Genomic DNA, 58,707 nt, shown 5'->3' with positions numbered 1-58,707 from the left:
TCTCGGCCCCTTCTCCAGTCTCCTTCAGTTCCACACCAACCGCCTCTTCATGTGTTTTTGCTTGTAGTGGTCTTTTACTTTCCTCATCTTTGTTCCTTAAGACATCAACTCAGTCGGGTGGTGGTGGCACACACCTTTAATCCCAGCACTCAGGAGGCAGGCAGATCTCTGTGAGTCCGAGGGCAACCTTGTCTACAAGGATTTCCAGGATAACCAGGGATAAACACAGAAACCCTGCCTCAAGAATCAAAATCAAAAAAAATGTCAACACAGACAGAGAGGCTGTAACATTGGTACATAGCACATAACTCTGGAATTTGTCCCCAGGTGTGCTGTGTTCCTTACCACTGTTACTCTGTTAGTAGTAGGGAGCACAACAACCAGGAGAGACAGATGCCCAGGAGAATAAAAACACTTGAAAGCTGTTTGGATTCACTGGATACTGTTTATCAGCTACTAAGGAAGCCTAAGAATGAAGACAGTAGTGTAGCCGTCTGGTCCAGGAGGGAGATGTGGGAAATAGCAGATTTTCTCCTCTTGCAATAAGGCCCCAGACTTAGTAGTTCCTGAGACCGTAACACAACTGACTCCATGAAGAAAGTACCATTCAGGCTGTAAAACTCAATGTGCAGACAGCACCACCTGACTAAATTTAAACAAAACTCTATTCCACAATGTCCATGGTTATGGGAAAGGCTTGAATCATAGTTATCTTGCTTTTTGACTTCTGTAGTTCCACTTCTGGCTAATCGTTCTTGTTAACTGAAGTATGTCAATGCAGTACATGACTTTTGAGTTTAAAAGCTCACTCAGAAGAAGGCTTCATGCTACACTGGGATCCCAAGCACCCAGTGTAGCAGCCTGCTAGCTAATAAAGACTTGATTTAGATCTATGATTTAGATCCATGTCCCAGAAGTCTTCTCTGGTGAACATTCCACAACATTTCTGGATGTTCCACTGAAATTCCAGAGACCAAATCTCAAGACACAAGGGTCTCAGAGCTCCCTTAAAGCCAGGAAGAGATGTTCCAGGTCCCCAGAGCTCCCTTTGATCAATCACTACCTAACATTTCAGAGGGGTCTGACACCTTTACCTTAAAAGGAAACAAATTAGAAAGTCACCTGGTTTGTCACCTCCAGGGGTGAGTCTAGTTTAGGCACTTCTGTTTGGACAGATAGGAGCAGGTGGACACAGCTACTGAACCAGTATCTGGGAACCATGTCAGACTTCACTGGATCCCTCTATACATTCAGGTGTATGAATGTGTGATGGCCACCACTGATTGCTTTTACTATGCGCCCACGTGCTGTTCCCGAGTGTGTGTGTATGTGTGTGTGTGTGTGTGTGTGTGTGTGTGTGTGTGTGTCTTTCTATGTGTTTCTGTCAGTTTTGTTTCCCTGTATTTACCAATGGCTTTCTCTGGTGTGAGACCATCCCCCAATCCAGTTTAAGACTGTGTTCTCTCCTGTTACGGTCCTGAATCCTTTTGGTTTTTTTGGTCACCCAGAGAAACAAAACAAAACAAAACAAAACAAAACAAAACCAAACCCTCTACCTGTCCCACTCCAGGAGCAGGAGCAATGCTTTTTTTGTTGCTGGTTCTGTTCACAGTCAGTGTTGGTTTCTGTGTAGAGGTAAGTAGAGGCTGGGCCTCTCATCCACAGCCTGCCCCATCTCAGTGAACTGCACAGAGGGAGGGGGAAAGAGTTCCCCCAGGTGAGCATTTTCTCCACTCCTTGTCTACTCTAAGCAGCCCTGGGGAAAGGGACAAAGACCCTGGGCTGATCCTGGAAGAAGAGAAAGTTCCACTCCTTTCTCTTTCATGATTTATGTTACATTTTCAAACAGTGATCTGTACAATTGGAAAACTCAAAGCACATCATTCCATTCTCTTGTAAAAAAAATATTTATAAAGTAAAAAAAAAAAATCCCTAGGCTGGGCAGGGGAATTAGAGAACTGTTTGTAACAAGAACTTTTGCATAAACTAAAAGTCACCATCATCTTCTCGAAAGATGAGATGCAGTTAGACTTACAGATACCCAGCAAAAATTTGGTATCTCTTCTTCTGTCAGAAGAAACTAACCCCTGACACAGACTGGCCCAACATCAAGCTCATAAAATTGTTTAACTAATCAATTTACTACCTTCATTCAGATTAAAGAATACCCAATGGACACTAGAAACAACAGGGAAAACTGCATTCCATATTGGAGAGACAGGCATCTTGATGCCCTGTCAGTCACCCTGGAATGTGCCTTTCCTGCCTATGAAGAAACCTGGGACCTTTGGTTCTCATGAGTCTGATTCTCCCAGAGAAATTGTTGTACACTGTCTTCAACCTGAAGAATGCATTCTTCGGCCTCCCATTGGCAGAGGTGAATCAATCCATCTTTGCTTTTAAATGAACAGACTCGGTGGGAGGTTACAGAGGGCCACATACCTGGACCAGTTTTCCCTAGGATTTAAAGACACTAAATGCAGACTTCCTGCCCTTCTGACAGAAGGAAAATAGATTGTAAAAGGTCCACTAAGGGCTAGGCAGTAGTGGCACACACCTTTAATCCCAGCACTTGGGAGGCAGAGGCAGGAGGCTCTCTGAGTTGGAGGCCAGCCTGGTTTACATAGTGAGTTCCAGACAGCCAGGAATACACAGAGAAACCCCGTCTTGGAGTGAGGGCACTAAGGAACCGCTGCAAGAATTACAGACTATGGGCTACAAAATGGTAGATAAGAGAGTCCAACTTGTACATCAGAGGCTACCTATCTTGGCTCCCAGATGAGGGAAGGCAAAAGGAGCCTGTCTCAGAGTAGAATTGCTGGGGTCCTTTGGATTCCAACTCTAAAACTAAGAGACAGGTTGAAGAGTTTGTATGTGCACCTGGATATGGCTGCCCCTGGATACCAGTTTGTGGAAACAGCAAGACATCCATACACCAGTACAAAGGAAAGCCCTAATCTGGACAGAAACTGAATGAAAGCTTATAAAAACAGTTCTGACTTCAGTTCTAGCCCTAGACCTTCCAGATGTCTCAGAACCTTTTCATCTGTTTGTCCAAGATGCGAAAGACAAAAGGAGTTTAACCCATACTTTGGATTCATGGAAATGCTATATGACATATCTGAAGCACAATTAATAAAAACTCAGGGAGAAAAATTGTGAATGAAAATCCAAAAAGCAAAGCAGTGAATGAAAATCCAAAAAGCAAAGCAGTCAGCCACTGACTCTTATCTCGAACTCAGTCCAAAATTGCAATCCTGCTTCCAGTAATCTCAGAATGAGATTGTATTTGAGAGCTGTCTTCTCCCGTTTTATAATCCTCTCTAGAGCTGGGATTAAACGCGTGCACCTTGTGATTAAAGGCATGGATCACCCAGTTTCTATGGCAACTAGTGTGTTTATCACCTGGACTAAAATTGCTCAAATAGTAACTTAAAATCTGCTTCAGGCAATACTCTTAAAATGGTGCTGGCATAACTGGATGTCAACCTGTAGAAGAATGAAAATAGATCAATATCTATCACCATGCACAAAACTCAAGTCCAAATGGATTAAAGACCTCAACATTAATCTGACCACATTGAACCTGATAGAAGAGAAAGTGGGAAGTAGTCTACAAGACATGGGAACAGGAGACCACTTCCTAGGTAGAACCTTAGTAGCACAGACAATAAGAGCAACAATGAATAAATGGGACCTTCTGAAACTGAGAAGCTTCTGTAAAGCAAAGGACACTGTCATTAAGACAAAAAGGCAACCTACTGATTGGAAGCAGATCTTCACCAAACCCTCATCAGACAAAGGTCTGATCTCCAAAATATACAAAGAACTCAAGAAACTAGACATTAAAACTCTAATTGACCCAATTAAAAAATGGGGCACTGAACTGAACAGAGAATTCTCAGCAGAAGAAGTTCGAATGGCCAAAAGACACTTAAGGTCATGCTCAATCTCCTTAGCGATCAGAGAAATGCAAATCAAAACAACTTTGAGATACCATCTTACACCTGTCAGAATAGCTAAACTCAAAACTCAAAAACACCAATGATAGATAGCCTATGCTGGAGAGGATGTGGAGTGAGGGGAACACTCATCCACTGTTGGTGGGAATGCAAACTTGTGCAGCCACTGTGGAAATCAGTGTGGCGGTTTCTCAGGAAACTGGGAGTCAACCTACCTCAGAACCCAGCAATTCCACTCTTGAGAATATACCCAAGAAATTCTCTATCATACTACAAAAGCATTTGTTGAACTATGTTCATAGCAGCACTATTTGTAATAGCCAGAACCTGGAAACAACCTAGGTGCCCCACAATAGAAGAATGGTTAAAGAAGGTGTGGAACATATACATATTGGAGTTTTACTCAGCGGTAAAAAACAATGACGTCTTAAATTTTGCATGCAAATGGATGGAAATAGAAAATGCTTTACTGAGTGAGGTAACCCAGACACAAAAAGAGGAATATGGTATGTACTCACTCATAAGTGGATTCTAGCCATAAATAAAGGACATTGAGCCTATAATTAGTGAACCCAGAGAAGCTAAGTAAGGAGGTGAACCCAAAGAAAATCATATAGTTATTTTCCTGGATATTGGAAATAGACAAGATTGCCAGGCAAAACTTGGGTGCATGGGGGGAAAGTGGATATAAGGGGAAATGGGTAGAGAGAAGGGAGAAGGGGAGGATTCAGGAGAGCTTGGGGGAATAGAATGGGTGGGATGGAGGAAGGGTGGATATGGGAGCAGGGAAATAAATATCTTAATTAAGGGAGTCATTTTAGGGTTTGCAAGAGACTTGATTCTAGAGGGGTTCCAAGGTCCAAGGAGACGTCCCCAGATTGTTCCTTGGGCAGCAGAGGAGAGGGTGCCTGAACTGGCCTTGTCCCATAGCCATACTGATGACTATCTTGCAGACCATCATAGAACCTTCATCTGGCGATGGATGGAGATAGAGACAGAGACCCACATTGGAGCACTGGACTTAGCTCCCAAGGTCCAAATGAGGAGCAGAAGGAGGGAGAACATGAGCAAGGAAGTCAGGATCATGAGGGGTGCATCCACCCACTGAGACAGTGGGACTGATCTAATGGGAGCTCACCTAGGCCAGCAGGACCGGAGTGATGGAGCATGTGATCAAAATGGACACTCTGAACATGGCTGGCAATGAAGGCTGACTGAGAAGCCAAGGACAAAGGCACTGGGATTTTATTCTACTTCATGGACTGACTTTGTGGGAGTCTGGTTTGTTTGGATGCTCACCTTTATAGACCTGGATGGAGAGGGGAGGACCTTGGACTTCCCACAGGACAGGGAATGCTGACTGTTCTTAGGACTAGAGAGGGAAGGGGAAGTGGGGAGGGGGAGGGAAAAGGGAGGCGGAGAGGAGGTGGAAATTTTAAATAAATAAATAAATAAATAAATAAATAAATATAAATAAATAAAAATCTCCTTCAGGAACTTGCCCCTTGATTTGGCTTACCTCTAGTCATGGAGTCTGAAAATGGCCTGGATTTCATAGCCAAAATCTCTCAAGCTAAAGGTTTAGACACAGGTTAATAACTTTATTGTCACACATAGATCTAAGAGTTTTGTCCAGGTAAAAAGATTAAACAGTGTATCATTCATGGATTTACTCATTTCTTCGATCTTTTTGTTATATTTTTCATCCATTTCTTTACTCATTTCTTCAAACTTTTTGTTATACTTCTCATCCAGTTCTTTAAGGGAGTTATTCATATCCTGTTTAAGGGACTCTATTGCTTTCATAATGGCATTTTTTCCCGCTTCTTCTGAATTAAGAGGTTCAAGTCCTTCTATTGTAGGGTCATTGGGATCTGGTGTTTTCATGTGGTTTTTTTAGACTGTTGGAGGAGTTCTTGCCTTGGCGTCTGCCCATCTCTTCCTTCAAATGCTCTCTATTGGATCTTCTAGTACCAGGTCAGGTTCCCTTGTTGGGCAGGGACTTCACTGACAGAAGGCCTACCTTTCCTCAGGCAGTCTATTGAAACACAGGCACTCCCTACTACCAGGTTGCACTCACAACCGAGGCCCAGCGAGCAAGGGAATTGCTCTGGGGAGATCTTGTGGCCCCAGAGGGAAGGGGGGAAGAGAGGAAGGTGTGCCTGAATAAAGGCTGGGACGGGAGAGCTCTGCAGGGAGGAGCCGCCACTGTAGGGTGACCAGAAAGTCAAGGGGGGCGGGGAAAGTCTGAATTCCTCCTAGCCGAAGCCCTCGGGCCAGGAGAAAACTCACTCCTCCTCCAATGGGTGTCTGCTAGAAGTTCACTCTCTCTTGCTGGCCAGGAATGTGATTGAGCTGAGACAGGGCTTGCCTGTCGTCAGACAGACTCTCAAAGCACGGGAACTGCCCCTGCCGGACTGAGCCCACAGTGTTCCTTCTAGGCAATGATGGTCATAAAAAGAAAAAGGAGGGTATACCGAAACATGGATCAGTGAAAGACATCTGACCTCAAGGTCCCTACCTCTCCCTGCAATGTCCCATTCACTGCCTAAAAATTTCCAGAACTCTCTACCTTACAGGCCAGACCTGGGAGAAATAAAAGAGGCAGAGAGAGAAGATGACTTGGGGCCAGATCTGGAGGCTTAGGAACAAATTGAGATTTTATTGCACCCACACAGGCTAGGAATCATCTCCTGCATCTCTCTAGAAAACCAAAATTCCACCCTAAAGTTTAGTGTAGATCCACTTAGCAAAGAATGTAATTTTCTCATCTTTTGTCCTATTGAGGCTGATGGTAGAGCTATGGAGGAGGCAAGTATGAGGTCCTTATTATTAATAGTAATGTTCAAGAAAACATATTTTTGAAGGATCTTGGAGGTCCCTATCTATAAGCCTGTCAGGACTATATAGATGGGTTAGAGACTTCATAGCAAGAGAGGCAAAGGTTTGTTCCTGGTTGGAGATAAGAGTCTAAAGTGTTATTGATGGGGCATCAGAGTCTCATGGCAAAAACAGAATAAATCCACTTCTAATAACAACTGGGGGAAAGGGAAGCTCCTGGTCAGTGGAAGACCACAGTGTCTCTGGGTTGTCTTACAACCACAATGAAACAGATCCCAGTCACAGATCAGGGTGTAGCTTAGTGGATGAGTGCTAATCTACCATACACAATGTCACGGCTTCTGTCACCATTAGCACAAACATTAAAAAGACAACTTTACTCTCATGTGTTCACTAAGACTGAGTCTGAGATGCCCTCTTTTTCTCCATCACTGGTGGTAACCTGGATCTTCACCAAAGAGTAATGTCTCCCAAACCCCTTTCTTGACCCAAGACTAGGCCTGATAGGTTTTTCTTAGGACAGCATAGGATGCTGTCTCCACCCTAAGTGTTCATGTCAGGGATTTGGGTCATGAGCCTAAGAGGAACTGAGGGGCAATGCTCTACTCCATGTATTTAGGTAGTTGCAGTTATGAAGGAATCAAATTTACTCTCAGCTAACATTCAGTTGACTGAGTCATTTCTGTTAGCACTCAGTAGGTTCCAGGCTTAACTCTCATAAAATTGTTAAATCATTCATTGTGACACTGGGTAAAGTGAGAATCATGTTTCCTTCAGACACATACACCGTATGAACATGTGAGGGGCTCTGACCTTTTGACCACCATAGGCAAGTTGTATACTGAATCTCAGGTACACCCTCTAGTGTTCCCCTCTGTGGGGTTGAAGCTTCTGTTTGTGATGTTGACCATGAGTAGCAGTCATGTGTGTGCTGGGAACAGAACTTGGGGCTGCTTATAAGAGCAAATCAGTGCCCTTAACCACTGAGCCAGTTCTCCAGCACTTGTGAGTAGATGTTTTCAGAGGCAGATCTGACTGGAAGAAGGTTGAGAGTAAGAACTTGCAGGAACTCTGGATGGAAGGGACAGGTGTGGTCAGCAGATCTGGGCTAGTGATTTGGGGCTCTAACTTTCTCCATATGAGACCATTGTTAATAATACCCAGGCTCTAAGGCCAATCCCTGCAAGGGTTACTCTTCTAACGAGCCCAGTGAAGGATGATGAACAACAGATGTTAAAGCTGTTTGAAATTAGTGACTCCCTGCACACAGACAGCACTGTGTTAGTTGCAGGGTCTTTTGGAAGGGACAAAGCAAAGCCCTGTGTTGTAATGTCTATAATGTAGCCTTAAGTATGAAAAAAGACACAGCTGTGTAGACCATCAATGTTTGTTACTACTTGCCTTCAGGAAAGAATTAACTACACTTAAATCCTGAGGACAGAGAGTCTTTTGGAGCACATATGTCCTCTATTCTTCTCCTTGGGGAGCATGGCATTCTTGTTAAGTCTCATAAGCTCATCAGAAAAAGCAGTTGGCTAAGGGCATCAGCACCTGCACAGGTGTGGTTTCCATGCTGAGACTCAGAAGGACATGCCCAGGTGACCTAGCCTAACTTTGACTCTCATGCCAAACTGACTGGTTCTATGAGCTAAGAGATTCAGACAGCTGATAAATCATTCTTCCATACTAGCTCTAACAGGTCAGGTTCCATGCCTAGCCTATACTGCCCAACTCACCTGTAGGCAGAATTCTAGAACAATGATCTTGAGCCAGGACTTCCTGGTGGTCAGTTCCCATCTACACTAAGATTCCATAGTTCTCTCATCTAGACCCTCTCTGAGTCCCAAGGATTTCTCAATGCTACATATATGGTGAGACTCACACAATCTGGGCTTGATCTGACTCTTGACTAAGTTACCCCACCACCCCACCATATACCCTGATCTCAACAAGGTGAATTCATATAAAACATTCTGATACTGTAGTCTGTCTATTCTGGGTGTGTCCTGCACTAAATTCTTGAACCCCTATATGGGCACAAAATACTGACAGGAGTAACAAGGTCTCAAGGGGGACTCATAGATCTCTCTGGGAAGAGGAAACAATAGATTTTGTGAGTGGATTGGGGGCAGATGGGCATGGGAGCAGGAGGGATCAGGCAGGAATGGAAATAAGACTGGGAAAGACAAAAGGAATTAGAGAGGGAGTATTTGGAGATGATGTAAAAAATTAGTTCAATTACCTGTAAAATCCTAGTGGAAACTTTCTGGAATCTTTGGAAGTGGCCCTGGTGAAGATTCCTAATAATAGGGGATAGGGAGCCTGAACCAGTCATCATCTATATCAGGCAAGGACTCTAGCACTGGGACTAGGATACCAAGCCACAAGACCTTCAACCTACAATCTATCCTGCCTCCAAGATATGCTTGTTGGGTCCCTAGAGGACAGGCCTTCACACCCCCACTTGATCTGTTTTGCACTCTTGCACTTGGTTGAAAACAGGAACAAAAACAGGAACAACCTGTTGTTTTCAGCAATGTTTCTAAGGATGTTTATCCCTAAGCCATTGAGTTAAGGTGATGGGCTTCCTGCTTTTGCTGTCTTGGCCTCCCCTACTGAGGGCTATATATACTGTGTGAGACCGTGGAATAAAGGCTTGTCTGCAGAACCTGAAGTTGTGTTGCGTGTTAATCCCGACATCCCTCGCTCAGAAGAACGACAGTTGCCGTGTTGGCGCAGCATATGCTGAGGTGATAGTGGCCCAGAACTTGTGGGAGTAGCCAACCAATGACTGGTCTGGTCCAACTTGAGGCCCATACCATGAGTGCCAGACACTGCCTAGAGAGCCAGGAACCAGAGGCTGAAGTGATGGGAATCTATCCAACCTGAGCATAAAAAAGCATGGCTCTGGAAGGACTGCCAAGATCCAGATATCAAAGTATTAAAGTCCAGCAATCAAAAGCCCCCTTTGGTTCACCTAATTAACATGCCCAAATAGAATCAAACACCTCATCCTAACATAGAGTTTCAGCTTTTATCATTATAAACCACCACTTGCTTATGGGCCATGTCTGTTTCTTCTCTATCCAGAGGCAGTCCTTTGTCCCACTGTGGGAAAATACCCCTTCCCCATCTCTTATTTTCCTTTCCTATAGGAGCCTGCTCCTACAAAGTCAGCAAGGGTTCCTGGATTGAGGGTCGTTCAGGCTGAGGAAATGTCAGATAAAAAAAACAGAGACAGAAAATACAGGACAGAATCAGGAGGTCTGTCTGGTCATGCCAAAATAGCCAAACAGCCCAGAGTTTATTTCAGAACTTGTTTATACACAAAAGCAGAACAAAGCACAGCACAGACGGCCAGTCAGTATCTAACCACAAGGCCATTTCTGTCCTTGAGTGAGCAGCCTCCTCTCCAACAAGTGCTTGCTGCTCGGAAACAGCCTCACTTTCTATCTCGATGTTCCTGAGGTTTGTTGTCAGCAGTATACTGTCTACTAGATAGAGTGTTGTTTTCTCACAGGCTAAATCGAAGTCTCTCATAGCTCTCAAGGTTATTGGAAAAAGCAGAGTAGGCAAGCTTGACCTCAAATGACTTATAAGTTAGAATGGACTCCAGATGGAAACTAAGTCACACATGGGCTCCCACACTTTCCCCTTCTAACTTGTCCCCTTCCCCTTCTTCCTCATCCTCCGTCTCCAGTTTTTGTCTCTTATTTCCTGCTCTTTGTTCATCTTGGACAAATAAATCACCTTTGTGCTGGGAACATGGTCTTGGAGTGTCTTGAGCCAATACCATTCTCTACACTGGTGCAGAGAAACAGATCAGCCTACAGGACCCCTGCTAATGTGTCTAAAACATACTGCTTTTTGTAAACTCAAAATTCTTGTAAGCTCCAGGAAGTCAACTTGAATACAACTCACAGGGGTCAAATGAACTCCAGAGAAGTACTGTTGATCAATAGCCTAAATTTTCCCACCTACTGCCCATTTCTGAAGGAGGGATCTTCCCCACCTTCCCTGGGTCTTGGGACTCTCCTTCCTCAATTCCAGAATCTAAGAAAAACATCCTCAACTTTTTCTTCTACCAGCATCCTGCAAGGTTCAGATGTTCCCCTCGGAATTTGCATCCCAGACAACTTAAAACTGACTACCCCCAGATGCTAACCTCAAAGACTGCTTCAGCTAGACTTGTACTTTTCAAGAGCCATACAGTCCCACAGAGCCCAGGCAGCCAGTGAAACAACCAGCTATCCCAGGATTTGGCCAGGATTCCAGCTTTCTCAGGTTCCCCAAAGTGCCAATGTCCCCAGACAACAGGAAGCAGTCTAGAGAACAGTGCCCCCATTCCCACCTAACTAGTTGCCCCTTCCTATTTTCCCACATTTTTGTAATAAAAAGGGAATAGTGTTAGTTCCCACTGTAGCGGTAACTTGCCTCTGTCGGCAAATGTTTGGCTGGGGGCTTCGCCCCAGCACCCTGGCATCCATATATACAAGGAGTCTAAAAAATGTTCAGTTAAAAGCATCACCTCAGCCCCTAACATCCTTATCCAAAAAAAGTCTGGAATGTTTGGCTGGGGGCTTCACCCCAATTCCTGGCATAAGCTCCTTCCCCTGGGAACTGCCTCAGTCCAGAATCCACCTCTGAGAAAGCTCACTAAAGGGTGACACCACTGCAGGTAGGCACAAGAAAGTCCACCAAATGGTGACCCAGGGAAGGTCAAGACCATTTCTACAGGCTATTTAAACTGCCCCCCTCCCGAGAATGAATGCATGGTCTCCCAGTTCTCTGTTCCCCTCCCTGTGTTTTCCCGGAGGGCCACCCAGGAGTGTTGCAATCCATTAAACCTGGGTGTCTTCTAATTTGGTCTGATTGGAATTATTGCATCGGCAGAGAGGTTTGTTGGCTAAGAAAATACTTAACACCAAAGTATACTTAACACCAAACATTGTCACCTGTCACCATGCTCACCCCTTGTAAGTGTTCACCAGGCACAATTCTTGCCTTTGCCTTTTGTGTCTCATGTTCCTCTTGCTTTCCTTTTTCTTTTCTTTTTTCTTGTCTTTCTGCTCTTTCACTCTTGTTGTGATCCAACTGCCCTCATTCCCCCTATCCGGCAGGAGAACTTCCTTGTTGTCTGTAATTGACAAGGATGTTTGTGTTCTTTCTGGCCGGTGGGTCTCCACAGAAGGAGTAGAGGTATAAAAGGTTGCTGGGCAAACTAAAGGTTGCTGTTCTTCCACCCTGAAAAGAAGCCTCCGTGTCTCAATCCCGGCACACACACACACACACACACACACACACACACACACACGCCAGTCTTGGCTATCCAGGCTGCGCTGGCTGCAGGACACTCTCCCCCCTCCCAATAAATGTCTTGCACTCTCTTTTCATTTGCTGGTGTTTGCTTAGTGGCATATCTTGGCAGGCGCCCTTCAAGTTTTTTTTAATGCTTTTACCCACAGAAACTTAGCCCAACTCTTGCACACTCAGATCTTCAGGCCTTCTTCATGCAGCAATGACTACTTGGTGAGTTTTCCCCTAAACTCCCTGCATTCCTACAAATCTGATAAGGCTAATTGGTGAGGTTTCCCCTAAACTCCCTGCTTTCCTACAAATCTGATAAGCGCATTCCATTCCCTTAGTGTGGCTGGCAAGCTCTCCTTTCACTTTCAATGACTGGACTGCCCTTCCCCTTCTGAAAAGCCTGTTGACAAGTCCAGGATTCTTCCTCAGACCCACTGGGTCATTCTCTGGGTGACAGAGTCTAGGCGAGGACCCCTCCCTCCCAGAGATCCTGTTCTTGGCCTCTCCATAGATAATGGGATGCTTGGCCCACCAACCTTCCCTGTGGCTAGAAAGGTTTCTTCCACCCAAAAAAACTTTCTAGCAGTGGTGCACTTAGGCACCCAGCAGTAACTTTGGTGCCTGAAAATATCTCTTCTGTCTGTTACAAGTCCTCTGTGTGACTCTGAACTTTCCTGCATTCTGTCAGAAGCTTTTGCATTGTTTCAAGTCCTACTTAACTCTCTGCTCACTGCAGAAATACTGACTGTCAAGCACGCCGTGCCCAACAGCTGCCACACTGCTGCGTATTTGGTCCTGACCCCCTACCAGACAGCCTGTGCTGTTTCAGAGTCACAGCTTCAGTCTTGGCAAGAATTCCGCAGGCCACACCCTTCAGGTAGGAGCTGCTGAGGACACTGCTATAGAGTTCCTATTGCCCACAGCTACCAAAGATCCCAGCTTTCTTTCAGCCCACTTGAGCGCCAGTAAAGCTCCAACAACCCACCTACTTCTTGTAATGGTCTGTCCTGTCCTGGTAAGAGACAAGCCACGCCCACTTCTTCCCCTGTCCAGGAGGCAAGCTGATCTTCAGCTTCCAGTCTGAGTCCCTTCCTTTCCATCTCTCTTTCAAAGAGGCAGCTTCTGTCTCACTCCCTTCTCCCCACTTCTCCCCTTCCCCCCTCTGGTTCTCTCTCTCTTTCTCCTCTTCTCCCTTCTCCCCTTCCCTTCCATAACCTACTAAATAAATATCCAACCTCACTCTGCATGGTGTGCCTATGCATGTCTCTCTGCCCAGGACCAGCTGCCTTCAGGGACCTGTGGCGTGATCTTAGGACCCACTTGGGGAACAGCACCATCACCTCCACGTGGATCCCTGCCCAGTACTCGCTGCCCCTCATGGGCTCCTGCCTGGGAGTCTTTGTGGCCCACCATGGTCTCAGGACCCACTGCCCACTGCAGCCACTCAGGGGTCTGCAACATTTTATTTAAACCATTATAGGTCTACCCACCCATCTGCCACTGGCAGTAAGGCAGTAAGGTTAGAACCTGACTTACTTACTGATTGCTCTTTCAGAGGACAGAAATTCAATTCCCAGCACCTACAGGGCAACTCATCATTTCCTGTAACTACAGTTCTAGACGATCATAACCCCCTCTTCTGACTTCTACAGGTATTAGATTCATGTATGTAGATCCATGTATGTGGGACACATACATACGAGCAGAAAAATACACCCATAAAAGTAAATAAATATGTAAATTTTTCATTAAAGAAATAAATGAAAAGTGAGACTAACAGGAAAGAGATAGGATTCTTGGGTTCTTTGCATTTGATGGAAAGCTGGGACATAAGTCCTAAGCATGTGCGTTAATCCCTTGGTTTCCGTGTGTGTGTGTGTGTGTGTGTGTGTGTGTGTGGTGTCTACAGTACTTTGTGATGAGAAGCAGAGCGACTCAGTGCTCCTGAACATGTCACTCACCCTGTGTGACTCTCTCTTCTCAGGTTTCTGAGTGAATCACCCTGACTGCCTTCAGTTCTCTGCTCACTCTCAAGAACATTTGGAGTGTGGGGGATGCCTTTCCTAACATATTCCTGTAGAGTCTCTGGGTCATCTCTTCCTCATTTTATTTTGATAAGATTTTTGCTGGGCAGCGGTAACACAGGCCTTTAATTCTAGCACTTGGGAGGCAGACATAGAAGAGTGAGTCTCTCTGAGTTCAAATCCACCCTGGTCTACAGAGTGAGTTTCAGGACATCCAAGTCTACAAAGAGAAAGCCTGATTCCGAATAAAAATGAAAAAAAAAGATTTATTTTACTTTTATGTGTGTGTGTGCTTCTGTGCCACGTGTGTGTGCAGTAGCTTCTGCAGCCAGGGGACTGCATGGAATCCCCTGGAGCTGCAGTTACATGACCTTGCAATGACTCTTAACATAGGTGCTAGGATCTGAACTCAGGTCCCCTGAGAGAGTGGTTAGCACCCTTATCCACTGAGCCATTTCACCAGCCCTCCTTTCTCATTTTCTTGCTCTGTTCTTTTTGTGGTTCCAGTCAAACCCTGAAATAGAGCTATGAGGGAACAGGAATCTGCATGCTTTTGTGGGAAGGTTGGTGCCTGAAAATGACTCAGATACCTGTGGATGAATGAATGAATGAGTGAGTGAGGAGTGAATGAATGGGTATACCAGCACACTGTCTTTTGAGGGAGTCTTATGTGGGCAGACAACAAATAGACTAATACCACAGTTTGATGTTTTTAAATTTTTATTATCTATGTATTTTAAGAATGTGTGAGAGAGAACATTTGGGTGTGTTTTCATATGCAAAGTTATGTGTATATATATGTGTGTAAAGTTATATATGTATATATGTTATATGTGTACATACGTGTGTGTGTGTGTGTGTGTGTGTGTGTGTGTGTGTGTGTGTAAGGTTATACAAACTTTACAAATATGGAGGTAGAGGACATGACAGAGTTGGTTCCTTCCTTCCCCATTTGAGATCTGGGGATTGCCTCAGCCTGTCAGCCTTTCAACAAGTGCCTTTGCCCACTGAGCCATCTCAGTGGCCCACCCTAGTCTGACTTTCATTTGGACAGTCAGCCTATCAGAGTTGGGAACATCAGTCTTCAGAATAAAATGGCCACTGATGATAACTTAGACTAAGCTTTCCCCCTCCTCTTCACACATCCTGTTCACTGAGAACAACCTTCTGATAAGTCTTTATCCCCCTCTGCCCCACCTGCACCAACACAAGCAGAAAAGTTCCTACCTTAGAAGACTCCAGACGTACTCTGAGTTTCCCTTCTCCCATCCATCATCAACCCATGGTCTCCTCACCTTTGTGTTAGGACACAGGTCTGCAGCTTTAGCCCAGGTTCCCACAGCCTTACTCAGGCCACATCTCCTGCAACTCACTCTGGGACAGAGAGTGTAGGCGCTGTCTGTGACCAAACTATTCTCAGTTTACAGCACCTGACACCTCCAGTCTCCTTGTAACTTTGTCAGTTACACTATGCTGAACTAAACATTTGCTGTGAAACTTCCCACTGCCCCATATGGTTATAAAAGATAAGAATTTTCCTTGTTTTGGGAATTGGGAGAAGATCAATCAATGGTGTAGCCCAGAAATGGAGAGTAAGACTGGACGGTGGTGGCACGTGCCTTTAATCCCAGTACTTGGGAGGCAAGCAGATCTCTGTGAGTTTGAGGCCAGCCTGGTCTACAGAATGAGTTCCAGGATAGGCTCCAAAGATATACAGAGAAACCCAGAGGGGGGGGTATTCTCAGAAAAGGCTCTTCCAGCCTCCCTCCATGATCACTATTTCTGGTTCTCTCATTCTCTCTATCACTCTCTTATTTTCATTCTTTAAAAAAAGTTTTTATAAATATTTTTAATTTTCTACATGCATATTGTATTTACATCATTTTAGTCACTCCCTCTCCCACTCTATCTCATCCAAAGCTTTCCATTACCTTTCAATATCATCATTTTTTTAAATTATCATTATTACATACATATTTGTATAAAATCAAAAAATTGTAAATGCAATCTGCTGAGCCCATTTGGTGCTGCTCGTCTGTGTATGTGTCTATATTTGACCCCGTGGGGTTAGATAATCTGTTGGGGATTCATCCCTAGAGAATACTGATTCTCACTCTGCAGCACTCATTAATATCTCGGAACTGTTCATATAGGGTGGAGCCCCATGAGATGTCCCCATCCATGCTGCTCTGCCAATTGGTGCTGTCATTTTTCAAGTCTGTTTTGATAGTCATCTGTTTTCCTCTCTTGTCAGCTTGCATAGAAACTTGAAGTACTTTAAGGTATAGTTCTCAGTGAGGGGATTTCTGAGTCTGATCCAGCTAGATTCCTCAAAGCTTTGTGTCTTCAACAATAAGGACCAATTTTCAAATTCTAGGAGGGAAACAAGGGAAAAAGCAATAACCTATATTGTTTGGGGATTCTCTTATACTAACCTGACAAACAATTTGATTTCTCATCCCTGGTACTTGGTTTTTGTTAGGCTATGGCTCTTGGAGATGCATTGTCACCTCAAGTGGTACAAGTTCATTTACAGTTACGCATATCTCTGTGTGTGGCATGTCATTTTTGTTGGGTCCCTAGAGGACAGGCCTTCGCACCCTCACTTGATCTGTTTTGCACTCTTGCACTTGGTTGAAAACAGGAACAAAAACAGGAACAATCTGTTGTTTTCAGCAATGTTTCTAAGGATATTTATCCCTAAGCCATTGAGTTATGGTGATGAGCTTCCTGCTTTTGCTGTCTTGGCCTCCCCTGATGAGGGCTATATATACTGTGTGAGAAAGTGGAATATAGGCTTGTCTGCAGAACCTGAAGTTGTGTTGCGTGTTAATCCCGACATCCCTCGCTCAGAAGAATGACAGTTGCCGTGCTGGCGTGGCAATTTTAGGAAGACATAAAACAGTGTGAGTGCCTGTGACTTCTTCAGATACTCTGGTGCTACTTATTCCTTCTCTCTCCTTTCCCTGTGTATTGTGCTCATGTCCCTTTACCAACTAAGACCCCCCTTTGCCCTGCATCCCCTGTCACAGCACCTGTGCCTTGCTCCTGCTACCCGATGGTCTCTTTTAACTTTCTCGGTTTCCCTGGCTATCCCTGATATGTACACACATCTGAAGATTCCAAGGTGGTAATTGCAAATGGGAAAAAATGTGTTGTGTTTGTCTTTCTTTGTCTTGATTACAACAGTCAGTATAATTTCTAGTTATACCTATTTACTAGGAAATTTTATTATTTTGTTTTTCTTACTTGAACAGTGCTTTCCTCTGTATATGCACCACACTTTAACATAAACAGTATCATCATCCAAATAGATGCAGAAAAAGCATTTGACAAAGTCTTACATACCTTCGTGGTAAAAGTCCTTGAGCGAGTAAGGGACAGGGGAAGCATACTTCAATAAAATAAGGTTACATATGAAAAACCCATAGCCAACATCATCCAAAAGAAAGAAAATCTCGAAGCAATCCCGTTTAAACCAGGAAGTGGACAAGGCCCCCTACTATCTCCACTTCTTTTCAATATAGTGCAGGAAGTACCAACTGGATCGAGAAGACAAGATAAGGAAATTAAAGGGATACAAATAGGAAAACCAGAAGCCACAGTACACTATTTGCAGATGATATTATATCTTGCAGAAAAGATTACGAAATTCCACAAGAAAACTTTTAGAAACAATCAGCAATTTCAGCCAAGAGGCAACTTCAACAAAAACAAACTTAACAACTCAGTATTTTCTCTTTACCCCAGCAAGCACACCAGGGAATATGTCATGACCACACTCCCATCCTAGGCCTCAGAACCTAGGAATAAACCTAAACAAAGAGGTGAAAGACCTCTATGATGAAGACTTTAAATCTCTGAAGACAGAGATTGGCACTAAAAAGTGGAAAGATAAACCATGCTCATGGATCGGTAAAATTAATATTGTGGAAATAATCATTCTAACAAGGCAATTGACAGACTCAATGCAATCCCAATCAAATACCCTCTGAGAATTTTTTTTTTACAAAACTATAAAGAATTCAATACTTAACATGGAACTTCGAAAGACACCAAATTGCCAGAGGTATCTGAGCAAACTAAAGAATGCAGGGGGGATTGCAGTTCCAAATTTCAAAATATTACAGTGCTATAGTAATAAAACAATATGGTACTAGTAAAAAATAAAAAGCAGACATATAGACTAGTGGAGCAAAATTGAAGACACCAAACATGAGCGCACATAATTATATCCATCTGATATTTGACAAAGATGCAAAAACCAGGCATTGGAGAAGAGACAACATCATTAACAAGTGCTTCTGGAAAACAGAATGCCCACGTGTATAAGAATGAGTGTAGACCAATATCTATCACTCTGCACAAAAGCTGACTTCAACTGAGTCAAATACCCCAATGTGAAATGTGAAAACTGAAAATACTAGAAGAAAACATCCCCAATGCCCATATAGTGACTCACAACCATCTATAAATTCATTCCCAGAGGATCTGTTGCCCTCTTATAAATTCTGAGGGCATTACATATATGGTACACAGACATATATACAGGCAAGACATATATATATATATATATATATATATATATATATATATATATATATAGACATGTATACACATACACACAAAATAATAAAAAAAGTCATTTAAAAGTTAATGGAGATCAACTCCAAAAAATCAGTTGCCCTCCTATACACAAAGGATAAAGAAGCAGAGAGGGAAATCAGAGAAACGTCACCTTTCATGATAGCCACAAATAGCATAAAATATCTTGGGGTAACTCTAACCAAGGAAGTGAAAGACCTATTTGACAAGAACTTTAAGTCTTTGAAGAAAGAAATTGAGGAGGATACCAGACAATGGAAAGACCTCTCCTGCTCTTGGATTGGGAGAATCAACATAGTAAAAATGGCAATTCTACCAAAAGCAATCTATAGATTCAATGCAATTCCCATCAAAATCCCATCAAACTTCTTCACAGACCTTGAGAGAACAATAATCAAGTTTATATGGCAAAACAAAGAACCCAGGATAGCCAAAACAATCTTATACAATAAAGGAACTTCTGGAGGCATTACCATCCCTGACTTCAAACTCTATTACAGAGCAACAGTATTGAAAACAGCTTGGTATTGGCATAAGAACAGAGAAGTCGACCTATGGAATCAAATAGAAGACCCGGGTATTAACCCACAAACTTATGAACACCTGATATTTGACAAGGGAGCTAAAGGTATACAATGGAAGAAGGATAGCATCTTTAACAAATGGTGCTGGCATAACTGGATGTCAACCTGTAGAAGAATGAAAGTAGATCCATATCTATCACCATGCACAAAACTCAGGTTCAAATGGATTAAAGACATCAACATTAATCCGACCACTTTGAACCTGATAGAAGAGAAAGTGGGAAGTAGTCTACAAGATATAGGCACAGGAGACCACTTCCTAAGCAGAACCCCAGGAGCGCAGACAATAAGAGAATCAAATGAATAAATGGGACCTACTGAAACTGAGAAGCTTCTGTAAAGCAAAGGACACCGTCAGTAAGATAAAAAGGCTACCTTCCGACTGGGAGAAGATCTTCACAAACCCCTCATCAGACAAAGGTCTGATCTCCAAAATATACAAAGAACTCAAGAAACTAGACACTAAAACTCTAATTAACCCCATTAAAAAATGAGGTACTGAACTGAACAGAGAATTCACAACAGATGAACTTCGAATGGCCAGAAGACACTTAAGGTCATGCTCAACCTCCTTAGTGATCAGGGAAATGCAAATCAAAACCACTTTGAGATATCATCTTACACCTGTCAGAATAGCCAAACTCAAAAACACCAATGATAGCCTATGCTGGAGAGGATGTTGAATGAGGGGAACACTCATCCATTGTTGGTGGGAATGCAAACTTGTGCAGCCACTGTGGAAATCAGTGTGTCGGTTTCTCAGGAAACTGGGAGTCAACCTCCCTCAGGACCCAGCAATTCCACTCTTGGGAATATACCCAAGAGAGGCCCTAACATACTACAAAAGCATTTGTTCAACTATGTTCATAGCAGCACTATTTGTAATAGCCAGAACATGGAAACAACCTAGGTGTCCCTCAATAGAAGAATGGTTAAAAAAGGTGTGGAACACATACACATTAGAGTTTTACTCAGCGATAAAAAACAATGACATCTTGAATTTTGTATGCAAATGGATGGAAATAGAAAACGCTTTACTGAGTGAGGTAAGCCAGACCCAAAAAGAGGAATATGGTATGTATTCACTCATAAGTGGATTCTAACCATAATTAAAGGTCTTTGAGCCTATTATTTGTGATCCTATAGAAGCTAAATAAGAAGATGAACCAGATGAAAATCATGTAGTTATCCTCCTGGAGATTGGAAATAGACAAGAGTCCCAGGTAACCTCGGGTGCATGGCGGGGGGGTGGGAGAGTTGTTGGAAGGGGAGAGGGTTAGAGAGAAGGGAGTAGGGGAGGAATGGGGAAAGCTCGGTGAACTGGGATGGGGGGGAGGGAGGAAGGATGGATATGGGATCAGGAAAGAATATATTTCAACTAATGGAGTCATTTTAGGGTTTACAAGAGACTTGACTATAAATGGGATCCCAGGCCCAAGTAGAGATCCCCAGATTGTTCTCTGGACAGAGAAGAGGGTGCCTGAAGAGGCCTTGGCCCGTAACCATACTGATGAATATTTTGCTTATCACCATAGAACCTTCTTCTGGCGATGAATGGAGGTAGAGACAGAGACACACATTGGAACACTGTACTTAACTCTCTAGGTCCAAACGAGAAGCAGAAGGAAAGAGAACGTGAGCAAAGAAGGCAAGACCAGAGGGAACCTTCATCCGACGATGGATGGCGATACAGACGGAGACCCACATTGGAGCACAGGACTGAGCCCCCCAAGGTCCAAATGAGAAGCAAAAGGAGGAAGAAAATGAAAAAGGAAATCAGGACTGCGAGGAGTGCGATCACCCGCTGATACAAGGGGACTGATCTAAGGAGAGTTCACCAAGGCCAGTTGGACTGGAACTGAACGAGGACGTGATCCAACCAGATTCTCTGAATGTGGCCGGATTCTCTGAATGTGGCTGGCCCGGAGTCTTTCTGAAAAGCCATTGACAATGACACTGGGACTTGTTTCCTCTGCATATACTGGATTTTGGGGATCCAGTCTGTTTGGATCCTCACCTTCCTGGACCTGGAGGGAGGGGGGAGGAACTTGAACTTCCCACAGGGCAGGAAACCCTGACTTCTCTTAGGGATGGAGAGGGAGGAGGAGAGGGAGTGGGGGGAGTGGGAGGGTGTTGGGAGGAGGGGCGGAAATGGAAACTTTTATAATTTAATAAAATTACTTTCTCATCAAAAAAAAAGTTAATGGGGGGACAGAAAGTCAGGAGGTTAAGACAAAAAGAACCAACTTGCCCTTGAGGACACTGCACCAGAGGTCCTTTCCACTACCTGAGACTTCTCAGGGCTGGAAGATATTAACTCACATTTCAGGAAAGCTCTGTAGTTGTACAAAAGAGATCAGGGAAGCAAGGATGGAGAGACCAGAGAGTCAACCTTCATGCTGGGAAGATTAGGGTTTGCTAGTACTCTGGGAAACAAGGTAAGAATCAACTTCTGTATTTTTTCAGAGAACCAAAATATTTCGCATCTAAGTTTGCTGTTGACAGTTCAGGGCTGCCATTAGAAAGGACTGTGATTTTCTTTAGCACAGTCCTACTAAGACCAGTAGTAGAGTTATGTGTTGGGTCTGATTACTAGGAGTGATACTGGGGATACACATTTTGGAGAGGATGACTGAGGTTCCCCATCGATAAAACAAAAATACTGAGCAGGTAAACTAAAGGCTGCAGGAAGAGTCAGGAGTTTGTCCCTTGTGGTGGTTTGAATGAAAAATGTTCCCCATAGTCTCATCCATATAAATTTTTGGTCACCTGTTGGTGGCATTGTTTGGTAAGGCTTAGGAGACAAGTTATCTTCAGGAAGATCACCACTGAAGCAAGTTCTAAGACTAATAATCCTTGAACCATTTCTAGTTCCATCTCTCTGGTTTGTGCTTGCAGTTCAAGAGGTAAACCCCCACTTTCTACTCTTGCTAAGATGCCTGGAGCTTCCTGCTGAGCTTCAGTGCCATGATGGAACACAAAGCTAATTACTTTCTCTATAGATTGCCTTGATCATGGTGTTTTATCATGGCAGTAGAAAAGGAACTAAAACACGATTGGATAAAAATTTGGGGGAAGGACATGACTTTATGGAGTAAACATAGCAAATCCAAATGTGACATCCAGAAAGAATGGGAAATTACTGTTTTTAGAAGGTCATAGTATCTCTAAAAGCCATCTCAACTTCCACTAAATGCTATCCAATGGAGGCTAGAAGTGTAATAAAGTAGGTGTGTACCTGTGTGCCTATCATAATAACCCAGATTCTAACATCAGCACATAATGCACACAGAAAACTCTCAACTACACTTCCACATGTTAACTGAGCCTGAGATGTCACATTTCTCTACCACAGGTTATAACCCTGAGTTTCTCCAAATAACAGAAGTGCCTCCATGTCATTCTTAGCTCCAGAATAAACCTGGTTAGAACTGCATGAGCAAGTGCAGGATGACATGGTCAGTCATGGCTAACCTAGGTGTCCACATTGGTGGGTCTGTGTCATGGAATGAAAAGAAACTGAACATTCTATCTCTGGTTATGGTGTAATAAAACTAACTCACAGGTTGACTAGGCCACATTGTTTTGCCTTCACTGTGCTCCATATTCCACACTAATAGGGTCCTATGTGAATCCTCAGGACACTCAGAGTGAGTCCTATTGCTCTCGGACAGCCTCACCTGTCATCCTCTAAGAGGCTCTGACCACTAATTCACCACAGGGTAGGTTATATCCTGAATCTCTGGTTCACATAATGCTACTGAGTCTTCACCCTCCACTGGGCTGTGGTTGTTGCTGTAGTTGTGTGTAATCGTGCTGTGTATACAACAGAGAAGAGATTGCCCTGTGTGAGACCCCTGACTATTACGAGGGTCTCTTTCCACTAGAGTTGGCCTCTTGTCTTTCACCCAACCACAATCTGAAGAGAATAAATGAGAAGGTGAATCACAGGCGGTGATTCACAGGTGGTTCTGAAGGCTCACCTATGGTAGGGCCTTATGTGCTCAATGGGAGAAGGATATCTGTGAACCCAGCTGCAGAACTTGAAGTAGACAGACTTAGGAGAGCCAAGTAGCCCAAAGTAGTCCAAAGGTCTCTCTAGAGTCACTGACCTCCACTGCTCAGCCTGAGCCAATGGTCTCCAAAGCTTGCTGTCCAAACCTGTCCTATAGATAGGTAGTGATGTGAGTCCCCATGCTGCTTCCCTGAGAAGCACGCACTGTCTCTCCACAGGACTTGATGTGTAAACAGAAATCTCACCCAGTAGACTAGAAGCAGGTTTGGCTTCAGCTTAGTGGTCCAACTGGATGACAACATAAACCATTCTGCTTAGATGTTTCATGATGGCTGATATGAGCCACTAGTTACCTAAGGATAAAAAATGAATCGAGGAACAATCTAAGAATGTGAAAGGTCAGGGCAGGCTTTGAAACAGAACCACCTTCTTGTTCTTGGGGTTTAACACTCCTTCTCATAAATGTGGACCATGTAGACAGACAGCTTTCTTGAGGTTTAGGTGAATACTGATTTTCTGACCTGTAGAAACCAGTTGCAACATCTTGTTGAAAGTAGCCAGATGGGACAGATGTGTTTGAGCAATGTGTAGGCTAATTTGTGTTATGTGATACAGGTTAGAGACACCTGGGGAAATTCAAAGAATTGCTTTCATTAGCTTGGTCTGTTGGTATGTCCATGGAGCACTAACTTGATTATTGATTGAAGTGTGAGTGTTCAGCCAACTGTGGGTGATGTCATGCCTAGGCTGGTGATCCTAGGATGAACAAGTAAGAGGTAACTTAGCAAACCATGGAGAGCAAGCCAGCAAGTGTCATTCCTCCATGATCTCCGCCTCTGTTCCCACAGGTTAGAATAATGATACAAATTAATAATAACAGTAGAGAAAAATCAATGGATCAGAAGTTTATTCTTCAAAGTGATTAATAGTTTTCAGAAACTTTAACTAGATTAACTTTGTTTTTAAAAGATTGACATTATTAATACTAGAAGTGAAACATGAGACCTTACTATTCATTCTTAGAATACTAAGAATTCCATGAGTACTTAATAGTTATGTACTAACTGTAGAATGACCTAGATGAAACAGACAAATTTCTAAAAGCCACAGAATCTACTGATATGGAAGCTGGAAGAGACACAAAACTGATTTCATGAATAACACATACCTGAAAAAAACATATTGAACAAAAATAAGCAGTTTTTAATGATAGAAACAGACAAACTAGGGATGGAAGATACACCAGTACAGGAGGGGTGCATGTGGAAACCCACAGCCAGCCCTTACTCAATGGGGACACTGACAGCTTTCCCTTTAAGATCAGGATCAACATAAGGATGCTACTGTGGCCACTTCTGTTCAGTATTCCCTTAAGAGTCTTAAACAGAACAATTAGGTAAGGCAAAGAATTGTAAGGTGGCCTATCAATCAGCTGTAAAATATGTCTGTTGATGACATAAACACATCTGTAGAAAATACTAAAGATTTCAAAGAAGTTTCTGAAACTGGTGAGCAATCATACCCACGTGAGCTATACTTCTGTAAACTAATATTGACCACAAAATGTTGGATGTCCTATTTTGTCAAATACATAGACATATTAGATGGGGTTAGACAGGGATGGAGAGAGTATGTGGGCTTAGAAGTGCTTTGGAAATGGACAATGGTGATGGTTACATGGCAATATGAATGTGCTTTGTGATTCAAAATTGCCAATGTAAAAAATCTCAAAAAATGTATATTAACAGGAAAATTGTGTGCAAGATTGCACTGTGGATGCCACTCCCAGGATAGAAACACCCCAAATCGCCCTTACACAATAGACTTGACTTCTGTGCATCAAAGCAACTGGGAATCAAAACTATTTAGAAACCATTTATGTCCATAGAGAAACCTTGTCGGTCCCTTCCCCTGTTGCTCTTCCTTGCTTTACACAAATGATCATGTCTGGAGAGTATTGGTGTTGGGTGAAACTATTGGAGCATGGGAGAGGATGTTTATCTCTATGCCAAGATTGCACCATTTGACAGGGGACTCAGACCATCCATTTGGTGGTTGGTGGTTTCCTAAAATTTGTTCCCACAGATTCTGTTGGCTATATATTTCATCCACAGCCTATTAACCCTTTGTAGTTGCATTAACTCTATTGAGGTCTTTATTTTCATTTGGAGACCAAAGTCTCACTTAAATCTTAGCCTGTCCTTGATGCACATTTATCCCAGGATTATTGGCTTGAGTCACCATGCTAGCTGTCCTTAAGTGGTAACTGACAATTTTTATCACAAAACTTTTCTCCTTTTCTATCCCATCAATAAAAAAAATGTCCCTGCTCTGCTGAAGGATGAGAGGAGCAGTCACTCATTACGCACAGCCAGCCAGACTGGGAGACTGGTCTTTGAACTGACTGGGTTGGAGATCTCACACTTATACTTCCCAGCATCCTCCCTCCTGACAGGATCTATTCTGAGTCGGCACTTTGTTGGGGACAGAGTCATCCTCTCTGTGAACTTCAGACTCCGGTTATTGAAGAGCCAACGGATGGAGATTCCATTGTCAGCTGAGACACAAGTGAAGACCACAGAGCTCCCTACTGTGACTGTGGGGTCAGTGACTTGCATGAAGGGCTGTGTCACAGGCTCTGCAAAGAAGCATAGGAGGAGACCAAATGATAGTAGCCCTTCAGCAATCTCAACCATCCCCTCTATAGTTCACACTTAATAAAACCTCCAGGGTAGGCAAGTTAGGGCTATGATTATAGTCATATATTGTGCTTTGGATATGCCACCAAGAACAGGAGATCCTGATTCAGACACCGACTTTTCTGTGCCTAAGTTTCCCTATAAAAGGACACACACTGCATGATTATTGGCATGTCTTTAAGTTAAGTTTAGCTATCATCAATGGCCTGACCTTGGGATCTCAGTGACATGCTCATATCAGCAGCATCTATTACTCTTTGTCTGCAGAAAAGAATTTCCTAGGTTGGACCCTCAAGTACAAAAACTTCCTGTCTCCTCTGTCCCCCCTCTTGGGGACCCTGACCTTCCTGTGAAGTCTACTAAGCCCATCAGAAGAGTTGAGTTATGTCCTGGCACCTGTTCACTGATACTCATGAGTAGGAGATGCCCAGGTGATCTGCCTAACTGTAGCTGTCATGACAATGCAAACCTGGTTCCACAATCTATTTAACTTGGTCAGTAAAGACTTATTCCCTGTCAGCTCTGACAGGAAGACAAATTCTAGTCTTGAGGAGATATTCTTTAGGATCAACTAAAGTTGCGTCTGGAACAGAAATCTGAAGCTAAGGCTTCCTGATGCTCACCTCTCTGTGAGCAGTCCATGGTTCCCTTAGTTAGGTCTTTCCTGAGTGCTACAGGGCCTTGCTCAGTGCCATGATCATGTTGACACACAAAGAATATGGACTGAGACTGACTGACATCCTTGAGCTGAGTTACCCAGCACACATCCTACTCTGCAGGTGGAATTGGGTATGGGATTCTAGTCTATATCAGTCTTTCTCCTCATAACATGTGTACTAACTAAATGCTTAAACCACACTGTGGAAACACAGTGTAAAGAGGAGGCAGAGGCATAGTCCACACTGGACAGTCCTGTGTGTGTACAGTGTTTTCAACCCCATCAGCACCCAGAGGTCACAAAGAATCACTCACTGTATATGTGGATGTGCCCATGTCTTTCTTGAGTTTCAAGCTGTGTATTTAAGGTTCGTAAGGTGTAGAATCCAGTGTCCTTCTGGGTGACATTGTGGAGCAGTAGGGATCCATTGGGGTACACAGTCTCTCTACCACTGTGTGCAGGCCCCAGCAAACTTCTACTAGTGGATACTATGTACCATACAATCTCATGGCTGTTGACGGTGGCTACCCCTTTGTACCAGGAAAAGGCTCGAAGGTTCCCTGGGATATTGTGAACAAGTAGGAGAGCATTTTCCCCTTCAACAACACTGGACGGGACTGATTCAATGGTGAACTTGGTGATGGTTGGAGGGTGCCGGCAGGCTGCAAGGGAGGCTAGAAAGGAAGAGAGACAAACTCATCAATTCTGAGACTTTTGTCTTTGGTGATAGAGTCCTGTGTACTGAGAAGCTCAGGTCCATCACTCAGTGAGGTGGGTGGGAGTGTCTTCCCAACTCGGAAAGTAAGAAAAAGACTCCATGACCCTGGTGCACTTGACTGTGTCATTTCCTTTGTGTAGAACTCTCTCCCAAGGTGCCTCCTTGCTTACTGTCCTCACAGGCCTGTTCACACACAGAATATGTGTGGAATGGGGTGCCTTCTTTCACTTCTTCCTCTAAGACCCCCAGTCTTCTCCTTCTGACTTCTTTGATCTCACCCTTCTCTGGATGTAGTCAACCTCTGAATTCACTATAAGATGGACTTCCTGGTCTGTCTTCCAGTCCACTAGAACTGGGGCCTTGTTAGGAAAAATTACTTTGATCTTTCTGGAAGGCCTGATGCCTGGTCAAGATCAGATTCATGTGGGCAGATAGAAGATCAAATGTCCATGGATTTGCATGTCCAGGTATTTATGAAATTCTCATGTATAGAACTACTGATACCAGTTACAACTCCAGCTTACATGAACTTGTGCATGTGTAGGGAGTTGGTGTGTGAGTGGGTATGAGTGTGGGTGTTTATGCAGGTGCTGTGTGTATGAAAGAATGAGGGTGATATCACCTAGATGGAGGTCTGAGGACAACTTGAAGGAGCTTTTCCTATTCCAATCGGTCTCTGAGCTCCCCTCCCCTGACACCTGTGAGAAGGAGCCACTACCAGGGGCTTCACCCTTTGCAGGGAAGGACACCGTGGGCCTCTAAGGTGGCAGCAGCCTGCTCTGTTCTCCCTCTGTGGAGAAGAGCTTCTGTTCCAACACTTGCCTCCAAGCTCTGCAGCATTCCTCTTTCTGAGCTTAGCTTCCTGACAGACAGGAGACACTCTCAGGGTAATGTGACTGTTGTCACAGATAGTGTCCAAGGACCTGCTCTGTCCCTTACAGTTTTAGACCTGCCTGGTGTCCCAATTGCCTTGTCTATGTGTGGATTTCAGTCCTCTAGATCACATGGTAAGCAACAGGTTAATAATCATTTCTCTGCCATCAGACAACAGCTCATCCTGGGACTTCCCTCTGCTCTGTTTTTGCAGCATGTCCTCTATGACACAGAATCCCAGCAGAGCTCCTATTCTGCCCTGTGTTCTCAATTCTCTGAGAAGGTGGGATGTACTCATTGCAGGATTATGACAGAGATGTTTTCTAGAGCTGCAAGGGGACCATCTGCGTTATACCAGGAACAGGGACCAGAACCGTTCTCACTGAAGTCACCATAAGGGGTGACTTATTGTCATATGACCCTGAAGCACCTGTGTGAGGAGTTTCATATGGTGGTGAAGCAAGAGGTGACCTGAGTCCTAGAGAGAGGATGGTTACTCCATCATCCTAGGGACAGTTTCAGAGGGACCCTATAACTTCTTGTGATGGCTGAGCTGTATCTATGGTCTCTCCATGTCTTTCCTGGGATCCAGCCATCCTCTGTGTAGGTGAAATACCCATGAGAGGTACCAAGATGGAGGGAGTGTCAACCAGGATCCTCTGGTAGAGTAGTATGCTTAGAAACACAAGAAGCAGCCAGTAGTTCTGAGAATGCTGTCAGTGATCTCCACGTCTGTAGGAGAAGGGGTGGAAGCCAGGCTGCAAGTTGTGCTTATGGCTCCTTGATACCTTTTTAGGTGTTGATTCTGTGTCCTTCTATAGCCACCTAAAGATGACTATGAGAACTGCAACTCATGTCTGGGAGCTGTCCAGATCAGTGTCTATGTTACTATTTGTCTGCAGGAGAGAATCCCAGAGCTGAACCCCACAGGACAATCACTTACAAGGATGACTTGTTTCATTTGTTCCTTCACTTGGGGACCATGACCTGCCTGTGAGGTCTCATGTGTCCATCAGGACAGTTAAGTAATGACCTCAGAACCTGAGCAGCTATACTCTTCCTGCTGAGCCTCTAAGATGTCCAGGTGAGAGCCTAACCATGGCTCTCATGGAAGCACACTGACTGGTTCCATATGCCAAGAAAGCCTTGTCCTCTGTCAACTCTAATAGTAGTAAAAATCAAGTGGTGACAAAAAGCTTGTCAGTGTCATCTAGAGTCTAGCCAGGGACAAAGATTTTCAGACAGGGCTTCCCAGTGCTCTCTGTGAAGATCCCTTGACTTCGTCAGCCAGGGACTGCCTGACTCCCATAATGTCTTTCTGGGGACATGTGCATGGTGAGAGCTCAAAGTGTCTTACTGAGGTTGACATCCTGAGGCTGAGTTTACCCAGCACAGGTCCTCCACTTTGCAGGTAAAGACAGATGAGGAGTTTTGATCTATTGCTGTTTAATTACTCTATGTGTGTCCTGCAGTAAGGGCCCAAACCCCAGTGTGGGGACACAGTGAGGGGAGAATAATCACAACCCAGCCCTGACAGATAGTGTAACAAGCAGGATAATCTACACCCAGCAGTTGGAGGCCGTAGAGTGAGTCACTTACTTTTCACATGGACTTGCACGTGTGTCATTTCAATTTTCAAATCTCTATTTATAGTTTCTAGTGTGTACAACCCTGCATCTTCCTCAGTGGCATCCTGAAGCAGCAGGGATCCATTGCTGTATACCATTGCTCTTCTATTGTGGGCAGGTCCCCAGGTGATGGAATTCATGGCTCTGTTGTATTCTGCCATTTTAAAGACCTGGATGCTAAACACTCCCTTGTACCAAGAAAAGGTTCTCACATCTTCTGGCAGATTGTGAACAAGGAATAGAACACTTTCTCCTTCAGCAACATTTCGTGGCACTGGTTCAATTATGAGAAGCTTACAGCATGTAGAATGGGAGGCTGTAAGGAAAAAGAGGAAAAATAAACATTCTTTGGGATCAATTTTGCTTGATAGAAAGATGAGAACCTCCAACCTGAGCTGATGGGTTCATCATTCAGCCTAGATGCGCAAGCATGGGTGCACCATCCCACTTTGTGGAGGTCAGCAACATGAGCTGCATTACCCCAGGACTTCTATATGTAGAACTCTCTAAATGGAATTCTCTCCTCTGGTGTCTTCCTCGAATGCATGGGATGAGCCTCAGGAGACTGAACTGACTCAGACATCTTAGCCTGGGATAATTTCCATCAAATTCTTCCTTGATTCTTTGGGGAGTCAGATGATGGAGTCTGATCTGTGATTATTGTCTCCACCATGTGCATCCTGTGTACATGGGGACACAGTGCAGAGTGGAGGGGGGCATGACAATCTTATGTGACTAAACCCCACCTAGCCCAGAACAATCATAAAGAATCATTTACTGTCCACCAGGAGTTGCACATGCACCAATCCAATTTTCAAATCTGTACTCAGCATCTGTAGAGTGTAAAATCTGGAGTCTTTCAAGGTGACGTTCTGGAGCAGCAAGGATCCATTGTTGTACACAGTCTCTCTACCACTGTATGCAGGGCCCAACACACTTGAATTCGTGGCTATTATATGGCGGGCAACCTCAAGGTTGTTGGACCCAATCACCCCTTTGTACCAGAAAAGGACTCGTAGATTCTTTGGGAGATTGTGAACAACTAGAAGAACATTTGACCCTTCTGCAATGATGGGCGGCACTGATTCAACAGTGGTCTGCACAGAGGGAGGAGGACACTCATAGGTCAAACGGGAGTCTAGAAGGGAAAACAGAGATTGATCAATATGGGGGCATTTATATTTGGTTAAGATGGGTCCATGTGTCCTAACATCATTCAACCTAAGTGTGTGAGTGTCTCCCGGTCCTACTGGGTGGAGGGCAGCACATGATTTCCATGTTCTCAGTGTCTCTGCACATGCCATTTCCTCTGCATGGCACCTAACTTCACCTTCAAGTTTTCTTTATTGGCCTGTCTTCAAATCCACTTGGAATAGGGTTTCATGAAGACCAGGGCTAATCTCACAATTTTAGGAATGTATGCTACCCAGAAAAGTTTCTGATCCCTGTGGAGGATGAATGAATGAATGAATGAATGAATGAACATGAGAATAGCAACCAATGTTTCAAGGTCCAGCATACCCAGAGTTTTATTTATGAAACTCTCAGCTTTGTGGCTATTAGATACCCCAGTTTGATTTAAGTTTTTGCATTTGTTTCAATTTCATGTGTGTGTGAATGCATGCAGGTGTGAACACAAGCACATTCCTACACAGATGTCCATACGCCCAGGTGTGTGCCACAGTACCAAATGTGGGGCCAAGGACAGTTTTGAAGAGTAAGAGGGCTCTCTCCTTTCATCATGTGGGAGTTGAGGATTAAACTCATGTCACTGGGCCTGGCAGAATTTGCCTTCACTCATTGAAACACCTCACTGACCCACCCAGATCAGATTCTTCTCTGTGTCACCCTATTATAGCTGGGAACATCAGTCTTCGGAATATAGTAGCCAGCATGATCACCACTGAATAGAGAACACTCTGGCTTTCATCTCTACCGTTACCATTTCCTGTTCACTGAGAACTTCCTGCTGCTGAGCCTCTGTCTTCCCCTGTGTCATCTTCACTGAGGGATAAAGACAACACCTTGATTCTCTTTAAGACTCTTGTCTTCCTAGGAGACTCCACCCTGGGCCTGAGCTCTCCCCTCCCACACATGACCAGGGAATTATTTCTTCGCTTACGAGACTAGCCTTGTCCATAGTGCCCCTTGAGCAAGGTAGGGATCTTGATTCCTTGGAATAGGAGGTCACCACGGGATCCAGTACTGCTACCACACTCCTCTGTCTAAGAGTCGGTACTGCTCTCTCAGAGTCAGCTCTGCCATTCTAGATTCAACAATGCTGTTCTAGAGTTAACTCTACTGTCCCAGAGTCAATGCTGCTGTCCCAGAGTCAGCTATGCTGTTCTACAGTTAACTCTGTTGTTCCTGAGTCAATTCTGCTGTCCCAGAGTCAGCTCTGCTGCTCCAGATTCAGCTATGCTGTTCTAGAGTTAACTCTATTGTTTTAGAGTCAATCCTGCTGTCCCAGAATCAGCTCTGCTGTTCCAGATACAGCTATGCTGTTCTAGAGTTAACTCTACTGTCCCAGAATCAATTCTGCAGTCCCAGGGTCAGCCCCGCTATTCCTGAGTCAATTCTGCTGTTCTGGAATCAGTTTCCCTGTCCCAGAGTCAACTCTGTGGTCCTGGAATGAGCTCTTCTGTCTCAGAGCCATCTCTGCTGTCCTGCCTTCCTCTGAGCTGAGCCTGTTCCAAAGCAGAAGCCCCTCTCAGAGTCAAATGGACTGTGGGTGGGTGCTTGTCCAAGGCACTACTGTTTCCTCCCCTTGACATTGCCTGGTGTTTCTCTTCTCCTCTCTATGCTCCAGGCTTCCAGATCACACAATGAGCTGTTAAGCATATCTGTGCCCCCACATCCAACAGTTCACCCTAGGGTTAACCTCTGCTGTGACCTGGTCTTGGCTCTGTCAGCACCTATAAAGAGGACTCTGCCCTTCCTCTGCATCCTCTGTCACAGAAACTTCGCTGGGCACCCACTCATACCCATGTTCTCAAATGCTCTGGGAAGGTGGGATTTACTCATCCAGAAGATAACAAAAATGTCTGTGAGAGCTGAAAAGGGACAAACTGAATGGTGCCAGGGGAATGACACTCATCTTTTATCACTAGTGTCTCCATTCAGGGTTTTCTGACATAAGACAGATGTCCAGGGGCACTAGTGTCAGGAAAGCCATGTCCTCTGTGTGGAGAAGATCACCTGTGTCCTGGAGAGATGTGGACTCACCTTGCTGTGTAAGGTTTCAGAGAGAATCCTGAATTCCAGCCTCCTTTGCTGGCAGAGATGCAGTTCAAGTCTGCTCAGGACCTCTGTCCTTTGCTTGGTAATTTCCCTGTGGTCACCCTCTTTCCCCAAGCAAGATGCTAGAAGAAAGGAGACTGAACAGGGACCTTAGCATAGTGTTCTCAGGCACAGAAATCAGCCAGTAGGTTAGAGTGGTCTTGTGGGAGGGACCTCCAGGTGTGTTGAGACAGGGATGGAAGCCTAAGAAGTTATTCTCCACTCCTGGGTCTGACTGTGGATTGTGTGCCCTGATCCTGCCCCCTGGTGATCTTTTAGGAGAATTTCAGGTCATGGCTGAAACTTTCCACATCAGCAGAGTCTGTTAACATTCCCCTAATGAAGGAATTCCCTGAGCTGGACCCCAGAGGACAAACACTTTCCAGGTGTTCTTCATCTTGGGAACCCTGACCTTCCTGTGAAGTCTCATAAGGCTATGAGGCCAGCTGACTGATGGCAGGGCCCCTGTTCAGCTCTGCTTTCCTGCTGAGTCTCAGAAGAAGGTACCACGTGTCCTAGCTTGAATGTGACTCTCATGAAAATGCACTGATTGGTTTTACATGCTGTGAAATATGAATGGCCAAAAATCATTGTTCCCTGTCAAGTCCATAAGGAAGTAAGAGTTCAAAACTGTCAAAATACTCCTCAAGGTCACCTGTAGCCAAGTCTGGGACAGAGATCTGAAGTCAGAACTTCCTGGTGCTTACATCGCTGTGAGGATGTCAAGATCTGCCTGATGCCAACAAGGTCTTTCTCTGACCCATGTTCATGATGAGAACCCCAAAAGACATGACTAAGTCTAATGCTACTTGAACTGTGTTACCATTTCTCATCTCCTCTCTCTCTCTCTCTCTCTCTCTCTCTCTCTCTCTCTCACACACACACACACACACACACACACACACATACACACCCTCCTCTCTGAGGGTGGAGACAAATGACATAGGCTGATCTTTGGCAGCTTGTCTCCACTATGAGTGTCCTGCACTAAGTCCTCAAAATTCAACAAGGAGACACAGTCTGGAGGGGAGGTATGCACAATCACGCACGACAGTCCTGTGTGACTATGCCCCACCCAGCACTGAATGATCACAAGAATCACTTACTGTCCACCTGGACTTGCACATGTAATAATTCAACTTTCATATCTGTACTCAGAGTTCGTAGGGTGTACAATCCAGCATCTTTCCAGGTGACATTCTGGAGCAGCAGAGATCCATTATTGTACACCGTCTCTCTACCACTGTGTCCAGGGCCCAGGATACTTAAATTTCTAGCTGTTACATGTCGGGCAATCTCAAAGTTCTTGAATACAATAATTCCTCTGTACCAGAAAAGGGCTAGAAGATTCTCCGGGAGATTGTGGACGAGTAGAAGAATGCTTGACCCTTCTGCCACTCTGGGTGGCACTGATTCAATAGTGGGCTGAGCAGAGGTGGGAGGGCGCCCACAGTTCAAAAGGGAGGCTAGAAGAGAAGAGAGTGAAGTCCATCATTATTGGAACCTTTGCATTTGTGTCCTGAGCAGGTATGTCCATTGCTCAGCTCAGACTAGGTGTGTGGGTGTCTTCCTGTTCTACTGTGTGGAAGTGAATACATAAACTACATGTCCTCAGCATCCCTGAACTTGTCATTTCTTCTGTATGTCACTTTCTGATCAAGTGTCAACACGGCCCCAGCTCACTGCCCTCAGACCCCTGCTTATATTCAGTGTAGATTGGTGTTGGGTGCATGTCTCCCTGACCTCTTTCCCTACAGACCTTGACACCTGACTCTCTGACTTTCTTTTGTTTGTCTTCTTTCCTCTTGTAGTTCCAGTCAACACTTAACTTCACCTTCTAACTTTCTTAACTTCAGTCCACTAGGACTAGGGATTTGTGTATTAATCTTATATTTTTTTAAAGAAATGATGCCTAGGAAGATCCAGACACCTGTGGAGAATGAATAAATGATGTTTCAGAATCCTGTATACCCAGGGATTTACTTAAGAAACTCATGGGTTTGGGAATACAGAGTTGAATTTTTCTATTTGATTTGATTTTTTAATGCTCATTTATGTTTGTGTGCAAGGGCATGTCTCAGGGTGTGGGAGTAGGTGCAGGAGTCAGTACCAAGTTGGAGGTCAGAGGACTTGTGTTCATTAGTCTCAGCTTGACAGACAATGAAGTAAATGCTTATGTCTCCTGAGTCACATCTCTGGTCAATAGCTTGATTTTTTTTCTTTAAGACAGCAAGCTGAGAACATCAGTCTTCAGAATAGTGTGGTCATGCTTATTAAGTTTGAGTGAGAACAATTCCTCAATCCCTTACTTTTTCATTTTCATCAAGAATAAGAATAAGTTTCCTGCTGATGACCCTCTGGCATGACCTATGTCTTCATCCCAACTAACCCAAGACTCTGCTCATGTCCTTGTACCCCTTAGGAGACTCAAGACAGTAAGTCGGTCCTCTCCTCTCATACTGTCAACTTGAAGTCTACTCACCTGTGAGCAAGAGTCCCTGAAAATCAGTGACCCTTTGCAGAGGGATACAAGGCTGCCTCTCTAGTCTCTGTGACCTTATCTGTCCCCCCCTCACCCTGTGGCATGTCTGCTCAGCTGTCCTTCCCTCATCTGAACTGATCCTCCTTCCAGACAGGAGCATCTCCCAGAGTTCCATAGCTGTGTGTGTTCTCTTTACAAAACACTGCTCTGCCCCCTTACTCTCAGTGCTGCCCAATATCCCTCTCTACTTCTCTCTTTATATTTCAGTCCTCCAGACTACATGGTGATCAAAAGGGCTGATGAGCATCCCTGTGCCTTAATATAACACAGATCACTCTGGAGCTGCCCTCTATTGTGTCCTGGCCCTGGATCTGTCAGAACTAAGAGGGAACCTCTGCGCTCCCTGTGGAACACAGAAACCCGTCTGGGTACCCAGCCTGCCCTGAGTTCTCAATGCTCTGAAAAAATGGAATATCCTCTTAGCAGGAAGGTGACTGATGTCTGTGAGGCTTCAAAGGGACTGGTGAGTGATGCATGGGGAAGAGGACAGATGCATTCTCACCGCAGTCATCACTCGGTCTTTCTCAGGGACACATGCCTGTGAGAGCCCCAAGAGTCTAGACAGAGGCTGATGTTCTTGGCTGAGTTACCTGCCATGCATCCGCCTGTGTGCAAGATGCAGTTAAGTGAAGGATTCTGATCTGTTGCCATTATTCTTCACAATATGTTTCCTGCATTAAATGATTAAGCACAAACATGGGGACACATGCAGAGGAGAGGTAGAGAGAGGCTAGATTTGATACTTTTGTGTGTGTCTAGTAGAATGAGCCCCACCCAGCACCCATAGTTCACCAAGAATCACTTACTGTACACGTGAAGGTACGTGGTTGTTATTGATCCAACTCCTACTTGTCCATTTATGGTTCGTAAGGTGTAGAGTCCTGTGTCCTTCTGGGTGACATTGTAGATCTTCAGGGATCCATTGCTGTACACTGTCTCTCTACCGCTGTGTATGGGCCCTGACACACTTAAATCCTTGGCCAGTGAATATAGTGCAATTCCAAGGCTCATATTCCTCACCCCTTTGTGCCAGACAAAGGCTAGAAGATTCTCTGGTAGATTATGAACACGTAGAAGAACATTTTCTCCTTCAACCACTTGGGGCGGCACTAATTCAATGGTGACTTGGGCAGTAGTGGGCAGGTGCCAACAGGTTAAAAGGAAGGCTAGAAGGGAACAAGAAAAACCACCAATATTGAGCAGGGGTGACACTACTCACCTTAAGTGTGTAGGTAGGGATGTGCCCACTCTCTTTGATTAAGGTAAACAACATGACCTCCATTCCCTCAGAACCTATTATTTCCACTCTGTGGAATTCTGTACTCAGGTTCAGCTGACTCCCCGCACAGTGTCCCCATATCCCTCCTCAAATAGTATATTTGGTGTGAGGAACAATATCTCTCTGACTTCCTCTTCTAGAGGGTTCTCACCCTGAATTTTTTCTCTGTTCCCTGTATGCTTTCAGTCAGCCCCTGACTTTATTTTCTGGATGCTCAGATGCCAGGTCCACTTGAAGCAGGACTTTGTGAGGACAGGGATTAGTGTGACCTCTTTGGAAGGTTCACTTCCTGGAAAATATTCAGGCAGCAGTAAAGAGAGGAAAGAAAAAAAGAAAGAGGAAGGAAGGAAGGAAGGAAGGAAGGAAGGAAGGAAGGAAGGAAGGAAAGAAGGAAGGAAGGAAAGAGAAATGTGTTCCATGGGTTTATCTACTTAGTTGTCAGATTTGGAGCTAATGACAATTATTATACTCAAATATGATTTTTTTATATTTGCTTATGTACTATATGTGTGTCTCTGTGAAGGCATCTATTTCAGTGTGTGCAAGTGTAGGTGAATGCCACAGCAGCTGCATGGACAAAAGTGCCTTAGTGTTCCCCTGTGTGGGTGCACACAACAACATCTGTGTGAAGGGCAGAGAAGAACCTGCAGGAGCCTGTTCTCTCCATCTATCCTGTGGGAGCTGAGGACTGAATTCGGGTTGTCATGTCTCCACACTGAGCTGTCTCACTGGCCCACCCATGCTGTAGGAAGGTTTACAGCTTGTAATTACCCACCTACTGGGGTGAGGCCCCTTATACTGTTTACCTGTATACCAAGCATGTCCGGCCCTTCTCTCATTACCCTGGTTTCCGTTTCCTTGTTCGGATTGTTTGGATCCCATTTTCCATCCACCGTTCAAGCAGAGAATTTTAATTTGTGAGTTTTCCCCTTAAATAAATAATTATCTATCTCTCAGTTCTGAGCCAGTGTGGGATTTCTTTTAAGCATCTGATCACTCCCCCATCACTTGGTGCCAGATGGGTTTAAACTAGACACCCACCGGGCTGGAGGCTTAGTCCTTCCATGGCCCGGGGAGATTTGCTTTTTCCTGAACAGTTTTTTTTTAAATCCCCATCAAAACAGAGTTTGCAACAAGTCAGCTGGAGGGCAAGTAGAAGCACTGTTTGCCAGCTGCTGCAACCCTGGCATGTGCTGTTTCTGGGTTTCTGTTCTCTGCCCCTGGACACTGGGCTTCTTGTTCTGTGTATGGAATTGATTTGATTGCATTTAATTTGTTGAGCAACTCATGTTTCCCAGTCTTCAAACACTAAAACAGGATCGTTCGTGTCACCCTTGCATTGATTCTAGTCACAGCTCTGAAACAGCACCATCTGCTGGATAACAGGTAATATGGCAGACTTCGTTTCTAATGGAACTTTCAATGCTTTCCTTGCTACCACAATGGATTGTATTACACGAGGCTTATATGACTATGGAGGTACCTCAATTTATTGGTTACTAGGTTTTACTTTTCTTTTCCATATTCTATTATTAATAAAGAATATGGCACTCTTAGGAACAATACAATCTTTACAGTCTAATAATGAACAGCCAATTGACAGAATTAATATAATCAAAAATCAGAGGTTATTTGAACAAGTGGATACTATGATAGATGGAACTGACTCCATATCTAAGGGTACTAGGAAGTTATCTGAAAGGATTAATACTGTTGAATTTGACATTCAAAAGTTACCACAAAGTTTTGATAAGTTAACAGACAGAATACTCCTCCAAGATGGCAATCTACATGATATCCATGAAATGTTATCTTTAAAGGGAAACATTAAAACCTTGGAATCACAGGTGCAGAATGAGGACCAGAAAATCAATGCCTTGGTGAAATCACTAGAAATATATAGAGGTCAGGAGATTCAGGCTTTACAAAAGAAAATGATAAAAAGATTTGAAATGATTGAGGAAATTATTGGAGCTGATGAACAGGAAAACAAGGCACCAGGACAGGATGCAACATCACCAGTGGCTGTCAGAACTGGCTTACCCAGGGTTTTAGCGTCCTACCCTGTAATTTACTCTGACAAAGAATCAACTGCTAAAGGCTTGAAGGGAGCCAAAGAAGGTAGATGGACGCCAATGGGAATGAATGATCTAAAAGAAGTTAAGAAGCTGTTGTAACATATGCCTTGCATTCCACATTTGTTAAGGAGATGGCAAAAACTTGGGCCTCTAATGTCAGAGGCCCAAAAATGATTTTTTTCAATTAGTGTCAGCAGTCCTGGATGATAGACCTTTCTTGATGTTTGGAATGTATTTCAGGGAGAAATCCAAAAATATGAAACAGCAGGGAAGAGCAAAAGGTATGGAGGTTTCTCAAGATCAAATTCTTGGAGAAGGCCATTATGCTGACCCACAGGTTCAAGTTCTTTAAGACGAAGAAATCTTGTCCCTATGCCACAAAGCAGCCTTGAATACTTGGGACAGGATTCAAGAACTAAGAAAAAGAATTGAATCATATACCAAGGTTAGACAGGGACAGAGAGAACCCTTTACTGACTTTTTACAAAGATTAACTAAGGGTTTACAAATAGGAGTAACAGACCCAGAAGCTAAACGAATAATTCTTGAATCTCTGGCTTTTGAAAATGCAAACTTAGAATACAAAAAGATAATTAGGCCTTTAAGGTTTAGATCAGCACCTACAGATGAATGGATTCTGCAGACAATGAATGTTGAGACATTTGACTATAATGATAAATCTTGGGTAGGAGAAGTGATTTCCAAAGCAATGAGGAGACATCAAACTGCCAAATGTTTTAATTGTGATAAAATAGGACATCTGAAAAGGGATTGCAGGCAATGAATTTCTAGGAATAGTATCTCTTCTGGGAATGGCAAAAATAGGAGACCTCTATCTTCAGGTATATGTAGAAGGTGTGGTAAAGGATGATATTGGACCAATGAATGCAAATCAACAACACATAGTAAAGGCAATTGGATACCGTCTGGAAACTCCTTGAGGGGCCTCTTGCAAGCCCCCAAGCCAAAAGTGGCCCAGTCATTTCCAGTAACTGTGGAGGACATGTCACACTAGGAAAATTAGAAAATCCAGAACCATCTGTAAAAGATCATGCTGTTCTAAATGATGGCATAAGCATGAAAGATAAATCAAAAATTCAAATAGGAAATAAGAAACATATATTCTGGCCAACTTCTAAAAATGATCAGATGATGCGGGAGAATTATCTGTATTCTGTCAATCAAATTTTAATAAAACGCTGATTGGCCAGGCAGGAAGTATAGGCGGGAAAACCAGACAGGAAGTAGAGGTGGTGCAATGAGAACAGGAGAATTCTGGGAAGCAGGAAGGTCCCTCACCATTTCTGCGCAGACCACCGAAGAGGCAACATGTAAGCTGCCCCACTGGGAAAGGTACTGAGCCATTATCTATGGCTAACATAGATAATGATAATGGATTAATATAAGTTATAAGGACTAATAAGAAGCCTGACCTAATGGGCCAATCAGGTTATAATTTTATGAAGTCTTGTGAGTCATTTTCTTTGGGCTTGCCGGTTGTGGGGTACCAGGCGGGACAGAAACCCCAACAAGCCGGCCCCTTCGTGTTACATATGGCACCCAGACATGGATAAATGAATCCACAGAAAGCCTGAGAAAGCTTGGGAAAGAATAGAGTAAAGCATGGTTTCTTGGTAGCAGCAATTTTTCGGGTCTGCTCTGCTTGCTAGAGGCAAGCAAATGCTCTCATCTAAGAGAGGTTTCCTGACTCAGCTTTATCTGCAAAACCCTGCAGCTCTTTTAAGAGGTTCTGTCACGAAACACTTAAACAGTGTTGATGAAAAGCTGAACACATGCTTTTCAGTTTTCAGCTGTAGTAGGAAAAAAGCTGTGCCATTTTAAAATGCTGGCTTTCTGGGCTGTCCTGCCAGGGCAATCTCTGACTCTTTCAGGCAGGCAGTCTGACTGAGTGTGGTCTGTGAGCAGAATGCTGCAGTTTTCTTGATGGCAAGGACCTTGAAACGCCATAGAGTTATGGCAGTGAACACAGCTCTGGCTGTTATCTCAGCCATGAGGCTGGAAAGCTAAGGAATGGCCTGGGTCTAACTGTCAAAGCCATGGCTTTAGTCTTACCCATTGAAGACTCGTGTGGTCAGAAAAAGAGAGATATACAGTAAAGAGAGATTCAAAGAGGAAGAAAACCTCTAAATGGTTTACAGTGTGTTAAAAATATATGCAGGCTAAAGGTTAAAGTCATTAAAAATAAAAAAGAAGTAAAGGGAGAAATAGGGTGTGGTGGTACACACCTTTAATCCCAATGCCTGGGAGGCAGATGTACATTGACCTCTGCGATTTTAAGGGGCAGAGGTAGTTGACCTCTGTGACTTCAAGATGTGTTAGCACACACCTTTAATCCCAATGCCTGGGAGGCAGAGACAGACAGATCTCTGAGTTCAAGGTGTGGTAGCACACACCTTTAATCCTAGCACTGGGGAAGCAGAGACATGTGGATCTCTGTGAGTTCAAGGTGTGGTAGCAAACACCTTTGTGCCCAGTACTGGGGAGGTAGAGACAGAAGGATCTCTGTGAGTTCAAGGACAGCCTGGTCTACAGTGTTATTCCAGGACAAAGATATACAGAGAACCTGTCTCAAAAGGTAAAAGTAAAAATAAAAGAAATAGAGGTTAAAGTAAAGCCACACAAAGATGGAAAATACAAAGAGAATCTTGATACTGTATGTTATTATGCTCTCTTTGAATTGTTTGATTGTTGAGGAAGGAGCAACGGCTGCTAAAAGACTTTTGTTTATAAATGCTGCTGAACTAACCCAAGATAGGTATTTTGAAAATACCTTGGCTTCAAAATTGAAGTCAAAAGGTATGTTACTTTGGAGAAGAGATTTTGCTTTTGTTTCCACAGAAAATGAGAAGCTGTGGATTCATTCTGAGTTAAGAAAAATCAGGTTCCATCAAGGGAGGCCACCTGAGAAATCTCCAACAGGAACAGATGGCCCAGATGTTTGAGTTCTTCATCCAGAACAGGTTCAAGACTGCTGCCTGATATGATCAAGACTCACAGGATACTCCAGTCAGGACTTGATGATAATTCTAAATTTTCTTTAGGTCCCCATAAGATTGTCAGCGCCTCCAACCAGCAGGAAGTAGCCTGAAATACTACGCCCACATTCCCAACAAATGGACTATGGGTATTTTCCTTTGTTTAAAAAAAAAGAGGGAAATGATGTGGGAGAATTGTCTGTATTCTGTCAATCATATTTTAATAAAACGCTGATTGGCCAGGCAGGCAGTGTAGGCAGGAAAACCAGACAGGGAGTAGAGGTGATGCAATGAGAACAGGAGAATTCTGGGAAACAGGGAGGTTTCTCAGCCATTCCTGTACAGACCACCGAAGAGGCAGTATGTGAAGCTGACAGCTGGAAAAGGTACCAAGCCATATGGCTAACATAGATGAGAATAATGGGCTAATATAAGTTATAAGAGTTAACAAGAAGCCTGACCTAATGGGCCAATCAGTTTATAACCTTATGGAGTCCTGTGTGTGATTTTCTCTTTGGGATTTGCCAGCTGTGGGGTACCAGGCGGGACGGAAACCTCAACAAGTCGGCCCTCATACTACAATCAGAGATCAAAGCTAAGAGTGCATATAAATGGAATTGTGATTGTTGGTTTGATAGACACAGGAGAAGAGGTGAGTATCACCACTCCAGAATCGTGGTATCCAAATTGGCCTCATCAAGAGGAAGATGTTCAATTACTAGGAATTGGAACCATATTTCAAGTTAAACAAAGAGCAAAATGGATTGACTGTATTGAGCCAGAAGGTCAAAGAGAAAAACTGAGGGCATATGTAGCTGATATTGCATTAAATTTATGGGGCTGTGACCTGCTACAGCAATGGAATACCCACATTAACATTCCTGCAGTTCCAGGAACTCATAATTCTGGGAAGGATGTAATAAGGTACTATGAACAAAGGTTACCAGCCATTCAGGCTGTATAATAACATAAGGCAACTAATAACCCTTTAGAGGTACCAACAGCCCTACCTTAAAAATGGTTAACTGAAAAGACAATATGGGTTAAGCAATGGCCTGTAGCTGAAGATAAATTGAAGGGTTTAGAACAGTTGGCACAGGAGCAATTAGATGCTCAGCATATTGAAGAGTCAACTAGCCCTTGGAATTCTCCTGTGTTTGTTGTATAAAAGAAATCTGGTAAATGAAGAATGATGACAAATCTAAGGGCTGTCAACAAGGTAATTCAACCTATGGGCACTCTACAATCTGGAATTCCTCTGTCCTCTCTATTACCAAAAGGATGATTGCTTGTAGTTATGATTTGAAAGAATGTTTCTTCACTATACCTTTAAAAGAAAAAGTATAGAGAAAAAATTGCCTTCACAGTGCCTACTTATAATAGTTCTCAGCCTACTAGGAGATATCAGTGGACTGTGCTCAGTATCCCAACCCTGTGTCAATACTTTGTGAGTCAGCCTTTGGAAATAATACATAAGCAATTTCCTAAGTCTATAATTTACCATTACATGTATGACATTTTACTTTCTGATTCAAACATGGATACTTTACACAGAATATTTGAAGAAGTAAAGAAAGTTTTGCCAAAATGGGGGTTGCAAATTGCTCCTGAAAAAATGCAAAGAGGAGATTCTGTCAATTACCTAGGCTATAAAATAGGTTTGCAGAAATTTAGGACACAGAAGGTATGACCTACTATTGGGACAACACCTGATCTAATAATTCATTTAAACAAAACCTTAGATGGTGATAAAGATTTGAGTAGCCCCAGAGAATTAATAGCTGAAGCAGAAAAGGAATTGACAGTTGTGGAGGAAAAATTACAGGAGGCACATGTGGATAGGGTGGATCCAAATCTAAATTGTATTCTAGTCATATTGCCTTCAAAGTTTCTCCTACAGCAATTTTAATGCTGAGGGACAATATTACCATAGAATGTATCTTTTTACCACATAAACCAAGTAAAAAATTTAAAAACTTATGTGGAAAATGTCTCCAAATTAATTATAAAAGGTAAATTGAGACTTCGTCAACTAGCAGGTATAGACCCAAAAGAGATTATAGTGCCTTTTAGTACTGATAAAATAAAAAAGTTATGGGAAGACAATGAACCATGGCAAATTTTTTGGAAAAAATTAATAGTAATTATCCCAAACACAATAGACTTAACCTTATAAAAAGAAACTCTTAGATTCTTCCCAAATGTATGTGATGTTTAAATAACTGGAGCCCATACATTTTATACTGATGCAAATAAATCAGGAAAGGCAGGTTACAAATCAGAGGAATTAAGTAAGGTGGAACAAAGCCCTTATAATTCTGTTCAGAAGGCAGAATTATATGCCATTCTCAAGGTGCTAAGGGATTTTAAAAAACCTCTTAATATTGTTACTTATTCACAATATACAGAAAGAGTTATCTTGCATATTGAAACCACTGAATTTATATCAGATGATACAGAATTGACTTTATTGTTTATCCAGGTGCAAGGCATAATCAGGAATAAGCTTTGTTCTCTATACATTATACACTATCTGATCCCATGCGGGTCTGCCAGGTCCTCTAGCAAAAGGTAATGCAGAAACTGATCAATTTTTCTATTACATGACAACAAGCTAAGGAGATTATAAAGTGATGTCCTACTTTCTCATTCTATAACCAAACACCACTACCTGCAGGGACTAACCCGAAAGGTACTCAAAGGCATAAAATGTAGCAGATGGATGTGTTCCACTTTGCATAATTTGGAAAGTTAAAATATATACATCACACCATTGACACTTATTTCGGTTTTCAATGGACAGCTGCTTTAAGCTCAGAAAAGACTGATTCTGTAATCACACATTTATTAGACGTTATGGCCATCATGGGTATACCTGCACAAATAAAGACAGATAATGGTCCAACTTATGTCTCTAGGAAAATGAAATGGTCTTTTGCTTATTATAATATTAAGCATGGTATAGGTATACCACACAGTCCTACAGGTCAAGCAGTTATAGGAAGATCAAATCTAACTACAAAGGACATGCTAAGCAAACAGAAAGGGGTGGAAAATGCCTCCAGAAATAGATTACAAAATGTTTTATTAACCTTGAATTTTCTTAATCCTAATGAGAAAGGGACAACAGCAGTAGAAAGACATTGGATAATGGAAAAACCTGCTGAATTAAATCACCTGGTTTATTTCAAGGATGTGCTGACCTCACAGTGGAAGCCAGGAGATGTGCTGTGTTGGGGAAGGGGTTTGCACTTGTTTCCACAGGAGAAGAAAAGTTGTGGATACCATTAAAATTAATAAAAGTTTGGTTTGAAGAGGAGAAACCTCTTGGAAGAGAGAAATGACAGCTCATTCACAATGATGATAACCATACAGGTGATAAGAAAAGTATATAAGATGGGGGTAGGATTCTGTTCGTGTCTTTGCAGGAAAACACTCATCTTCAAAAAATTCAAGGGACCCTGAATGTTTGAATACTGACAGATGGAAAAATAACCACCCAATAAGGATCATCAAGAAATCCTAATATGTTCCGTAAGCACAAATGTTGTGTGTGTGTGTGTGTGTGTGTGTGTATTTGTATTTATAAATATATAGAGCTGATAACTGGTTTTGGAGTTGGACATGGCTCGGTCACACTAATTCTAAGCCTGTTGTTAAGAGAAAAGCCCAGAGTTTCTGTCTCATGTCAAGAGCCATGATATGGGGACAGAAAAAAAAAGAATTTAGAAAAAAAATTTACTTTTCTTCATATCTATTTTTGTCTTTATCATACCTTTCATTGAATATATATGTCTGTATAAATAATGTTTAAGTTTTCCACAATGAACAATGAATTTTCCTTCAGCAATCTTTGAAGTTTCCAGGAAGAAGATGGGGCCCCACAACAGCAACTCCACCTGGTTGATAAGACATCTTGATGCTGATAGTGCTACTACAAGACCTGTTTTGAGTTCCAACTGCACAAGATGGTTCCAACTTGGTTAGCTGAAATGCTGCACATTTTTACAACATTCTGGCCAGACCTCCACAAAATACTCAGAGACTATTTGCAACCATACCAGACATTAATCTTGAAGCTTAACCATCATTTTACTTTCACAGGATTCCATAGAAAGAACATCACCCCCATGACAGCTGGAAGTAATTCTAGAAGACGACATCCTCTCTCCCAGCAAAGTTTGTACTCAGGGTTAGTGACATTATTTAGGGGTTGATTATAATTGGTATATGATTGAGAGTTGGGAGAGGAATTTGATAGACTCAGAGATCTTTTTGAAAAAAGAGGGAAAATTGGATGGGATAATATATTTGTATGAGCTTACTCACACTAATAATATTAGTGAGTTATAGACTGAATACTTGTGAGTTATTATTTATAGACAATTACATTAGTATAGATTCTTGTATACTGATACAAAGTTAAATTATATTGAATATTGCATGCATGCATGCATGCTTCTACCTCTGTTTAAAACATTTTATGTATTGATATATTTACCATATTGCAGTGTACATTTCTACCTCTGATCAAGATATTTATACATTGCTTACATTTGGAGATCATTATCCTCATTTATTGCACAGTTATTTATTGTCTTAGTCCTTAAGTTATACAGGTATTAAAAATTATAGATCAATAGTCATCCATGTTTGTCATACTTATAGTTAGACTAATCAGGTTCTGTAGATATTCTGCATAGATAGATAATCTTCAACCACTTCAAAGAGCTATAGAAAATGGCATTTAAATAACTTAGAGTTCTGTTGAAGTGAGACACAATTGCTCCTGGCAGCACCGATCTATTCCAGAGAGAATGTTGAGCACTGAAGACACTTCAATTGTAGCTTGTTTTCTTCTTTGCAAAAACTAGCCTTTGGGCAAAGAAATGCCCATGCCTCAACCACTGGCAAGATATATAGTACCCGAAAATGGATAAATAGAACTCTCAAATCTTGCCAAGACAGGGTAAGACTGTTTTGAAAAATTTCTTGTCTTTGAAAAATGGTCTGCCAGTTTTTCTAGGCCTTAGCCAAAGTTGGTTGTCTCAACGTTGCAAATGAGACTTCGGGTGATTGTCCAGGTAGCCAGTTGTCTCTGTCATTTGTTGCACATTTTGGAAGTTGCTTGGTTGCACTTCCTACTCACTCAAGTAACATTATTTCCCTTCTTGGATCTTTGATGGGGTTGAAGACTAGATAATTGTAGTTACTTTCCTCTCATGACTTGGCCAAGTTATTTATTATACAAGACTTAAACTAGTTAGAATAGGATATTTGTTCTTATTGAAAATGATTTTGTATTAGACTTAGAAGTCTCTTATATAAACAAAAGGGGGAGGTGCTGCAGGGAAGTTTACAACTTGTAATTACTAGCCTTCTTGGGTGAGGCCTCTTACAGTATTTACCTGGATGCCAAAGTACATCTGGCCCTTCTCTCGTCCCCCTGGTTTCTGTTTGCTCATTCAGATTGTTTGGATCCCATTTTCTATCAACCTTTCAAGCAGAGAATTCTGATTTGTGAGTTTTCCCCCTAAATAAATATCTATCTCTAATTCTGAGCTAGTGTGGTATTTCTTTTAAGCTTCCAATCGCTACACCATCACACCCCTGTTTGATTTCTGTTTGGAAAATCACACTTCAGAATATTGCAGCCAATATAACTGACTTTGAACGGGGGCTGATGGAGGATTCTCTCTTCCCCTCATCATCTCCTATCTGCTGAGAGCTGCAGGCTGTTGAGCCCCTGTCCATCACTGTACCTTCTACTCTATAACTGCAAACAGAAACCTCAAGTCTCCTCTGGGGTTTCTTTCATATTTAGGAGACTTCAAGCTGCCTCTAAGTTCTCCTTCCCCACACAGTCAGAGAGTGAGTACACTTACCTGTGAGCAGGAGCCCCTGCCAAGGGGTGCAACCCTTACAGGAAATTTCAGAGCACATCTCCATCTCTCTTCTCACTGTGCTGTCCTCCCTCTGAGGAGAAGAGCTTCAACTCCAACACAGCCCCCAGGTTCTGCTGTTCTTCCCCCTCTTGAGATGAGCTGCCTCCCAGCATGGAGCACTTCCCAGAATTCAATGAACTCTAGGTGGTGGGGTCTGTGTCCAAGGCACTTCTCTGTCCCTTCCACTCTTAGTGATGCCCCACATCCCTCTCAACTTTTCCCTCTTTATGTGTCTCCATCAAGCAACTTGTGGAGCAACAATGCAGATAAGCATCTCTATGCCCTCAGAGAACAACGGCTCTTTCCAGGGCTAACATCTGCTGTGTTCCTGCCTTGAGTCTGTCAGCACCCAAGAGGGAATTACCTCCAGGCCTATGTGTCTTGTGACACAGAGACTCGACTGAGCACCTACTCTGCCCTATGTTCTTAGTGCTTTGGGAAGGTGTGACTTGCCCCTAGAAGAAGGTGACAGAAATACATGTGATGGCTGGAAAAGGACAAGAAGAATGATCAATAGGAATGAATATCAATTCTTTGTAACAACTTTCATCAGTCAAAGTTCTGATCCAGGAGAGAGGCCCAGGAACAGTTAGTTGTGTGAGGAGTTTCAAGTCCTTGGTGTTGGAAAGAGGTGACCTGTGTGTCCTGGAAATGACTTGGGCTCTCTCTTCCTATGGAGGGTTTCAAGGCAACTCTCTTAGTCAGGGTTTCTTTTGCTGTGAGAAAATACTGAGATAAAAAAGCAAGTTGGGGAGGAAAGGGTTTATTTGACTTACACTTCTTATTGCTGTTCATCACTGAAGGAAGTCAGGACAGGAACCCAAACAGGGCAGGATCCCAGAGGCAGGAGATGATGCAGAGGCCATGGAGGGCTGCTGTTTACTAGTTTGCTTGACCTTCCCTCTTACAGAACCCAGGATCACCATCCCAGAGATGTCACCTTCCCTCTTACAGAACTCAGAACTACCATCCCAGGGATCTAACATGGTCTGGACTCTCCCTCATTGATCACTAAGTAAGAAAATACCCTACAGCTGGATCTCATGGAAGCATTTCTTCAACAGACATTCCTTCCTCTCTGATTATTCTAGTTTTCATCAAGTTGACACCCCAAGCAGAGAGTACAGCAGTCTTCCAGGATCTGGTGTTGGTTGAGTTCTGTGTTGGGTGACTCCAAATGTGGGAGCCCATGTTTGACTCAGTTTCCCTTTGGACTCATTTCTGACTTATAGAAGTCATTTTCATTCAAGCTTGCCCTCTCCACTTTTTCCGACAACCTTGAGTGCTATGAGAGACTCCTGATTTAGAACACGAGCTAAGGATACTCTATTTAGTAGAAACTCTACTGATGATGGCAAAGTCCAGGAACATCAAGATAGAAAGTAAGTCTGTTTCCAAGCAGCAAGCACATGTTGAAGAAGAAACTGCTCACTCAAGGACAGGAATGGTCTTGTAGTTAGATACTGACTGACCATCTGTGCTGTGCTTTGTATATAAGTAAGTTTTGTATAAAAGCTTCTTTTGTATAAGCAAGTTTTGAAATAACTCTGGGCTGTTTGGCTACTTTGGCATAATCAGACAGACCTCCCGATTCTATCTTGTCTTCTGTTTCTTTCATTTGTCTTTTCTTTGACTTTGAGGATCCCTTATCCAAGAACCCTAGATGACTTTGTAGGAGAAGGCTCCTACACCCAAGTCCTCTCTGATCTTTCTACGTAACTGTTGCTCTTAGCCTAGGTGATTCCCCTGCAGTAATCCTGCCTTTCCCTATGAAATATACCACAAGTGAGGGGACTCTCTGGTTCCCCAGGTATAGGGGTTTTCTCAGACTAAACAAACAAACAAACAAATGAACACATCAGACTGTTGACAGGGAACTTGGGGTTAATACACACAGGATGAAAACCAGTCTGAAAGACAAGGTCATGACTCAGGGAAACAATTTTCTGATTGTTGAGTGTGTGTTCCTGATATTGCCCCCTGGGAGGAATATCACAGGGAGAACTGTAATACCATGTCTGGGGCTACAGCAGGCAGGGTCAACAAGTCAACTGTGAGCTGTCCTGAAACCCTCAGCAGAGGTGGCATACAGAACCTGTCATTCTGCTCCCTGTGCTCTCTGGGACTCATAATTCCATCTAGTGTAGGAAGGGTATAGACAAGGATCAAGATTGGCCTGAGAAGCCCTGGAATAAAGTTGAAATAGTCTTTATCCAGAACATGGGTATCCTTAAGAGAAACCTTGTGTCCCCCAAATTTTCAAAGATTTAGGACTTTCAAGATTTATTATTTAGTGTGGTTGGTGCTTGTATCTCTAGGAACTGTTGACATTTTGTGGGATGGTTGGTCAGCGAGAGGATGATGTGTTTGGTGGATATGGGTGATGGAGTAGGTACTAAACATTACAGAGTCCAATATGTGGCAGTGGTGGTGGTGCAGCATGCCTGTAGTGTAGGACTCTTACCTGTTTGCTGCCTGCTGGTGCTGAGACAGGACTGTAGGGGGCATGGGCTATGTCCTGGGATTAGGATATGTCTTCAGGTGACTTAGAGTTGTGTCAAAGTGACAGTTTTTGCTAACTATGACACTATTTCATACTGTTAAGTTCTCCTCCTCCACAGAGAAATTCCACAGGAAGTTTCCCATTCTCCAAGGGAATGACTGTCTCTGTTGCAGTCACCACATGTGCATGTGTTCATTGCCCCACATGGCTGGACCTTCAGAGTCAAGGCACAACTTAGGGCACAACTCTATCCTGAGTTTCACTTTTTCCACTTCCCAGTAAACCTGGCCCTAGTTAACCATTGAGGTCCGTCACTGACATTATGAAGAATTAGTGAAATATCATCATTAGCTTTATCCTGACTTAGGAGAGGCTTTCCAGACACATCTATTATCTGCCTCTTCTGGCTCCATTGGAATCAGAACAGAAGCCAATAATCATCTGAGACAAGACAAGAGCTGGGAGTATTTGGGAAAAAGGAACATGAGCATGTTCAAAGATCTGAATGCCCTGCTGGGTCATGGATGTCCTAAAAGCAAAGGAGAGGACAGGAAACCTTGAGTTAGTGGAAGAAGAGAAAATCTACTTGACGTGAAGTACAATCCTTCCCACTGCCAGAAAGCTCTCTTCACATTCCAAGACCAATACAGGGTCACCCAGGAGAAATCAGTGATGCAAGGAGAGGAGGAAAATATGGAGTAGGAATCTCATGAGAGGACTGGGATTTGTTTGTACCAATGACACAGGCTTGGTATTAGCATCTATATCTATCCAGAAAACCAAAGTTTCACCCCCAAAGCTTGGAGTTGACATTTCAAGGATACACTTCCCAAGACCTGTAATTTTCTTCACTGTGGTCCTGTAGAGGTCAATGGCAGAGTTCTAGACAAGGGAGATGTAAGATCTGCTCCTTATTAGTAGTGAGGTTGGGAATAAAAATCTTTTGGGAAGATGACTAGGGCTCTTGGTTGATGAGCCAAGACTACTGTGGAGGTGGGTGAAAGGCTGCATGGCAGGGAGGTTGAGATTTGACCCTGGACAGAAATGAATATCTGAAAAGGATATGATCAGAACATCTGAACCATCAGGAACAAACAGAAGAAAGCCACATGTGGTGTCAGCAGAGGAAAGGGGAAATACTGGTCTATAGAAAGCTATAGTATCTGTGCTATAACCTTAGTTGAGCAGGTCCCACCCAGAGCTGTGGGTGCAGATGAGTAAAAGCATATTCATGCAGCATTCACAAGCCCTGGTCTAACTCGAGCACACACAAACAGCCTCACTATACACTGTGTGTTCACTGAGCCTGAGTCTGAAATGTCCCCTGTCTCCATCACCCTGAGCCTCTCTAGGAAGGAGAACTCCATTCATCCTATTCCAAATAAATTCTGGTCTTGACTGCATGTGTTTGGACTAGACCAGGATGCCCTGGGCATAATAAGCATATGTGTGGTGATTTGTGTGCCATCAATCCAAAAGGGACTGGGTGTCCTGTCTCTAACCCTCTTGTTTAGGCTCTTGTAGCCATACAAAGCAGAAAATACTCAGGTTCAGGTTGAATGGATCACTTTGGATGACATTCACTAAGTTTCAGATTACATACTCATAGGGTCCTCTGTCAGTGGTGACACTGAATAACTGAGAGTCCAGTTGCCCTGAGACATCTTCATCCTGTCACTTTCTAAAAGTCTTTGATCATTTATCCTCCATAGGTAGGCTGTATTCTATCGCAGGTTCATTCTTTCAGTCTACCATCCTCACCTTGGATTTGCGGCTTTCTGTTGTTGGTCTTTGGGATCAATGCTATATAGATAACAGGGAGAAGACTCAACTTGGGTCTTTAGATGAGCATCAGTATTCTTAACCACTCAGATATCTCTCCTTTCTTTCAAATGGGTGTTTTCAAAGGCAGGTCTGACTGGTAGAATGTAGAGCATATAAACTTGCTGGAACTCTGGCTACAAAAGACAGGTCTGTTTAGCACATCTGGGATAGGGGTTTGAAATACTGACTTTCTCTATATGAGACCATTGTTAATAATACCCAGGATCTAAGGCCAATCCCCGAAAGAGATACATCTCTAAAGAGCACAATGAGGTGAGATGAATGACAGATGCTAAAGCTGTTTGGAGTCAATGACACCTTGACCATAGAGAACACTATGTTAGGTGCAGGATCTATCTGAAGGGATAAAGGAAAGCCCTGCTCTCTCCCTTCCAGGAGGAGTGATAGTGGCACACCAGAAAACACCTGGTTTTCTGTCTAGTATGTGTTCTGGGGAGTCCTGGAATTCAGCAGAAATTCTCCAGGGGCAGGTGGCTTAGTTCTAGAGTCAAACCTAACTGTCCATTGGTTTTCATGTCCTGGACAATATGAGCCAAAGGTTTCCTCGAGCTGCAAATGACCAAGATTAACATCTCTGAAGAACAGTTCCTCCCCATTTCACACAAACCTGAACAAACATTCAGAATAGAGAAACTGGACACACAGCTGTAGACAGATAGCTGGTGCTTCATGTCTGCCAAACACAGATTCTGTGAGCCTCACATAACCACTGTGTTTGCTATGCCTCAGGATCCCAGTGATAGCACACATAGTGTATGAAAGTTGGCATGATAATAAGGTAACTTCAAATATGAAGAAGGACCTGACGCTGGTACAGGACATCTGTTACTACTTGCATTCAGGAGAGAGTTCACTAGATTTAATCCCTGAGGGCATGCAGTCATGCAAAGCTCCTGTGTCCTCTAGTCCTCCCTTTGGGGGTGCTAACTGTTCTGCAAAGCCTCATAGCCCATCATAGCAATTGACTAAGAGCCTGGGCATCTGTGTCACTGTGTTCACCATGCTGAAACTCAGAAAGGCTTGCCCTGGTAACTTAGCCTAACTATGGCTGTCATGGTAACACTGGTTGGTTCCATGATCTAGGAGATTCAAAGAGCTGATAAATCATTATTCTCTGTTCACTCCAACAGGTCAGATTCCAAACCTCCCAGGTCACTGGAGTCAGGCTTCTGGGACAATGATCTGGAGCCAGAACTTCAGGTGGTCCCCCCTCTAAAATATTCCATAGCTAGGACTTCCCTGCACCCTAGGGGTTTTCTTGGGCTTAGGTGTCTGTTGAGACCCACAGATCTGGACTTGTGTTTCTCCCTCATACATCCTGCTCTAAGCAAGCTAAATTCACACCAAAGATTCTGCAATTGCAGTTTTTCCACACTGAATGAGTCTTGCACCAAATGCTCAAACACCAGTAAGGGCAGAAAATCCTGACAGGTAGTAGACACGACAGAGAACTGGCATTCCTTGTGTGCAAAGTTGACACAAAAACCCCTACGACCCAGAGGACACAAAGAATCACCAACTGCATACATAGTGATACACATGTGCTTCTTTAGTTTCAACCTCAGTATTTCAGATTTGAAGGGTAAAACAAATCCTGTGTCCATCTGGATGGCATCCCAAACAGCAGAGATCCACTGATGTGCTTTGTCACTCTGCCACTGTGTATAGGTTACAGAATGCTTTAATTGGTGGTTATTACAAATGGTGCCAGTTCATGACTGTTAGCAAGTTACCATTTTGTAATAATAAAAAACTTAATTATTGTAGTAAGATCTAATGATTCTCTGAATTTCCTCTGTGTCTGTGGTTATGTCCCTCTTTTCATTTCTGATTTTATTTATATGTGTGTTCTCTCTCTGCCGTTTGATTAGTTTGAATAGGGGTTTGTCAATCTTGTTGGTTTTCTCCAAGAACCACCTTTTTGTTTCATATACACTTTAGAGTTCTACTCAGCGGTAAAAAAACAATGACATCTTGAATTTTGCATGCAAATGGATGGAAATAGAAAACACTTTACTGAGTGAGGTAACCCAGACCCAAAAAGAGGAATATGGTATGTACTCACTCATAAGTGGATTCTAGCCATAAATAAAGGACATTGAGCCTATAATTTGTGATCCTAGAGAAGCTAAATAAGAAGGTGAACTCAAAGAAAAACATATAGTTATCCTCCTGGATGTTGGAAGTAGTTAAGATTGCCAGGCAAAAATTTGGGAGATTAGGGGTGGGGTGGGGATAAGGGGAGAGGGGGGGAGAGAAGTGAGAAGGGGAGGATGGGAAGAGCTTGGGATAATGGGACAGTTGGGATGGAGGAAGGGTAGATATGGGAGCAGGGAAGTATATATCTTAATTAAGGGAGCTATTTTAGGGTTGGCAAAAGACTTGACTCTAGAGGGGTTCCCAGGTTCCAAGGAGATGTCCCCAGCTTGTTCCTTGGGCAGGTGAGGAGAGGGCGCCTGAACTAGCCCTATCCTTTAGCCACACTGATGAATATCTTGAATATCACCATAGAACCTTCATCTGGCAATGGATGGAGATAGTGACAGAGACCTACATTGGAGCACTAGACTGAGCTCCCAAGGTCCAAATGAGGAGCAGAAGGAGGGAGAACATGAGCAAGGAAGTCAGGATGCAAGGGGTGCTCCCACCCACTGAGATGGCAGGGCTGATCTAATGGGAGCTTACCAAGGCCAGCTGGACTGGGACTGATGGAGCATGTGATCAAACTGGACTCTCTGAACATGGCTGACAATGAGAGCTGACTGAGAAGCCAAAGACAATGGCGCTGGGGTTTGATTCTACTGCCTGTACTGGCTCTGTGGGAACCTAGTCTGTTTGGATGCTCACCTTCCTAGACCTGGGGGGAGGACCTTGGACTTCCCACAGGACAGGGAACCCTGACTGCTCTTTGGACTGGAGAGGGAGGGGGAGGGGAAATGGGAGGAGGTGGAAATTTTTAATAAATAAAAAAATAAAAAAGAAGAAAAACTTGATTATTCTTTGGTATATCAAGAAAAATTATGCTGCAGGATCATGCTCTTGTACAGTGTATAGATTTTTCACTTGTATTGTTCTAATAAAACACCGATTGACCAGTAGTCAGGCATGAAGTATAGACAGAAAATTCTGGGAAAAGAATAGACAGAGGTACAGTTACAAGCCACATAGATAAATATAGACAAGAATTATGGGTGAATATAAGTCATAAGAGATAGTAATAATTTTGATCAATACGCCAAACAGTTTATAATTAATATAAGCCTCTTATGTCTTTATTTGGGACTGAATGGCTATGGAACCAGGTGGCACAGAAACTCCCAACTACACAAATAGATCATTTTCCCCTTCTACTACATTGTACCACAGTGATTCCATAGTGAATTGTACAATACAAGAAGGGTACTAAAAGGTTGAAATTGAGGCTAGCAACTGGAGTGAAAGCTTAGTGGTTAAGGGCACGGGCTGCTCTTTCAGAGGGCTTGGGTTCGATGCCCAGCACCTGCATGGCTGCTCATCATTGCTTGTAGCTACAATTCTAAAATATCCATCACTTTCTTCTGTGCTGTGCAGGCACTGTATGCATGTATGTGGTATTCAGAGACATGCCAACAAAACACTCATAAATATAAATAAATCTTTAAACATTCTTTTAAAAAATTAGTTAAAAGTGAGGCTAAAAGGGAAGAAAGAGAAATATTGGGCCCTTTGTATATGGTAGAATGTTGGACACTGTGTGTTTGGCAGTTGTGTTCATCCTTCAGCCTCTATATCTGTTTAACTGGTTTCCAGTCCACGCTTGACTTCACCTTCTGGATGCCAGTCTGCCTTACAGTTCGTGGTGACCAGGACTTTAAGGGGATGGAATTTAGCCTTTTTTTGTGGGAAGGTAAAGATACTACAGAGGCTCAGACACTTGTGAATGAATGAATGAATGAATGAATGAATGAATATACCAGGGAACAGACTTTTGAGGGAGTCTTACATTGGTAGATAATAAAATAGGCTAATACTGCAGTTTGATTTTTAAATATACATTATGTATGCATCTTATGTATTTTGAGAGAGAACAAACACCTATGCACCTATAGGTGAAAAAAATTATATTGTACATATATGGAGGTTAAAGGATATGAGGGACTTGACTCTCTCCTTCAACATGTGGGACTCAGCAGCACAGCATTGACAGCAAGTACCTTTATCCTCTAAACCATCTTGATGACTTATCCCATTCTTACTTTCATTGGACAGCCACCCTATCATGACTGGGAACATTAGTTTTCAGAATATAATGGCCAATGGTGGTAACTTGGAGCAGGCTTTTCCTCTCCCCTTCGCCTGTTCTGTTCACTGAGAACCTTCTGCTGATGAGCTTCTATCTTCCAGTGCCCCACCTGCACCAACACAAGTAAAAGCCCCGAGTCACCTCCCAATCTCTCATCTCAGGAAATTCCAGCCATTCTCTGAGTTATCCGAACCTTTGTGTCAGGACACAGATCTGCACCTTTAAGCCAGATTATCACACCTTTAATCAGCCCACATGTCCTGCAGCTCATAGGATTAGTCAGGGCTGTAACTTGACTGCTCTCAGTTTACATCACCTGGCTCCTCAAACTCCTAGGCACTTTGTCACTTGGAATACATTGAGCTAAATCACATGGTGTGGAACTTCCTGTTGCCCCAAAGGTTGTAAAAGATCAACCCTTTCCTTTGTTCCAGGATGTTGAGAAGACTGCCAAGTGATGTTGCCCAGAAATGGAGTGTGCCTTCATAAGAGGTTCCTGCTTCCCTCCGTGCTCACTCTCAAGGCATCGATTTTTTATTTTCTCACTCTCCCTTACTCTGTTTTATTTTCACTCTTTAAAAATTTTTAAAAGTATTCTTAAAGAATTTTATGTGTGATTATCTTATTTACACCATTTCCACTACCCTTTCCTACTCTATCTCCTCCCGTGCCTTCAACTACCTCTCAACTTCACGACTTCTTCAATTATTAATATTGAATATATGTAAATATTAAAAAAGGATTCTTAAAAGAAATCCCACACTAGCTCAGAATTGAGAATAATAGATGGTTATTTATTTATGGGTAGATTCACAAATCAGAATCCTCTGCTGAAATGGAGAACAGCAACCAAATCCCACAGGCAGGAAAGAGAGCGGACACACACATTACATTGGCATAAATAGTATAAGAGGCCATGTCTAAGTATGTGGGTGCTGTGGGAGCTCCTTCCACTCCTTCAGCCAATTGCCGCTGAGTTACCAGCCCATCTCTCTCTGGCTTCCGGCTCCGCTTCCGGCTCCTAGACTCCTTTCCTGTTCGCACGGAGGGGCTGTTGTCTGGGACGGTAATCTGTAAGTCTTTTCCCCTTTGAATAAATAACCATTCTATTAATCATAATTCCAAACTGGTGTGGGATTGTCTGTGACTTACGCCTTCATCTGGCGCCCCACGTTTGGTTGTTGAACCCCCCCTTCCCCCCCACTCAACTGCTTGCTGCCAGCTCAGCTAGTCACGAGACCTCCCTCAGCTGTGGCCTGTGCCCTGTGTGTGGAGCCAGCAGTTCAATTAAACCCCATGCCTCCCAAGCTCCACAGGCTCGGGACAATCTCTGCAAGCCTGGTTTGCTCTTTTCTGAGTTGTTTTTAAATTCCCCTTGTAAGTTCTGATTCATGCTTTAGTGGCCTGAATCAGAACTACTCGGTCACGTGGAGGCATACGCGGTTTCCGGGTTTCTCTTTTCTGCCCCTGGATTCTGGGTTTCTGGTTCCGTGTATGGAATTGATTTAATTACATTTTCTTTGTTGAGTAACTTATATTTCCTAGTTTTTAACAAATACTAAGGCAGACACTGAAACAGGACCCATTCCCGTCACCTCTGCAGTGGTTCTAGTCGTGACTTGGCCAACTAGACAAGAGGTAATATGGCAGTTTTTGTTTCCAACAACAATTTTACTGTTTTCTTTATTAATACAATGGATTATATCATGCAAGGTTTATATGACTATGGGGATATATTAATTTACTTGTTACTAGGTTTCAGTTTTCTTTTCAATATTTTATCATTAAGAAAGATACGATTTTATGGACTAATATTGAACAACTAGTTGAAAGGATTAAAATTATTGAAAATCAGGGGTTATCTGAACAAGTGGATACTATGATAGACAAAATTGACTCCATGTCCAAGGGTACTAGGGAGTTACCTGAAAGGGTTCAGGCTGTTGAATTTGACGTTCAGACGTTACCACAAAGTTTTGATAAGGTAACAGATAGAATGTACCTCCAGAATGGGAACCAAAAAACTGATACCTTAGTGAAATGC

General features: G+C 43.2%; 1 protein-coding gene across 1 annotated transcript; it reads right to left on the bottom strand.

Moving 5' to 3' along the window:
• Positions 1-25,638: 25,638 nt before the first annotated feature.
• Positions 25,639-48,037, bottom strand: LOC125399803 (cell adhesion molecule CEACAM3-like). Its single transcript, XM_087896267.1, has 7 exons — positions 47,974-48,037; positions 36,542-36,901; positions 34,300-34,659; positions 30,693-31,052; positions 29,886-30,230; positions 27,010-27,369; positions 25,639-25,976 (listed from the first exon to the last, which is right to left on the bottom strand). The coding sequence occupies exons 1-7, from the start codon at positions 48,035-48,037 to the stop codon at positions 25,693-25,695; spliced, it is 2,133 nt and encodes a 710-aa protein (XP_087752393.1). The 3' UTR covers positions 25,639-25,692.
• Between the last annotated feature and the right edge of the window lie 10,670 nt (positions 48,038-58,707).

The sequence above is a fragment of the Myodes glareolus genome, chromosome 1, assembly GCF_982192425.1.
Source record: "Myodes glareolus chromosome 1, mMyoGla1.1, whole genome shotgun sequence".
In the NCBI taxonomy this organism is placed as follows: Eukaryota; Metazoa; Chordata; class Mammalia; order Rodentia; family Cricetidae; genus Myodes; species Myodes glareolus.
The sequence above is the reverse complement of the archived record's forward strand: the minus strand, read 5'-3'. Positions and strand labels throughout refer to the sequence as shown.

What these genes read in the sequence shown, in the direction of transcription:
- LOC125399803 (XM_087896267.1), bottom strand. Translation starts at nt 48,037, where the DNA reads ATGGAGATGTGCTCTGAAATTTCCTGTAAGGGTTGCACCCCTTGGCAG. An exon ending in TGTGCAACTCCTGGTGGACA is followed by an intron (nt 30,231 to 30,692) that starts GTAAATGATTCT and finishes TTTTCCTTACAG; the next exon opens with CCTCCCATTCTACATGCTGT. An exon ending in CGTGCAAGTCCATGTGAAAA is followed by an intron (nt 27,370 to 29,885) that starts GTAAGTGACTCA and finishes CTTCCTTTCTAG; the next exon opens with CCTCCCTTGCAGCCTGCCGG.